Source organism: Amaranthus tricolor, chromosome 7 (assembly GCF_026212465.1).
Source record: "Amaranthus tricolor cultivar Red isolate AtriRed21 chromosome 7, ASM2621246v1, whole genome shotgun sequence".
NCBI classification, from domain to species: domain Eukaryota; kingdom Viridiplantae; phylum Streptophyta; class Magnoliopsida; order Caryophyllales; family Amaranthaceae; genus Amaranthus; species Amaranthus tricolor.
This window is the reverse complement of record NC_080053.1, coordinates 14,341,449-14,413,537: the sequence shown is the minus strand read 5'-3', so window position 1 is coordinate 14,413,537 and position 72,089 is coordinate 14,341,449. Positions and strand designations below refer to the sequence as shown.

At 33.7% G+C, this 72,089-nt stretch overlaps 2 protein-coding genes across 4 annotated transcripts; one reads left to right on the top strand and one right to left on the bottom strand.

The window, feature by feature from the left end:
* Positions 1-13,307: 13,307 nt before the first annotated feature.
* Positions 13,308-14,249, top strand: LOC130818408 (uncharacterized). Its single transcript, XM_057684577.1, has 4 exons — positions 13,308-13,425; positions 13,503-13,640; positions 13,737-13,928; positions 14,026-14,249. The coding sequence occupies exons 2-4, from the start codon at positions 13,554-13,556 to the stop codon at positions 14,185-14,187; spliced, it is 441 nt and encodes a 146-aa protein (XP_057540560.1). The 5' UTR covers positions 13,308-13,425; positions 13,503-13,553; the 3' UTR covers positions 14,188-14,249.
* An 11,133-nt stretch (positions 14,250-25,382) lies between these two features.
* LOC130817607 (diacylglycerol kinase 2-like) lies at positions 25,383-35,368 on the bottom strand. 3 transcript variants are annotated; one of them, XM_057683413.1, is made up of 9 exons: positions 35,246-35,368; positions 29,470-30,632; positions 28,523-28,889; positions 28,365-28,441; positions 27,841-27,960; positions 27,527-27,691; positions 26,758-26,895; positions 25,880-26,035; positions 25,383-25,731 (listed from the first exon to the last, which is right to left on the bottom strand). In XM_057683413.1, the coding sequence occupies exons 2-8, from the start codon at positions 30,580-30,582 to the stop codon at positions 25,886-25,888; spliced, it is 2,130 nt and encodes a 709-aa protein (XP_057539396.1). In that variant the 5' UTR covers positions 30,583-30,632; positions 35,246-35,368; the 3' UTR covers positions 25,383-25,731; positions 25,880-25,885. The 3 variants fall into 3 exon arrangements, with proteins under 3 accessions (XP_057539396.1, XP_057539397.1, XP_057539395.1); XM_057683414.1 differs by having other exon boundaries at positions 25,383-25,726; XM_057683412.1 differs by having other exon boundaries at positions 25,383-26,035.
* Positions 35,369-72,089: the final 36,721 nt, after the last annotated feature.

The following is a 72,089-nucleotide window of genomic DNA, read 5'->3' as shown; positions in this document are numbered from 1 at the left end:
ACCGCCACTCCCGTCGTGGTGGTCGGACCCACCGTAGCAGCCACCACGGCTCCGCCACTGTTTATGGTCCCTGGCTGCAGCAACAACACAGGCCCAATGCTTTTACTTCTTTTTGGCCCAACAGAAATCACTCAAGCCCACCCTCATTTCCCTCTTTTCCTTCTCCTAGTTGGCATAATTGGGCCGGTCAGAATTGGGCCCAGCCTGCTGCCCCCTTACACACTACATCTTGGGCTCCTCCTCATTCTTATAATAATGGGTATTCTGATGGTCTTCTTGGCCCTCGACCGGCGCAAAGTTATTACACCGGGAGTAATACTTCTATGAATTATATTTCTACGGACATTGATCATGCTATGAAAACTCTCTCTTTATCTACTCCGGATGAGCGATTTTATATGGATATCGGTGCCACATCTCACATGACTCGCTTTCAAGGTACTTTACTTCCTTATTTTCCTTTAAAGCATCAATTCAATAATGCTATTGTTGTTGGGAATGGTAATTTAATTCCAGTTCTTGGTCACGGGCATATTTCTTTTCCATCTTCCCAAAAATCCCTTACCCTCAAAAATGTCTTACATGCACCTAAACTTATTAAAAACCTTATTTTCGTTCATAAATTCACTCAGGATAACATGGTTTCTGTTGAATTTGATCCCTTTGGGTTTTCTGTAAAGGATTTGGCCACAGGGAACATCGTTTTGAGATCTAATAGCACGGGTGATCTTTATCCTTTTTCTTCTACACATGGAGCTTCTCCTTCATCTTCCACATCATCGGCCTTTTCCGCTATTTCTTCTAGTATTTGGCATTCCTATTTAGGACATCCGGGCAATGCGATTTTAAGTTCCGTGTATTCTTCCCGTTCAATTCAATGTAATAAAAATTCTCCTTTTGTTTGTCATTCTTGTCCTTTAGGGAAACACATCCAATTACCTTTTGTTAATTCTATGATTATGAGTTCTAAACCTTTTGATATTATTCATAGTGATTTGTGGACGTCTCCTATTTCTAGTCCATCGGGATATAAATATTATGTTCTTTTTCTTAATAATTATACTAATTTTTTGTGGACTTTTCCTTTATATCGCAAATCTCAAGTTTATGATGTGTTTGTGAATTTTCATACTTTTATTAACACCCAATTTGAGCTTAATATAAAATCTTTCCAATGCGATAACGGGGGTGAATTTGACAATAATATAATTCGTCAATTTTGTACTAGTCGAGGCATTTCACTTCGTTTTTCTTGTCCTTACACATCATCTCAAAATGGCAAATCCGAACGAAAAATTCGATCCATAAATAACATCATTCGCACTCGTTTGTGTCATGCCTCTCTTCCTCCGTCTTTTTGGCCTCACGCAAACTTCTTGGTAATCTCACTCCCACTCATGTTTTATACCGTAAGTCTCCTACATATACTCATCTACGGGTTTTTGGGTGTTTATGTTTTCCTCTTTTTCCCTCTACCACTATCCACAAGCTACAACCACGTTCCGCTCCATGTGTATTTTTAGGATATCCTTCTTCTCATAGGGGTTACAAGTGCTATGATCTCTCATCTCGTAAAATCATTATATCTCGACATGTTCTCTTTGATGAGGCCACCTTTCCTTTTGCTCAAACACCTTCCTCATCTTCTTCGAACTATCAATTTTTAGATGCTAATATTCCCCTTCATTTGCTCAAAACAGCCCATACTTCTTCTCTGAGCCCAACTCCTAATCCCCCCTCCCTTTGCCAACCTACTGCCACTAGGCCTCTTTTCATATCCAACCCAACTCATCTATCTCCCTCCCCTACTTCTCCCCCCTCTACTGGGCCTGCCTCACGCAGCCCAGTACCTCTCCAATCCCCTCTTCTCTCTTCCTCCCCTACTGGGCCTACTTCTATCCGTGCAGCCCAACAGCACCCAACCACCCACCAGCCCAGCCCCTGTCCCGTCTTCTCCCTCTTCCCCACCCTCAACTGGGCCTGCCTCACGCAGCCCAGTCCACACACCTCCTCCTTCCTCCCCCTTCCCTATTGGGCCTGCCTCATGCAGCCCAATCAACCCCCCTCCTCCTTCCTCACCAACCGGTATCACTACGTGGAGTAAACATGGTATTTTTAAACCCAATCCCAAATACTACTCTCAAGCTTTATCTGTTTCTTTTTCACCTTTACCTAAGTCTCCTCTTCATGCCCTTCGTGACCCAAACTGGAAGTTAGCCATGAAAGAAGAATTTGATGCCTTAATTGAAAATCATACTTGGGATTTGGTGCCGCGTCCTCCTAATGCTAATATCATTCGGTCTTTGTGGGTATTTCCTGTCAAGACCAAGTCCGATGGCTCTTTTGAGTGCTATAAAGCGCGTCTTGTGGGTGATGGTAAATCTCAAAGGGAAGGCATCGATTGTGATGAAACTTTTAGTCTAGTTGTGAAACCTGCTTCTATTCGCATTGTTTTAAGTATTGCTCTTTCCCGATCTTGGTCTATTCATCAGCTTGATGTTAAGAATGCTTTTTTACATGGTCATTTAACTGAGACTGTTTACATGCATCAGCCTATGGGTTTTCGTGATTCTACCCGTCCTGATCATGTTTGTCTTCTTCGTATGTCTCTTTATGGTCTCAAACAGGCTCCTCGTGCTTGGTATCACCGGTTTGCTACTTTTGCAACTACTATTGGCTTTTCTAACAACATTTCTGATAATTCCTTGTTTGTTTATTGTCATGGCTCTGATATTGCTTATCTGCTATTATATGTGGACGATATTATTCTCACAGCTTCCTCAAATTCTCTTCGTGAGTCCATTATGTCCAAACTTAGCTCTGAATTTGCCATGAAGGATTTGGGTCCTCTTAATTATTTCTTGTGTATTGCTGTTACTCGTACTTCTACAGCCCTCTTTCTCTCTCAACAAAGGTATGCCTCTGAAATTCTTGAAAAGGCTGGCATGTCTCAATGTAATCCTGTTACTACTCCTGTTGCTACCTCTGGCAAACTTTGCGCTAATGCTGGTTCTCCTTGTGAAGATCCTACCTTGTATCGTAGCCTAGCTGGTGCTTTACAGTATCTTACTTCCACTCGCCCAGATATTTCATATGCTGTACAGCAAGTTTGCCTCTATATGCATGATCCTCACATTGAACATATGGCTGCTATTCACCGCATTCTTCGCTATGTCAAGGTACTCTTCCCTATGGTCTGCAGTTACATCGTTCTAATATTTCAACTCTTTTGTCTTATACCGATGCTGATTAGGGTGGCTGTCCTAACACTCGCCGCTCAAGTTCTGGTTACCGTGTTATTCTAGGTGATAACGTAATTTCTTGGTCAGCTAAACGACAACCTACTGTTTCCAAATCCAGTGCTGAAGCTGAATATCGTGGTGTTGCTAATGTTGTTTCTGAAACTTGCTGGATTCGCATTTTACTTCTTGAGCTGCACTATCCTATTTCCACAGCTACCCTTGTCTATTGCGACAATATTAGTGCCGTTTATTTAGCTCGTAATCCGGTCCATCATCAGCGCACTAAGCATATTGAGATCGACATTCATTTTGTTCGAGAAAAAGTTAAACGTGGTGATATTCGGGTACTTCATGTTCCATCTCGTTATCAGCTTGCTGACATTTTCACCAAAGGCCTTCCTCAAGTATTATTTGATGATTTTCGTTCCAGTCTCAGCGTCTTCAAACCGCCCGATTCGACTACGGGGGTGTATTAGAATATTAGAATATCTTAGAATATCTTAGAATAATATCTCTTTGATTTCTTGCATTATTTTGTATAATCTTTGTGATTATGTAGAATATTAGGAAATATTTAATTTCCTAAAATATAGTGACAATCTTGTATATATTGACATTAACATTAATGAGAAAGGCAACCCGAGTCATTCTTATACTGAATGCCCATATGTTTGCTGTACAAAAAGTTTTTGGGAAGGGACCTGCAGAGAGAAAGACGGAGAAGGGCAAATTGTTTTTCTCTCATTGTAAGAACAACGGCCACAATGTCAATATTTACTTCAAGATACACGGTGTTCCTGATTGGTAGGTGGAAAATTTTGGACACTTTAAGGGAACCGTGAACAATTTTGGTGAAGAGGGAGCAGCAATTTCAAATAGTGGTGCTCTTAGAGGTAAAGTGATGCGTGATGATGCCTTGTTTGCAGCTAGTCATGAACAAGGTACTTTTACTACATTTAATTCGGTTGTTAAACAGCCTTACGCTTGCTCAAATGGAACGACTTCTCAAATTGTTAATGAGGAGCCTCATGATCGGATGATGGGTACATTTTCTTCCTCATAGATTTTTAACACCGGTGCTACCAATCACGTGACTGGTAAAGTTCATCTTTTACATGACATATGCGATGTTTTATGTCCTTTTATTCTTCTAGATGGAAAGCAAGTAATGGTTACTAAAAAAGGAAGAGTGCAATTGGATCATACATTTTTTATGAACAATGTCCATTTTGCTCCTAAATTGTATTATAATCATTAGTCAGTTTCTCAACTAACGATATGGGGTGTATGGTTTCCTTTACTAATGATGTTTGTGTTATACAGGACCAACATTCAGGGAATCTGATTGGAACCGGTGAACGGAGTGGTGGACTCTATTTCTACCGTCATTCTAGTCGAATCAATGCAACAATAAGTAGTGGTGAAGATGACTTTGGATTATGGCATCGATTTATGGGACATCTAGCGGACCGGATGATAAAATTTTTGTCTTCAATTAAAAATAGTACTTACGGTAAATATTTATATAAAGCTTGTCAAGTTTTCCCTCAAGCCAAACAATCTCGCTCTAGGTTTCCTGTTAGTAACAGCAGTCGAATTTATGAGTTGATTCATTGTGATTTGTGGTGGCCTTATATTATACCCTTTTCATGTAATGTGCACTATTTTTTTACTTTTGTGGATGATTTTCTCATGGTGTTTGGGTTTATTTGTTGAAATCCAGGTTTATGATGTCTTTTGCTCATTTCTTACTATGATCTCTTGTCAATTTGGAAGTTCAGTAAAAATTGTGCAGAGTGCTAATGGTACTGAATTTACATACATAAAGAAATATTTTTCGTCTCATGGGATGTAATTCCCAAAATCTTGTGTGGGTAATCCGCAATAAAATGGGAGGGTTGAAAGAAAACATCAAGGCATGAGCCTTGATGTTTCAAGGTGACTTACCTATCTCTTTTTCGGGGGATTATGTGCTAAGTGCGACATATTTGATCAATAGAACACCTTCTTGTTTACTACAGTACAAAAATCTTTTGAAATCATAATACCAGATTATAGTTCAATGAAAGTTTTTGGTTGTTCATGTTTTGCTTACAATCGAGATGCAACAAGGGACAAATTTTCCAAGCAAAGTCGAAGTTGTGTTTTTGTGGGCTATTATAGTACCACCAAAGAGTGGAAAATGTATGATATTGAGACAAAATAATTTTTTCTTTCCTGACTTCATTGAAAATGAGTTTCCTTTTTCCCCCCAACCTGACACTACATAGCTACACGCTAAGGGTCCGCAGGTGCCACATTTTGACTCCCTTGATAATCCTTTACTCCAATCCACGTGTCCACTCCCACAACTTTTAGAATTACATGTCCCCCTTGGACAAATGCATGTTTCTTCTTCATCAGATGACCCTATTGGGCCCTTACCTGATGATCCTTCGTCCTCTAATATTGGCCCATTTGATCCTTTGATTTCTTCCATGGATAATACAAATTCGGGTCGTGTTTGTCGTGTTAAGCTTCCTTCTATACGACATTATGACTATGTTGGTATGGTTCCTACTTTGAGTCCGCCTTTTGAATCCCATCCTACTACAGGCTCTCAAGGTACGGTCCATCCTTTAGAAAATTATATTAATTATGCTAAATTTTCTACTAGGCATCGCATATTTTTGGCTAATATTTCTATAGCTGTGGAACCTCGATCCTTTAAAGAGGCAAAGAAGAGTGATGGTTGGCGTATGGCCATGTCTAACGAGATTAAGGCTTTAGAAGATAATAATACATGGGAAATGACATCCCTTTCCCATGGAAAGAAAGCCTTTGGGTGTAAATGGGTTTATAAAGTTAAATTTCATGCTGATGAATCTATAAAACGTCTCAAAGCTCGTCTGGTTATTCTTGGCAATTATCAAGTTGAAGGGCTTGATTAGCAGGAAACTTTTGCTCTCGTGGCCAAAATGACTATGGTTCGCCTTCTTATGGCAGTGGCTGCTTCTAGAAATTATGTTCTTCATCAAATGAATGTACAAAATGCTTTCCTTAATGGGGATCTCGAGGAAAAATTTTACATGAAAGTTCCACCAGGTTTTTCTATCAGTCAACCTGGCTTAGTGTGTAAGTTACATAAGTCTCTCTATGGCTTACACAAAGCCCCTTGGTGTTGGTTTGCTAAAGTCATTTCTTCTTTATTTCATTATGGGTTCACTAAATCTCGCTCTGATTATTCTTTATTTACTCATAATGTTGGCTCAGACTTCTTGGCTGTGTTAGTCTATGTGGATGATCTAATTACTTGAGGTAATAACAGTTCTCTTATTGCCACATTCAAAACCTATCTTGGTAGTTGTTCCCACATGAAAGATTTAAGTGTTCTTAAATACTTACTTGGTGTTGAAGTTGCTCGTAGTCCCAAGAGCATGTTTTCGTGTCAACATAAATATACTCTTGACATTTTAAAGGAGATTGGATTACTTGGCTCTCATCCTGCTCCCACTCCCATTGAACAGAATCATGGCCTTTTTGCACAGAAAACGTTAATTTCGAAGCTTAAACCTTTTTTTTACGCCTATTTATGCCTTTCACCATATCAAATTGCATCAGTTTCACAAATTCCCCCAAAACATATACCCTAACTCTACCATATTTCATCGAAATCACACTTTTCCCCTAAATTCAAATCCTATTTTTTTTTCAATTCTTCATCTACTATCACTTAAATAAACTTCATAGAAAATCTGTTTGGCATTCGAATACAAAGAAGAAAATCGACATACAGATAAGGAATCACATTCATCAATTTATTGAAATTCGAATGTAAATGCAATGAATTCGAATGCAAAAATTCATCAGTTCATTAAAATTAAGAAGAAGTTACTAAACTTTATTGATCTAGAGCTTGATTTTGTGATCTTTGTAGATAGGTTTCATTGAATTGGAAATCAAATTTGGGGATTTAGGGTTAGGGCTTTAGGGAAATGGGAGAAATGTTTTGATGAGAGAGAGAAAGACAGAGAGAGAGAGAGAGAGTTCATTTGATGAAATAAAATTTCATTGATTTGAATTGCTATACTGGAACACTAGGCTTTATAATTAACGTTTGCTAACGTAATCTGTATGAAAAGGTCTCGGAGAAAGAATTTTGTAAACTACAAGATTACCGCATGGATTTTGAAAAGTTTTGGTTACCATATAGAAAACCCAATACCTCAAGTTACCACATGGAATTTTCCTATTTTAAAAAAATCAATTAGCTAAAACAATGTGTTGAATAGTTAGATTTGAATAGGGTAAATATATGAAAAGAATGAATTACGTTTACTATGATTAACCTAAAATAGAAATACATTGGTTTTTAATTTAAAATATAGGAAAAATTATTTCTAAAAGGCTAACCTATTACTAGTTTGCAGATAAAGGGCTAACCTTTAGTTTATTCTACAAAGGGCCAAACTTTACCTCCTATTTGTAGAGAAAGGGTTATTTTACTGGTAACTAGGAAGGTCTATAATGAAAGCTCCTACCTACCCAATACATTAGTCAATACTTTAAAACCAAATTCGAAATTTATCATTTTATTCTCTCACATGCAAAATACCTTCTTCAACCAAAAAAATTGTACAATATCTTCCTAAACCTTCTTCAATAGCGGATCATCATTTATAGGTTTAAATTTTGATTGAGATAAGTGATTTCGTGGTTTTGCATAGTAATTTTCGAGAACATCCTAACTATAGCTACAAGTAAGTATTCCTTTTTCATTGCTCAATTAAAGATGTTGAGTTAGAGGATGAGTTGGAATATACTGAACTAGATGATGAGTTGAGGAAGTTAATTTAGTTGATGAGTTAGATGATCTGGATCCAATTATCAAGAGTTTATAGTTGCAAGAGATAGGTTTAGAGGTATAATTTCTAAACTAGTAATTGATTCAATTAGAGTGCAAAAAGAGGCTGCTTTAGGTAGACATGGAAACGCAGAACAAGATCTGAAAATACAAGCATGTTTTCTCTAAGAGTACTACACTTAACCAAATCTAAAGCTGTTCAAATGAGACCCGACTCGAAAATCCGAACCGAAATGGAAAGTTAACCGACCCAAAAATATGTTTCTTTTTAAGGTTTATCAAACCGACATTATCCGAACCGAAGTTGCACCCAAACCGATTTTGCGATCGAAAATCGTAAAATCGAACCCAAACTGCGATCGATTTTTATAACCGATATATGTTGTTAACCGAGATTACCCAAACCTAATAGTGATCGACCCGAGTCATACCGGACCCGAATCATGCTCAAAATCGAACTTAATCCGGCTAAAGTCGACTTAACCCGAACGAATTTTTAATCGAAATGCTGTAAACCTGAACAAATTTTTAACATAGAGGTATGATCGACTCATATTCAATTATCTTATTAGTTAATCTAATAAAGTAATAGAAATTTTAATAAATTACATTTTATAGATACATGGTTTCATATATTTAGAGTTAATAATCAATGGTTAATGTTTATTTAACTATTTTTATCCAATTTAGATGAAAAATGATAAAACTTTAATTTAATTTACAGTCAAGTAAGTAAAAGTAACAAAGTAATAATCACTAACTAATTTACATTTTAACTATTTTGTCTTAACTAAGGTGAATCTTATCATCAATTAAAAAATGTCTAACAACTTAATCTGATATTGACTCGATCTATAGTAATTATTAATTCGTAGCCGATATCTACTGGAAAATAATACCCGAACCCGATCTACACCCGGTAAAACCGAACCAATTAATAACCGATGACAGTTCGAGACCAATTGACTACTCGACACGAACTTCGACCGACACCGAACCGATGCTAACCCGATAGCTCAAATAACTGATCTTCAACCGAACCATGACTAACCGACTTGACCCGAGTGTGACCCGTCGTAACACGCAACCGAAAAATTACCAATCCGAAATACAACTCAACCGAATGACACCCGTCCGAAACCAATCCGATCACCCGAATGAACACCTCTAATCAAATCCATCTTAAGGTCTTCATTTTCCTTCTTCAAAGCAGACATTATACTCATCATTTCATCTTCTATTGCATTGAATTTTGTCATTTTCTCAACCAACAAGATACATTGTGCATCTAGCTCCACTAATATATGCATCAAGTGCTTTGAACTATCAGGATATTTGTGTTCTTTTTGCCATTCAGAAAAACAACAGTCATCGTTCTACAAAGCAAACAAAAATCAAGATACTTTCTTTAAAAAATAAGTCCTACAACTAATAAAAGGAACTTACATGAAATTTCGGGCGAGAAAAAGACAGAGAGAGACTGAGAGAGAGAGGAAAAGAAAGTAAGAAAGACAAAGAGAAAACGAACAACTACAGAGGAATTAGGGCGTGAAATATATATATATATATATATATATATATATATATATATATATATATATATATATATATATATATATATATATATATATATATATATATATATATATATATATATATATATATATATATATATATATATATATATATATATATATATATATATAGATTTTGGATCAAATGAGAAGGGGTATGAAAATGAGAAGGGTGAGAAGTAATCTAAAGCATTCATTTTTTTGATCAACGGACAGATTTAATTAGCATTTTTTCATAGTTGCACGCGGTTCATTTTGGTTTTTTCATGTAATATGAACCGGTTTTTTATTGATTAACCGGTTCAATATATAAAGAATTTTTTTTTTCTCTCTCCTACTTTACCTTCTCGACATTTTCTTCGCGTTCCATCCTCAAGAATTTTCGTCTTCCTCCCGTTCTTCAACACTTAATCTGCTTTACTTTCGTTTGAATCTCGACATTTTCATTGTTCTTCAATCGTTCTTGGAATTTATTTCAGGTATTTCTTCAATAAAACTCAACAATGTAGACATTTTTGCTTGTTTTGTATTGTTGCTTCAGTTCTTGAATTAGTATATAAAAACTCAACCGTTCTTGATTTAAGGGTTTATTTCTTCGATTTTTGGTGTTTATTTGAATATTACTCTGGTATTTGATATTTAGGGTTAATTTCTGTTGATCTTCATTCTGCGATTTTCATCTTGTTCTGCGACTTTTCATTTTCATTCGATTTTTAGGGTTTTGATTTTTTTAGTGTCGACATTTTGATATTATTTTTGGTTTAATTCTGGTATTTTAAATCTTCGATTATCACTCTTTTTTTTAGTTGTCATGGCAAAAACAAGAGGTTCGTCAACTTCAAAGTCAGGTCATCAACGAGGTCGCAGTATTCCAGTTGATATTCCCTCCACTTCTAATTTACATTTGAATTCCAACACAAGAAAGAGAAGAGCTGAGGAAACTGACAATGTACAACAAAGGTCTGTAAGGTATGTTGAATTCCAAAATTGTAATTCCAACAAAGTATTCCAGGTCATCAACATTGTAATTATTCATAGTCATAGTATCCTTTATTGATAACATAGTATCTTTTTTTAAGAATATTGTATAATTTTTTTGTTGTTGCAGGTTGAGATCTACATTCCAGACAAAAAGTAGACCTTCTCAATTGATCAAATTGATGAAGGGATTCACTGAGAAACAAAAAATCTCAGTGAGAGAGATTGGTTTTGGTGGCCTTCTTAATTTAAAGTTATGTAGAAATCCATCTGCAATGCTTGGTTGGCTTGTAGATTGTTTTGATCCCGGTAGTTGTATGTTTTCAATAGACTCTTTCAAGTGCTTTCCCATTTCTGAACATGATGTATATGATGTTTTTTGTCTACCTCTGAACCCAAACAATGATGTAGAATTAGTTTCAAGGTGTGCGAACAAGTATAATCCTGATTTTCCCTTGAAACAAGAATTTAGATCCTTTTTTGGTTATGAAGATACAAATGCAGCAATTCCGTTAGAATTGCTTGAACGAATGATCCCTAGGATGATTGATGGTGGGGATGAGTTCAAGCAACTTTTTGTTTTACATGCTATTTCTTCTTTCTTAGCCCCAACCCAAAATAGAACAATAGACCTTAAGATTGTAAAGTCTATAGTAGATCCGAATAAGATTAGTTCTTTTAATTGGTGTAAGTATGTGCTTGATCAGTTTTGTGACTCTGTTGTTAGATATCGTAAAGGAAAGTTGCAATTTTTTTCTGGATGCATCGTTTTGTTGGAAATAATTTATTTTCATCGTTTGAAATTCAAGAATATCTCTTTGCCATCCTCTTTACCTCTTATCTCTCATTGGACTGATAAGGATGTGTCAAAAAGAATTAAGGAGGAAACATCTGCTAATCATTTTGGCAGTGGTTTAATTTTGAGTACATATCCCGTGAGTCAGACGATGGTTTTTGAGCATGGTCAAGCTGTTGGGTTAAAGGTGAACAACGTTGATATTGGACAACCAAGTGTAAATGCAGAACCCTTCAGAGATCAAACAGTGCAAGACGATGATAATAAAATTGAGTTTCACTTGCCGTTAAATGCAATGCGTAATTCTAATATACGCCAAGTAGCTGAGGATGTAAGTATGATCTTACTTATTTATCTATCTTCAAAACTGATAACGTTTTCGATTTAGTATCTTACTTATTTATGTATAACAAACATTTTAATGATAACACAGTAGCATTCTCCTGTATCTTTAAGTATGATCAAACACAGTAGCATTTTAATCACAAACATTTTAAGTATGATAACACAGTAGCATTCTCCTGTATCTTTAAGTATGATCAAACACAGTAGCATTTTAATGATAAAATTTTAATGATATACACAGTAGCAATTTAAGGATGTAAGTGTAAGTATGATCAAACAGTAGCATTCTCCTGTATAACAAACATTTTTCAAATTTTCAAAATAGAACACAGTAGCTATACATTGTCATAGTAACTTTTAATCACAACATAGTATCTTTTTCTAAGAACATAGTAGCATTCACCTTGGCAACAAATATTTTTCAAAATTTCAAAACAGAACACAGTAGCTATACACAGTCATAGTAACTTTTAATGATAACATAGTATCTTTTTCTAAGAACATAGTAGCATTCACTTTTGGAAAATAATCATAACATAGTATTTTTTTTATAATGTCATAGTTACTTTTAATTTGAACAACATTTAACTTTATCTTTACTTATTTTTGTAGGAAATATGTGAGTTGCTGATGCTCATGAGGAGAGACACTCAAGTTGTCTCTGAGTTTTACATGGAGAAAATTAAGTTGTTCTTAGAACAAAAACGTTCATTTTCTTCTCCTCCTGTCCCTTTTCCTGATGTTCCTTCTACCTCATCCACACCTTTTTCTGAAACCCAAAGTTTTTTCATGAATCCTACCGTGCTGAATACAATCGATGAGATAGTTGACACGGTTAAATGGGTTACCTCTATTCCCAGGATGGTGAATGAGGTTTTTGTTGCTGATGAGGGTGATGTAGATGTTTTGCATCAGGCATTTGAAGATGATGTAGTGGATGAGGTTGAATTGGATCAAGTTGTTGATGATGTGGCAAATAATGTCACTGTTTTTGAAAGCCATGGCCCATGGTTATGAGAATGTATTGATACATGGCAGGGCTAAGTGTTCCATTCCTTTCAGAGGTGTGAATGATAAATTTACGTATGTTTCACATCTGATGAAGTCAAACAAAAAATATATAAGAACACTTGGTTCGTTATTTCAAGAAACAATCGACTATTGTTTTGTTTTAGATAAATGTTTCGACAATAGGTGAGTCTTTTTTTTTGTTTTTCTTTTTTTGTGATTTTTGTTTTTTATTATACTTATTTTATTCCTTTTATTTGACAATGAATTGCTCGTGAATTATGAGGACAATTTGAGGATTCAAAGGGAAGAGTTTTATACTCTTGGGGATCCCTCAAAGTGTACTCATGTTTCTGTTGTGGATTGTTGGTGTTTATTGCTCAATGAAAATGAAAAGAACAAGCAATCTTCAAAAAAGTTCTTTTTTAGTGCTAGTTCTAGTGTACGTTTTTTGTCATTTTTATTCTAAATAACTTTTCTTTTGTTTTGAATTATTTTTAGTTATTTCATTGTTTATTTTTACAGCTTGCTTTGTTGGATTTTAATAATAATGGTGGTTCTCAACAAATTGATTTAATTTGTGATTCTTGGGTCAAATGGGTGGATTTCAACCAAGTTGATTTGTCTAAGTTTGATCTGGTAAGATTTTTTTTAATTATTTTTAGTCACTATTTTTTTTAGATATATTTATTGATTCTGTGATATATAATATACAGATTGTTGTTCCGATATTGAAAGGCAGTCAGTACTTCTTACTTCTTTTGAATATGAAGTTAAGAATGGTTCAATGGATAGACAATGTGAACCATACTGCTGTTTCAGAAGAAGAAATTAGAAAGCTCGGTGACACTATGGTATGTGTAGCATTTTATTATCCTGAAAAACCTTTTGCCTATGTTGCTAAGATTATGAAATATTTATTAATAAATATTTAAATGAAACTTTTGTAGAAAGATTTGTTGTCAACAATTTTTGATGATAAGATGCAAGCTACTGATGTTATTCCATTATGGAAAATGGAACGAGTTCCCACTGATTGGAAAATGACTGCTAGGACGAACATTGAAAGTGATGTATTTATGATGATGAGCATGCTGTTTTTCGAGGGAACAGTTGATTTCCAGTGTCCAATATTGAATGCAGTTACGATTTTTCTTCTTAATATTATCTTTAAATGTATTTTTTTGAATGACATTCTAATTAAAAGATTCAAACTAAATGTATTTTCTTTTTATGTAGGCTCCATTGAGACATGTTGCAAGAGTTAAGATTGCTGGATCTTTATTGTTATCTGATTTGAACAAACAAAGATCTACAGTTTTAGAAGAGGTGTCCAATTTTAAGGATAAAAGACGCTCCATTGCCAAACAAGTTTCTATCAGAAGATTAAAGATTCGTTAATGTGAAGTACAAGATGAAGTTGTGAATTTTTAAGTTGTACAAACATTTGATGGAACATAGTAGATAATCAGGCACTTAGGCTTAGGCTTTAGGTCCAAACTCCAAAGTGCTAATAGGACTTGAAACATTATGGTGATTGGACTTTGAAACATTAAGTATTAAACCTGCAAGAGCAAGGTTTACACAAGCATTGATTTTCTTTCTAATTATGTGTCATTAGGTTGGATGGGCCAAATGTAGTATAATTCTTCTATTTGTTTCTAACAATCTCTCGCATTTTTGTTTTGGTTCATGTAGGAATTATAGTTTTAGCATTATTTTTGTTGTTGCTTGAGTATCATATCAAGCACTTCATCCTGAAACTATTCCTAAGGTATGAAGTTCAATTTCAAACTCAAAGAACTACGATTTTGGTAACCATTCAAAGTACAATTACGTATAAACAAATTATAAACATTACAACTGATTTACCGACTGCTAGCTTGGGAAAAATAATCCACCCACAAAATTCAATGCATGCTCATCGTATAAAGCCAAAAGCAAGATTTTAGGCTCTAATTCCCTGATCACATACAATTATGCAAAGTCATTACAATTATTAGGGATAGAGATATAATGAGAAGAGAAGGGCAGTATGTTTTCCCTTCTTCAGATACAAGATGGAATCAAGAGAAACAAAAAAAGATGGGAGGGGGAATGGGGAGAAATTTGACTTATTTTATTCAAAAAAACATTTCTCAAAAATTGGGAAAAAAAAAAAATTAGGCTTAATGAACTTTTAATTTTTCCAAGATGAAGCTGATGGTAAGGCACAGCAGTAGTATGAGATGGAAGTAGCAGCAAAATAATATTAAAACTAGCATTCCATGACGATTAATCCCTCTATATTGTTCCCCTCCCCAACCTTTTCTTACTCCATCATTTGTTAAAAGCTATCCAAACAAGGTGTCAATGATCCCATGGAGTAGCAGCACAATCCATTTATGAGGCTGGAAGAGGTAAAGTGCACTAAACAACAAAGACTAAGAGATGTGGGCTAACAGGTGAACAAGTAAGTATGAGCTTGCTTCAACAAAGGAATAAATAATTACAAAGTATCTTTATTACAAAACAGAAGACAGTAGCTATACATTGTCATAGTAACTTTTAATCACAACATAGTATCTTTTCTTAAGAACATAGTATCATTCACTTTTGCAACAAAAGTTTTTTCAAAATTACAAAGGAGTTGTAATTACAAAGTGGTATGCTATGTTGTTGGTGCTAACCGCCCCCCTGTATGGTAAACAAAGGAATTATATATATGAGAACTCTTCATCTATCTGTTTTTTCAACATAGTATTTTTTGCCAAACAAAAAATATATGAGAACTCTTCATCTATCTGTTCTTCAACATCAATTTCCTGCATAACAAAAATTTTGCACTTTCATTTACATAATCAAACTATTAAATAAAGATACAATAAAATATAAGCAAATTATATATATTTTATACCTTAAGTGGGGTATCTTTTGTTGATGGGCAATTTCGACTATCATGATAATCAAATTTACCACAAGTTTTGCACTTTCTTTTGGGCTTCTTGCTTTGCTCAATAGTTTGTTCCTCTTCCCCAATTATTCTTTGCCTTTTTCCTTTGTTCTTTGATTGGATTGGGTTTTGTATTTCCATTGTCGAAGATGAACTTGTGCCTACTAACAACTCGATTTGTTGCTCTTTAGTAATGTCCACCCTCACATCATCACTTTCCTCCAATTTTCTACTAATATCTTTTAGGTTTTGTAAAAGTGATTGTAAATCACTCTCACTCCGTTGAGCTAAACCTACACAATTGAATATTTCACACCAAACTTCCCCCAACAACTTCCCCACGTTGTTACACTTTTTGCTCTCTTCAATCAGATTCCCATGCAAATCAAAAATAGGCTTCTTTAATGCTAGCTTCGTCCAACGATCTAAAACATATTGCTTTGGTATTTGTGTTATTTGTCTTGCACTCATAACACAAATCGCATGGGAACATAATATTCCTATCCGTTTAAATAACTTGCAATCACAATCTACCTTCAACTCGTCAATCGAACTTCCCAGTATAAATTTCACCTTGTACATCTTACTTACCGTTGAGTCCAAAATAGTTATACTTTCCACACTTTCATTCTTTTCAATACTTTGAATATAAGTTTTTAAACAAGACTTATAAACTTCATTTTGAAAAAGAAAAAAAATTTTTCTAGTATAGACTTCACCGGCATGTTTTTCAATCGGCAATGGTGTTTTATATTGTGGGTTTGTGTGAAGTGATTCAGCATTGAGCTTATCTTGTTTGTACCTCTGTGCATCCATTGCACTTTCATAACTCATATAAAATTCAACAAGTGTCATGTGAGGGTTTGAAAAATGGTTGAAGAAACTATTAACACTTTCCGATCGGGATGTAGTTCTCAAAATCCCCCCCAATGGGATATCCCTAAAATATGCGGGTATCCATTGATCTCGTATACTAAATATACTAGTAAACCATTTATCTGTTTGAAGATTGTATTTGGTCATAATTCCCTCCCATTTTTCCTCAAATTCATCTTCTTCTTGATCAATATTCCACACACACCCATTTAATTCTTTCAAAAAATCTTCATTTTTGTTCAATTCCGGTCCAACTTTATCAGTCACTTTACTCATGATGTGCCACATGCAAAGTTTGTGTATTGTGTGTGGAAATACATGTTTAATCGCAATTTTCATTGCAGGGTCTTGATCAGTTATCAAATATGTTGGCATACACTCCCCCATACAATGTAAAAAAGTTCTAAATAACCACTCAAAAGATTCACTATCTTCCTTAGCTAATAAACCTATACCAAATGTAATACAAGACTTATGATGATCTACACCAGTAAAAGGGGCTAAAACCATGCTATACTTATTGGTGTTATAAGTACAATCAAAAGTAACCATTTCTCCAAATAAACAATAATTCTTTCTACTTATCGCATCGGCCCAAAATAAACGTGATATGTGGTCCTCCTCATCTAAAGCATAATCAAAATAAAACCCCGTGTAAATATCTCTTTTTCTGATAAAATTCTCGATCAACATCTTCCCATCATCTCCTTTGATATATGCTTTCAAATCCCTATGGAAATTCTTAAAATCTTGCATTGTCACTCCCACATTCTCATAACCCCCGACATTTTCCTTAAACAATCTAAAGGATTTGACCGGTCCAATATTAACCCGTGCATTCTTAGATATGAAATTTTTGTGCAACAAAGTCATTTTCCTATTACCCAATAAAAATTGACGCGATGTAGGGCTAACTAGACAATGATTGTGCGCCTCTTCGAATTTTAAAACATGGTATGCTCTCTTCGCTATGTCATATTTCAAAATCAATCTAGCTTTACAACCAATTCTTTTGGTTGATCTCTTATAACGTGCAACAACATCTGCACTTTTCTTAGGGTTAGGTTTTATGATACCCTCCCTACTACAAACAAAATATTTTAAAAAAACAATACCCTTTTTTTTGTAGGTAGTAGATGAACGTATATCAAAACCGCAAATTTCAGCATATTTACCATAAAAATCTAAGGCTTTCTCTAAGTTTTCAAAAGCCATACCAACAAATGGCTTTTTATCAAACTCACAATGAGGAATCCACAAGGTTGAACCATTTGGGGTAACTTGTGTAATAGTTCTTGGAGTTTGAGTCCCTGTATAACAATCCAAAGTTTTTCCAAAATTAAAAAAAGAAGGCAGTAGCTATACATCGTCATAGTAACTTTTAATCACAACATAGTATCTTTTTTTAAGAACATAGTAGCATTCACCTTGGCAACAAAGATTTTCCAAACTTACAAAAGAGAAGACAGTAGCTATACATTGTCATAGTAACTTTTAATCACAACATAGTATCTTTTTCTAAAAACATAGTAGCATTTACTTTTTGAAACAAAGTTTTTGAAAAATTTAAAAAAGAAGGCAGTAGCTAAACATCGTCATAGTAACTTTTAATCACAACATAGTATCTTTTTTTAAGAACATAGTAGCATTCACCTTGGCAACAAAAGATTTTCTAAACTTACAAAAGAGAAGACAGTAGCTATACATTGTCATAGTAACTTTTAATCACAACATAGTATCTTTTTCTAAAAACATAGTAGCATTTACTTTTTGAAACAAAGTTTTTCCAAAATTTAAAAAAGAAGGCAGTAGCTATACACAGTCATAGTAACTTTTAATCACAACATAGTATCTTTTTCTAAGAACATAGTAGCATTCACCTTGGCAATAAAGATTTTCCAAATTACAAAAAAAAGACAGTAAATATGCACAATCATAACTTAGTATTTTTTTTTTGAAGAACATAATAACATTACCTTCTGACAATTCTTTTTCATTGTTGGAAGTTTTTGGTGAATCTTCCATATTAAGCACTTTTTGTAAATCTTCCATAGTATCTCAATCTGAGTCTGTTAATCAAAATCAACAAAGAAAACGAAAATGAAAATCTGACTCTGAGTTTTGAAGATACATAAATCTTAAAATGTAAATCTTCAATTAGCATACCTTAATTCAAGGGAACAAGAAGATTCAAATCAAGATCTGAGTCTGTAAATCAAAATCAACAAAGAAAAACGAAAATGAAAATCTGACTCTCAGTTTTGAAGATACTAAATCGAAAACGAAAATGAAAAACTAAGAAATCAATTAAAACAAATCTGAATTTGTAAAAGGTACACATAAGAAAACGAAAACAAGTGAAGATTTTTGGCAGATTAAGTAATCAAGAGAAGAGGAACATTTTCGCAGAAGAAAACGAAAACTAAGAAATGAATCAAAACAAATCGAAAAATAAAAACTATGAAATGGTAAATTTCTAATTTGCATACCTTAATTCAATAGAAGAGGAAGATTTCGCAGAAGAAATCGAAGGTTTTTCGAAGGTTTTGAAAGTTTTTCGAAGAGTATAGCTTGGAAGAGAAAGGCGCTTGTGTTCTTCAAAAAAACCGAATTAGCTTTTTTTTTTTGCCCTATTTTTTCCGGCTTGATATCCAGACCATTAGATCTTTGAGAAATCGACGGCTCAAAATCCTTCTCACTCTTCTCATTTTCATACCCCTTCTCATTGGATCCCTCCCCTATATATATATATATTTGTAGCAAACTAAACAATAGTTCATTTGTTTTTCTAATATTAGTAGTATGTTTTTGTTATTTATACTTGTATTAAATTTTTTATAATACTATATTTTTGAATATATATATTAAAAAAACTTCTTCAAAAAAATATCTCTAAATAATAAAAATAAAAACGGTAAAAAAGAAAACACTTCGTTGCCAAATTCGTCGCTAAAGCAATAATTCAATTGTCTTGTTAATTGGTACCATACGATTTTAGAGAAAGCAACTAAAAAAAGACTAAAAAAGGTATGGTTAGACTGAAATTGCAAAATTTGATCTGCAAAAGTTTATGAAAGAGACTTTGGAGACAAAGTTAGCGACAAAACTTTTGTGGCAAACTTGTTTTGTTCATATTTACTAAACGGTAGAATTTGAGAGAAATGGATGGAAAAAGGTGAAATTAAACGGTAAAAATATTTTAATGACTAAACTTTTGTCGCTAAAATAGTCTCTAAAGTACGTACCATTTTAAAAATTCAAACGGACATCTTTTAGCGACAAAATAGGCGAGAAAAGTTTTATATCGATCTGTTTTTTCGGATTTTAAATTCTTTACTTCATTCCCTTCCCATTTCATTCGTCAAACCTTTTACCTTCTTCTCAAACTTCTTTCTACTTATTAGAGGAGTTCATTCGGCTGATCGGGTCGGTTTCGGATGAATGTCATTCGATTCGATTGTATGTTTGATCGGTTATATTTCGGATGCGTGTTGTGACGAGTCACACTCGGGTCGGGTCGGGTCGGTTAGTCACGGTTCGGTTGAAGATTGGTTATTCGAGCTATCGGGTTAGCATCAGTTCGGTGTCGATTGAAATTCCTGTCGAGTTTCAATCGGTCTCGGGTTGTCATCTGTCAATAATTGGTTCGGTTTTACCGGGTACAGATCGGGTTTGGGTATTTTTCAAGTAGAATTCGGCTACGAATTGCGAATTACTAATTACTATTGATCGAGTCAGTATTAGATTAAGTTGTTAGTCATTTTTTAATTGATGATAAAGTTCCTTTACTTAAAACAAAATAGTGAAAATGCAAATTAATTAATGATCATTATTACATTGTTAGTTTTACTTGTTTGACCATAAATTAAAATTATAAAGTTTTATCAATTTTCATCTAATTCATCATTGACCATTGATTATTAACTCTAAATATATGAAACCATGTATTTATAAAATTTATTTTATTAAAATATTTATCACTTTATTAAAATAACTAATAAGATGATTGAATATGAATCGAGTTCGATCTCGAGCATGATTCGATCTAAACTTCGTTCGGGTTAAGTCGGTTTTAGCCGGATCGAGCATGATTCGGGTCAGTCATTATTAGGTTCGGGTAATCTCGGTTAACGATTGTGTGTCGGTTAGAAAAATCGGTTACAGCTCGGGTTCGGTTTTCCCATTTTCGGTTGTCAACCGGTTCGAGTATAGCTTCGGGTCGGATCATGTCTGTTCGATAAACCTAAAAAAGGAACACATTTTCGGCTCGGTTTACTTTCGATTTCGGATCGGATTTTTGGTTTAGGTCACTTTTTAACAGCTCTACTACTTACTAACTTATCTCCTCTATTTCTCACCATTCATTCTAGCGGCTTTCCCACTACTTTTCGGTGGTTTTCTCCTTCTCTTTTTTTAGGTAATCTAAATATTTAACTATTTTTTTTTTATTGTTGTTGAAGAATTTTGAGATGCATTGTTCATGTTGTAGAATTTTGACATACATTCTTAGTTTAAGTGTATTTATCATCATGCATGTCGATTTTTGTTCAATTTTGTTGTTGTATGTCGAATTTCAGTTTAATTTAAATGATTTTTCTGTTGCAGCATTATGAAATTTTTGTCCAATTAAGTTATGAAATTTTAGTCTAATTTTGTTATTTCATTAAATTTGAATTTTTTTCAATTTTGTGTCATGAAATTTGACATACATTATTAGATTTTTGTTGTGTTATAAATTTCAGTACAATTTTGACATGCATTATTTTTCTGTTTAATTTTCGGTTTTAATGGAGAGTTTGTTTTTTGAGTGCTGTTTTTTTATGTCATACTAGTTATTTTTGTTGCTATTTAGTTGTTTTGTTTGTAGAATATATTTTAGTGGCTATTTTGTTGCTTCATGTTAAATCAAGGCTCTTGCAAATTCATGGCTACTTTTTCTAATTTTAAACATACATTGTTGGTTTATGTCTATTTCATGGTGGATTTTGTCTTTTCTTTTTCGTATTTAATAGCTGTTTAGTTGCTGTTTTGGTAGCATGTCATAATTCTTTTTTGATTTACATTTTATTATTTTACTTAGTGTATTTATTTTGGAAATTAGAAAATTTTTTTAAAAATAAGTCCCTAATAGGAGATTCAAAATATTAAAAGAACATCCTTCGGCATGAAAAACCCCGTAGAGAAAAAGCCATTGAGAAAACAAAAGATAAAAGCCACCGTTTAAAGGAAAGTTGGCAAGCAACATAAGCCAAGACCATACTAGAAGGTATGGTACAAAACACCAAGACCATACCGAAAGGTATGGTACAAAATACCAAGACTAACGAGGTCATAAACCTAAAGGTAAGTCACAACCCGACTTTTACCTAAACATTAAAAGCACAAATACAAAAAGGTCATCAATAAAAACATCTAGACATAACCCTACGAAGCTCTAACTCTGTAATTAGTACATAATAAGGACGTTGCCCACCAGAAACCTCCGAAGATGTCCACTGTCATTGGATCACCAACCACCCTTGCCAATCATCCACCATGAGGAGACAAAAACCCATCCACCACCCAAACTATGACAACATTCAAAAGACGAGACGGCCAACGCGGTCAGGCCCCCAACACATGGTTGTGGCCAATACCATCGGACATAATGCCACCACCCAACACCCACCTCTATACGAACAAAACCTTTGAGTTCCAACACCCCAAAACACAAAAACAAAAGGACCTGTCCACCCGTAGCTCATCTAAATAGACCAAAACAATCAGGCCAACACCACTAAGCCTCAAAACAAAGCACTTAAGACATCAGGAGCCCAAGCTCTACCAAATTAGAAGATCAAGAAAACCCAGAAACCAACTGTTCAAAAACAAAACAGCAAACACTCAAGATCTGAAAATCAGGACACCAAAAACCAACCATTCTAACAGCTTCGATAAACCCAAAAAAAACCTATAGCAACCTACCTCGGGCAAAGCCTGTATAAACCACAATACCTCAGAACACCCAACACCGGCAACAAATACCCGCCTGCAAACCTCATAACAGAAGGAAGAAACCAAAGCAACAACCAAACTAGAACTGTGTTGTGAGTGGGCTATGATATTTGGTGAAGAACAAACAATAAAATGCACAAAGAAACTAACCAAAACAGAGCAAGAACAACAATGGACAAACACACAAGAATTATGAGGTATGTAAGGATACCTCCCCCTCAAAACAAGTTTCTTATCATTAATATATCAACATACATCAATGACTCAACTCACACAAGCCTTGAGAACACTCTCTTAAGGTAAAGATTGAACCTTTAATGCCAATCTCACATAAACATGCAAATACAAGATGAAGAACTCTTATGGTTGAAACCCTAGTTGCCTCACTTGTGTTTGCCTCTCTCAATACCCTAATGATGCTTTAAGACCCTCTTTTATAGTCCCATAACATATTAGGAAGCCTTAGGACAAAACCCCAGAAGCCCACTACAAACCGAGAACAAAACAGAAACTTGCGTTTTTGCGATGTTGTGGTCCGCTCGACCTAGTCGAGCAGAGTTCCAGAAGCTACTGGATTGTATATGTTGCTTTGCTCAACCGAGACATTGAGCTCGACCATTCGAGCAACCTTTTCTTTGGCATTCCCTTGCTATTACCAAAGCATACCATGTCATCCTCAATGATCACTTCATCAAGTGATCCAAACTTCAATCCTCCATAACTCATAACACTCACATCTTCACTCTCAAGAGTGCAAGATAGTGTATGAGTTATGAAGTGATCAAGCTCTTCACCAACGGCTTGAGATTTGGGACTTGGCACAACAAACTAAAACCAGAAACACCAATGAACCAGCCAAACCATCCCAACAACCCGAAATAACCCACGAAAAACCTGTAGCTAACCACCTCTGGTAGAAAATGAGCCCCTAAAAACAACCCAGAGAAGACCTAATACCAAATCACGTATAAACCGTACCACTCTCAAACCTACACACATTCTCACATCATGAAGAAACCTACGTTAGATCTGAAGAAAAGGGACGAAAACCAAAGCAAAATCCAGCCACAAAATGCAGCCACAAACAAAAGATAGAAGGAGACTAGAATGATAGACGAAGGAGGGAAAGAGGGCGCCCCCACCTAGAGGCTAGGGACAGTCATGGGTCCAGGACCCTGTTGGACCCGCCCCGGACCCGCCCCTTTTTTAAGGGTCTGGCTCTTAAATTTTTTAGACCTATCGGATCTGGGTCCGGGTCTGGATCCAAAAAAAATTTGACGGGTCCGAGTCCGGGTCTTAAGGTGAAGACCCGGACCCGGACCCGGACCCTAAACTTTTAAATTTTATTTTATTTATTTATTTTTTTTTTTGTTAAAATTTTGATGATATTTGCACATTTGTTGTACATGTATAATACTTTGATTGCTCGCCGAGATTAAAGTTTAATTACAGTGTTTAATGTTTAATTCTAATGGTTTTGGAAATTATGGAGGCGGCGATATTCTAATTTTGGTTTGTTTTTAGGTACTGAAATAATTTGATTGTGTATTGAGTTAAAGTTTCAATTATGATGTTTATTGTTTAATTCTAGTGGTTTTGGAAGTTTACGGAGTGTGATACTAATTATGGACTTGTTTCTGGGTACTGAAATGAATTGTTAAATTGGTGTATCGATTGATAACTTTCTGTGACAAGTGTTTGTAATACGATAATAAGTTGCTTACAAAAATATAAAAAGACTCGAAAAAGGTTCAATTTTAACAAATCAAAGAGGCTTTATATAAGACCCATTAAGGACCCTAGACCCTGTCAGATCCGTAGGGTCCGGGTCTGGGTCTGAAAATTTTGGACCCTTAGGGTCCGAACCGGATTTGAATCCAAAAAAAATAAAAGGGTCCGGGTCCGGGTCTGGCCAGACCCGCCCCATGACCAAAGTAGGCCATCCACGGGTGAGAAAAACCTAACCCTAGGAGAGCCTTTCTCTCTTTAGAAACCACTCACTACATTTTCCTAGTTGTTACACTTTTTCTTTTTTTAGTTTTTTTATTTTTTAACATACACTTAAATCATAACCAAGAAAGTTAAATAAATATATTTTAATCGCTATTTTGTTGCTTCTAGTTAATATTTTGTAAAGAGGCTGAAGATGATAGGGCGATGCCAATGAAGAAGAAGGGATTATCAATGAGGAGGAGACTGAAGTTATGCAAGCAGAACCTCAAGTGCAATCTTCGAATCCCCAACATGCTTCTTAGGATATTCCTGTGGACAGTGAACCATTGCAACCATGGCTTTTAATAAAAAAACAATAATTTAGTTAAAAAAAATTTGAAATTTAATATGTTTAATCATCTATACTAATTTGTTGTATTTTCCAAGGTTTGATGATACGCAAGAGCCAAATCCAAAAAGAGGAGTCTCATTCGAAATTGAAAAGACATTCAAGTTGTCTTTGGACCCTAAAGGCACTTCTTGAAAAAAGGTGTCAGAGTCCGTTAAATAAATTTATTGGGGTGATTTAAGCTATATCAATTATAAATTTTTTTTATTTAAGAGACAACAGACAATATGTTTTACCGTATAGATAGATTAAATATTAATAACAAAACTAAGGATAATAAATAAATAATGTAATATTTCAAATGTTGTAATTAAATTAAAACAAAAAAGTATTTTTCTTGAACTTAAAAGTTTGACTATAAGACTTTTAAGAATAAATCCTAGAGTCTCGGTGATTTCTAAAACAAAAAGTCAATCTTGCAAAATAAGAGTTGGTATTTGGAGTACTCTATTGTTGGCAACCAACAAAATACACATAAAAAATCATCATTTAATTCCATATTTTTAATTTTTTAATACACTATATAAGCCGTTCTATACTCTATAGATCATATGCTTTACAGATTACACAATAGTATCTATACTTATTTTCAACCTAAAAGTCACATCTTCATACTCAAAACATATCAAAATCTCTACTAGACTACTATATCCATTTGGGGAAAAAATGTACCTCCGTATATCTTTGTATATACTTGCTATGGACACGAGAAGTTCCTTCAAGTAGCCAAAGTCACCATGCACCAACGCCAAGTAGAAGGGTGTGAAGAGGGAAAAAGAAAAGACTACGCTTTTTTTCTTTTCTTTCGCCAAAAGAACGAAAAAGAATGGAAAGAACAATGAACTTCAGTTTCATTCTACCTTAGTAACGCTCGTTAGCACTAAGCAGGAAAAATAGTGCTAGTGGAAAACGAAATACGAAGAGCCAAAAAAAAAAAAAGAAAAACTAACTTCGAACTATGAAAGACGAAGAGCTATCTGTTCAATTAGCACTCTCTTCTGACTGGAGTCGATGATGCCTTTACACTCTGCATCGAACAAGATTTCTGACATCACTGCAGTCGCATGGGCTCTTGGTTCTTCAGATGATTTCCTCAACATAAACACCTACAAATGCAAATGACCAAAGTGTGAACAGAAATTCTCAAATTTCTATCCTTAGCCCTTTTTACTACTTCCACCCATAAATCGTTTACCCGGTTTCCTTTTCATCCATCCTCTCATGAGTCACGTCAATGTGTGCGACTATTAAGGAATGATGAGTAAGGTGGATACTGAAGGTATCATAATAATAAATCCCAAATGACATAAGTAACCAAATATTTGTCATTCATTACCAGCAAAAGGTGTATGGTATTATATGCACTAGCTCATATACCCAATGAAGCAATGAAGAAAAGGATTCCAGTCGAATCCTCAAAATTGCTTAAATTAAATCATCTTCGGGTACAAAGCCAAACACAAAATCAGACACGAATATATCATGTGATTTAATGTGAGTCCCGGTATACCATGGCAAAGTATTATCAAATATTCAGGAGAACAGGAACAAAAAGCAGAGAAGGTAGTGTGAAGAGGTAATCGCGTCGGAAAATAAGCCAGTCAAGTATACAATGCACAATGCAAAGAATTGTAACGAGAATGGAAAAGAATGTCAGGGATTAGAGTTAAAGGCTATAAGAAATGAATAAAAGGGAGGAAAAAAATTGAGTAATCAATGAAAAAAAGGAGAGAAGGCAAAAGCCTAATATAGTTGAAAGATATCAACCTTGAGAGTAGTTCAGCCCTCCCTGAGCCCAAGGTAAATAACAGTCATGAAATTAAAATACCTGGTTAAGGTGCGTTATTTCTAGACAACCAGGCTGTAAAATAAATGGTTCCCCATCTATTTGAACTGGGAAAGCACTGGAAATATGAATTTTTATGACACTCCCTTGAGCCACTCTCCTGGCTTGAGAAAGACCAACCTGTAAAGCAGGAAAAGGAAAGTATTAATACACGACACTTTTTCAAATCACATGGGTCAACAGCGTTAGAGTGAACCGGAAAGTCATCTAGTAAAAATAGACTGCTTATACGATACAAAATCAACACCTCCTCATCTTCACTTCAGCCAACGTACATGTACTCTACTACAATCACAGTAAATTTCTAAACTATTTGAAAACAATTGGTTTTAATCAGTTTCATGACATCTTAGACAAAATTCTGAAATAAATAGCTTGGCATTTCAAACCATTTATGCTTTGGCATTGTTATTGTTGGCCTCAAAGGGAGCATTTACCACAATTTGAATAGACCACAGCCTAAAGCCGTAGTAATATTGAATATTGGCATAGAAAAATTAATCTCTATTATCAAAAATTATTTGGTTGACAAGAAATTCTATTTGGTTCATCAAAATAAATCTCAAAATTCCAAGATATCAGTTTTCAGTTCTACAAAACAAACACAACCTCAACTATCAATGACCCTCTGGGAGGAGGGTGATCAAGATTAACACTCGGCTTGCAAACTTGGATTCATTCAGGAACATTCTATCTTTTTTACGCATTTCAGTGATCGGAATCCATACATAAACACAAAGTAAAGCCAAACCTGCAGCTTCCCAAGGTGCCAGGCCCCAGAAACACAAACAACCTCAAGCATCTTATCATGCACAGATTGACGAGTAAAATCGTCATCATGCTCACAATCATTTTGCCAAAGATCTACACCACCCATGTAGCTACCAATATTGAGTAGAATCAGACCTTCAGCATCCTGAAAAGATAAAGTGATTGCATTACAATTTATGATTCACACAACCAAAAGTTTTATCAGAACAGAAGAAAATTAAAACACACACAAAAATGTTTCACAGTGTAGTTTTAGCATGATTTATTCCATACAAATAACAAATTACCACATACGTTAGGAATCGGGATGTCTTTTCCATCAACTTCAAGCCAAACTTGCCACGGCAAATCTGCACAAGCCCTGTCCATCATATCCCTGGCACCTTCTCTGGCATATCGCAACTTGTTCACAAACTGCACGAAGTTTTGGTCAGTAGACACAATAGACATGGGCAAGAAAAGGATTTAGATGTATAGTAGAGCATGACTCTTAAAATATTGACCTCTCCTAAAGTATTAGTCAGCATTCTAACAATACTCCTAGAGGCACTCTAGCCTCTGGGGGGTTCAAATTCAGTTAGGTGGCAAGCAATGAAAAGGTATGAAACGGAGGATTTTATTTTTGATTAAATAAATTTTCTAGTTTTTCAAAAACAAGAAAATTATTAAATTTGAAAGAAAAGGATATCCAGTATTTACAGGTGACACCCAGTAGAAAGGAGCACCAAATACACATCTTTTACAGTTATTAACAAAGACAGTGCTTAAACAATAGTCCCAAAATCAAAATTTTCCAATGAAAAGAAGAAATTTGCTACCGGACTATAGTATTTCCCAGGATTCTCCTCTCGATTCACATGAAATTCGTATGCAACCTTTGCATCACATCCAATACCTGTGAAGTTACAAAAAATATATTACAGTTGAGAAAAACAGATTAGACAAAACCACAGAAAGCAATGCCCTCTTCATATACCAAGATAATTCATCATAAACTTTGAACGCGTCCTTTCTGATTCCCCAATTGAGTCTTCTTTAATATCAACTTTCCAGCGATCCAACATTGTAACAGCTGCATGATTAACTTCATGTAAAATATTGCTCAACCAAGAGCCCTCAATTCTTGAGAATCCCCCTCCCCATTGTAAAACCCTTGAGAGATCATTTCCTGTGCCCAGTGGTAGAATTGAAACAGGTGGGGGAGACTCAAAATTAAACTTTTCAATCGCATCAAGAACCCACGCGACAGTACCATCACCACCACATACTAATACTCTAAAGTTTGGAACATTGCAAAACAACTTCAAACTAGCTTCAGGACCTTGGGATGTCAATTCAAACACCTGCCACAAAAAAATATATCAGTTGAAGTCAATATCAAACCAATCAAGAGTGGTCTATGTGTTACAATAAAGGATCATAGAACCAGCACAGATGACATAGCATCCTCAAAGATGAAAGACACCTCTTCTTCTAAATGTCAGTCAATTTGACAATGCAATACCGACAGTGAAATTATATGTAATCACTGAAGAACTTTACCATGACAATGCACCTGAAAATCTGATTGCATTTCAATCAAAATTATGGACGAGAACTAGTTGATAACTGAGCCATAAACCAATGAAGCACATCCACAATTTACAAAAATACCTAAATAAAGTGGATAATTCAACTGTTCGAGATAAAATTAAAGAAATTAATACGAATTTGAAACCATATAAAAGAGACTAGCATCATAACGCTGTACAAGACGTTTGCTAATATAGCTTGCTGTTACATCCATTTGACCATTTTATTTCTAGATGGTCAAATCAAAGTTACAATAATACAATAACTAACAATAGTTTTGGAAACATCTGTTCCGATACAAGTGACAAAAACACCAGATATAGCACTACTAAATTGACCTGCCAAAATTACCTGAGCAGGATTTAACAGCATGTTCAGTCTCCTCCTGAGAGATAGCCCATTCTGTGCCCCACTTCTAGCATTGATAAAAACTAGTATAGGCCTAGCATCTTTTGGCAAGTCCATTAACTTGTACTTCTTGGTTTGGCCATAAGTTACAGTCCCACCCTTCTTCTTAATCAATCCAACATTGGTTACTTTTGAATCATTAAATTTGCCATTTCTTGACAAGTTCAGGTTTTTCTCACTGTAGCATTTCTTTAAAGAAGTTATACCATTAAGCACAAAACCAAGTGCAGAATCAGAAGTAGGCACATCCTCAATCTCTCCACCAACAGAACGGCTTGGCCCATTCTTGTTCCTATGACGCCTTTGGTGTATTTCTCCACGAGATGCTATGAATTCTTCTTTAATTGAACTTAAACTTCTCAAAGATTTTACATCGAATTCTTTCACGCACAGTGGAGAAAGTATAATGTCGCGGTGGGGACCCAAATCACATATATCACCAGATTCTTTGGACATTTTGGCATGACAACTTACATGTATGAGACGCTGGCACCACATGCAGTACCATGTAGGAGAATCATCAAGTAAAGGAACACCACATGGCTCGTCACAGTAAAAACAAAACACGGAAGTGTCAGGATTATCATCCATTTTGAACCATCTTTCTGACCAATGGTGTTGCACATGGCTAAGACCAGCTTGTGCAAAACACTTACAATCCTTTGTTGCGTATTGAGAGCAATAAAAATGAGCTGCTACACCACATACAGCACAGCGATGAGCAGGGGTATGGAACACAGTCTTTGTTCCCAAATTTTGAGAGAATACTAGAGAAGTCAAGCAAACACAACATGTTGATGGCTGTTCACTGCAACCATAATCTTCGACCCAATTATGAAGTGATAATGGAAAATTTAGCTTTTTCCACGCTTTTTTCTTTGCTCTGGCAGAAGGTTTAACCCAATTTAAAGATGTTTTCTTCTGCCATTTAAGGAACGCAAATATAATAGCTAATAGTACAAATGATCCAGTAACCAGCCATCCGAACACAACAAGATCAAGAGCATCTAGAGCAGCCAATAATCTTGAGATGGAAGATTGGACGTCAAACATCATGTACCAAACTTAACCCATCAGCCTTGCCATGAAAAGGTGTATCAACCGACCTGAAAGAAAAAATAAGATACAATAAGAAACAAATGCTAAAAAACTAAAAAAAACAGGAATTTAAGAGGAAGATTAATTGGTCAATTACAACTTTAAAGATTAGTTTATTTGATTTTTTACAGCAGCAAACTTTTATTATTGTAAATTATTTCCTTATAAAGTTTTAAAGCCACATCGTTGCCACCACATCATAGGCTTAAGACAGTAATCCTAATTTGTCCTATGCTGATCCTAATTAACATAACATTCAAAATAAAAAAAAAAATATCTGAACCCATTTAAAATCCAGAAGAAAAAGAAAACCAAAAATAAAAGTGATCATCATCATCAAGCCTCCCCAACCTTCTCTTCCCATTGATAGTGCTTTCTGTGACATTCTGTCAATCCATATCATCCTCCAACTTAAGTTAGTTTTAGTAACTAATTGTGTTCATATAGGTTGTTATTCAGTTAGTGTCAGTTAGTTATTGTAACTTCCTTAATTCTCGACCTAAATAACCTTTATCCATATATAATCTAGGTTCATCTGCTCCTATATAAGAGACAAATATGCAAACCAATGGATTTTAATAGTGTTATTATAAGTTCAATAATATCTTTGTTGTTTCTGTATTTCTTTCTTTGGCATAACATAATAATAAAGCATTTCATATATGTTATTAGAGCGGGAGCAACCACTAATTTCTTTCTGTTTATTTCATTCTTGTTTCTTTCATATTATCGTATTATGTCAAGCATTACAACTGATCCAGATTACGCGCAAAACCCTGCATCTGTGTACTACCTTCATTCAACAAATCTTGCTAATGCTAAACTGGTTTTTATTCTCTTTAATGGTACTAGGTTTTGTGACTGGAAACACTCAATGATGATCTCCTTGTCAGCCAAGAATAAAGTGGCCTTTGTAGATGGATTTCTTTTAACACCCACATCAGTTGAAGATGAACAGAAAGCGTGGGACAGATACAATAACATGGTTATTGGATGGACAATTGCATCATTGGAAAGAATGACTGCCAAGAGTATCATGTGTTACAGAAATAATTCAGAGATTTGGTGCAATCTTGAAGAAAGGTTTGGTAAAACCAATTCAACTCAGTTATACTTTATCAAAGAACTGTTCAATGCTACCTTAGGATCAGGTATGAATATTGCTCAATTCTATAGCAAAATGAATGCCTTATGGGATGAAATTTATAATGTCAGCCCTCCTCAGGCCTACATTTGTGAGAAATGAACTTGTGACTTAACTAGAAGAGTTAACAAAGAAAAGCAAGTTTTTTTGTTATTGCATATTTTGATGAAAGTAAATGAGCAGTATGCTCAAGTACGATCAAGCATTTTGATGATGCCAAAATTTGCCTAATTCTAACTTGGCATATGGAATGCTCCTTCAAGAACAAACACATAAAGAACTCCGCAAGAATAATATGGTTCCAACAAACTCTCTTGCCTTCTTATCAGATAGAAGGAGATCTTATGATATGTACTCCAAGAATGATTCTAGTAATGACCCTCAAAGGAATTTAGCTAATAGACAAATCAGTAATGATAAATATAATCGACTTTTCTGTGACTATTCCAAGTACAATGGACATACTACGGATAAGTGTTATAAGTTGCACGGATACCCATAGCCCATAAGGTCATAAGTATTATCAACGCAAAAGGAGAGAAAGAAGAGCAGCCTGCATACAAAACAAAGATCCAACGGACAAAACAGTGCAAGTGGATCTAGACTGCACAAAGATGTCAATAAAGCAATTTCAAAATACTTTTGGCTTTTTTTGTGAAATAATTGAACACTACAACAGAACAACATTCCATAGACCCTACAATACATGCTAGTGCATCTAATCTAGCAGATAAATTTTGTTTTTATCTAAAATTACTTCATTTGGTTGGATTTTTGATAGTGGGGCTATTGACCACATGTGTAATAGACCCAATTTTTTTACTAATCACTAATCAGAGAAAGTTGAAAGTAAATAATCACAAACATAACTATATCAGATGGACAAAAGGTCAGAGTCACTAGCAAAGGGGACATAATATTAATTGAAGATATTATGTTGTATAATGTTCTATATGTTCCAGATTTTCAGTTTAGTCCAATATCTATTCCTAAGCTTTGTTTTGATTTAAATGTATCTATAACCATCTCTGCTAATGACTGTCTTGTTCAAGGCCATACAAACAAAGAAACTGTAATTCTTGGTAGGTTAACTCATGGCCTATACTATGTTGACACTTTCGATCATAAAGCTCTGGACAATCTTGATGATTCTTGTATGACAGCCACTGATTCTACCAACAAGCCAAACTCCTTCATCTTAGGCTAGGACATTTATCTTCACAACAATTAAAAGTCTTCTAACATAATATTGATGTCAGTAATTACAAGAATTCCTTAATATGTAATATATGCCCAGCAGCAAAACAAACTAGAAAATCTTTTTCTTCTAGTAAAACAAAGACTAATAAACCTTTTCAAATGTTGCATTCGGATGTTCTGGTACCTATTCTAAGGCTACCTATAATGGTTGTACCTTCTTTCTTACTATAGTTAATGACTACACTAGAGCTACTTATTCACCTGATTAGAAGAAAAGTTCAATGTCTCCTTGTCTTACAACAGTTTCTCAACTGTGTTAAAAATCAGTTTGATCCACATTTTCAAGTCATTTTAATAATCCAACTTTTGTATAGTTTTTACTAATACCCCTTGCTACCTTTTAACCGACTACTGTAGGTACTTACCAAAGAAGAGTAGGAGTAGACCAATGAAGAAGCAATAGGAAGAATAAGAAGTGAGTGTGACGGCTAGAAAGTACCTACAGTAGTCGGTTAAAATGTGGTAAGGGGTGCTAACAGCAAAAAGTATACAACGGTTGGTATATTTAGAAATAATTAATAGTAGGGATTATTCACAGTAGATGGGTAATAGGTGGGATTATACGGGACAATTTCTCCAAAAGAAAAATCTCCCAAAAAAGAATTCTTCACTAACAGTAACAAAATAATCAAGGGTCTGAAAAAATCTATTTAAAGACACGAAATTTCATCTAATCTATAGTCAATCACAAAATAACAATACTCATCAAACAATTATACAATTCGATCAATTCCTCAAAACCCTTAATTACAATCATTGACTTGCAATCAAGTTTCTTCTATTGCTTACGAATTAACATTCACTTCTAAATGTGTCTTCATATCCCTAATTCCAATACAAAATTCCACAAATCTTAAAATGTTGTCATATTTCCTAAACTTCCAAACTGATGAAATAAAACATGTTACTTGTTAACCTAATCTAACAATTTTGTAAGTTAATAACCATCAAAGCTCAAACCATAATCATCAATAAACACATCTTCCACAAGATAATTGTCAATTCTTAGCATTTCCAAAAATTACTAACAAATGAATCTCAACAACTTCCATACTTTAACTAATTACAAACTAACAAAAGTCTAGATAACCGATAAGCAACTTCACCCATCATTGCAATACCTCGATCATCTTTGACAATTAGCATGACCTAGCAAAGCAAATTCTAAATGAAATATGAGCCACTAGTGGTATAATCTCCCACTCCAAATCTCCAATGCATAAGTAGTAAGTCATTTGTAATTGAAAAATACAAGTTCAACATATAGAATTCAAAACTTGAACATTCTGTTGCAAACTACCCATATATGTTAAAACTTGTAAGAGAAAAATACCAACAGCAAATGATGCATGTCGGAATGTTGACTTGCACCTATTTACGCCAAACACTTAGACATGGTATTTTATGTTATTCAGTATGCCCTTATAATTGATCCCAAAAAACACATCCAATAAAAAACAAAGCCAGAACATGTTATTCAAACATCCCCCACCCCTTTTTCATTTGCACAATGTCAACACGAGCATCATTTTTATCCTATAAATCATAATTTTTTCAATTTACGATCGGAAACAACTTAAAGAGCGTATGATTGCGTACATCCAACCACTCAAACCCGCCTAAGAGAGAGCCAGTTGGCGTTAGAATAATGACATGTTATTGTGTTGTTCTAAACATCCAAATCCATCACCAAAAAGCGACCTAAGAACCTAAATGGGTAATGTAACAGGTAACCACCATCAAAACTCAAAATCATCAATCCAAATGACACTTCTTCCACCAAAAAGCAACCAATTCCTCACATTCTAATACCACCATTCGACAATCTCAGGAACTTCCTTCCTTGATCATACACTAAGAGTCAAAATCGTGTTAAAGCTATGAAGCAAATCCTTCAATTCTTGCAGCAAGCACAATTATGTACCATTTCTGCTCTTGATCATCTACGTAGTAAAACAACCTAATTTACTAGAACAAATACAAAACGAACACTTTTTCATATTCAGGACAATACTAGTCACATCAATAAAGTAAAACCATTTTTCAACAATCACAGAAAACAACCACAAAAATAAAAATGAAAAAAAAAAAAAAAAAAATAATGCCAAATTCTTAATCACAACAGACCAAACCTAACAAAAACACAATCAAATTCAAAGCAAAAACACAAAAATAGTGAACAATTAAAAAAATAAAATAAATCACAAGAAGACGAACCTTGAAAAGGGTAGCGTGAGAGGAGAGAAAAATGGAGAATCTAGAAAGAAGAAAAGTGAATTGTAATATGAAGAATATCGCGAATATATTTCTGATATTCAATTAGAATTTTGTGAAACGAAAATGAAAACGTTTGATTTGAATAATACTTAGAGCTGTTATTAACAAACCCGACCCGAAAACCCAATCCGGAATCGAAAATTATCCGACCCAAAAAAATATAAGTTTTTTAGGTTTACCGTACCGCATTTACCCGAACCAAAACTTCACTCGAACCGTTTGATAACAAAAAAGGGCAAAATCGAACTCGAACTGCAACCTAATTTTATAACCGACATATAAACCTTAACCGATGTTACCCGAACTGAACAGTTATCGACCCGAGTCAAATCCGACCCGAATTATGCACGTAACCGAATGCAACCTGACTAAAACCGATTAAGATCGAACTGTTTTTAACCCGAACTGATACAAACGCGAATCGATTATTAATCGAACTGTTTTTAACCCGAACTGATACCAACCCGAACCGATTGTTAATCGAACTGTTGCAAATCCGAATCAATTTTTCACCTAATTTTAGCAAATTAGGTCCAATTTCAGTTTTCTAATTATGATTTTTTGAATATTTGAAAACTAATTTCTAATATTGAAAGATTGTAAACAAGATTATATATAAATATTTTAGCAAATCAATTATAAACCAATAAGATTCCACCAATTCTTCAAGCTTTAAGCCCCAAAAATTTACATTCATCACTTATACATCCACCAAATATAAATATACAAATATTAAGTTTTTAACCTCAAAAATTTACATCCATCACTTATACATCCACCAAATTAACATATACAAATATCAAGTTTTTTGCCCCAAAAATTTACATCCATCACTTATACATCCACCTAATGTACATATACAAATATCAAGTTTTTAACCCCAAAAATTAGCATTCAATCAGCAACTATATATAGTTATATATCCACCATAAAATCTCTCACGTACTGCTACTTTGCTTGTGGTACCATATTTCAATCTTGAACAAAAACAAACAAAAAAAGTATTAAAAGAAAGTAATTCATTCTTATAAGAAAGATACAAAAAAGAAACGCCTAAAATTTTGCTACCAGAATATGTATCACATGTCGGGTGAGATCATTGTAATGCCTCTCAAGGTCAACAAACACCGCATGTTCAGCAAGTTACCAACATGAATCATAGCTAAGGAAACATTTCTAATTGCCTAATCTCAAGTAAACAAGGCTATTAGAAAGTTGCCTATAAGACTAAGACTCATGGATAACATTCACCCAACCCAACGATTATCAAGTTTCCATGTGACTTGTAAGGTTAAATTACTTGTGTCCAGATTCCGTGTTTCAATTTGAGCCACAATCAAATCCATAAGAACCAACATCTTTTGCATGGCAACAATCAAGTGAATAAACCATAACTGAGTATATAAAGTACACGAAACACGAGTTATAAAAGAATGATAATTAACTAACATTTATTTAAAATGTAAAATACGTACCAGATTCTGAAGACGAGGATCCACTTGGACCCTGATCTCCCTTAGCATGCGATTCTGCATCGGGGACTAAGTCACTGCCAACAACTAATCCTACTTCATCAGATTCTTCTTCATATCCAAACAACCAATTACGAGTTAAAATCAAGGCTTCAACATGTCTTGATAAAAGGGATGCTCTCCATCTATTCAAAATTCTTCCTCCCATAGAAAAAGTTGATTCGGATGCAACTGTGGTTATTGGAATAGCCAATATGTCTTTAGCTATTTTAGACATAATTGGGTATGTAGTTTGTTGGTCTTTCCAATACAACAAAATATCAAATTTCTAATCACCATGCATGTGTAAAGGTGATTCAAGGTATTTTTCCACTTCCGAAAAATATTTGAAAAAAAAAGTAGTTCTTGAGAACTTTCAAAACTCTGTAAACAAACAATAAAACATATGAAACTTATTAATAGTAATAATAATAAATATATTGTTAAAAGGAGTTTAAAATTAAATAATACATACCTCATAGCCATCAGAATCACAAGAGCATGAACCAACTGATGCGACATTTTCAAAAGTAAAAGCTTGATGAGTTTTAGTCGATAAAGTAATTGTAGACTTGTAATCATTGAAAAGATTGACAAGTCCAGAGCGAACCCTCACAATTTGTTGATAAACCTCATTCTCAGATTGATAAACCTTTCTAAAATGATGTTTTAGAAATGGAATCTTATGCCTAGGGTCAAACACCGCAGCAATAGACAAAATTAAAGAGGACTCGCCCCAATATTTCTCTAACTTCTCAAACATCTCATTTCCCATCTCTCTAATGCAGGTATCCTCACTTTCACAAGCACGTCGTAGGTGGTATTTTTCCTTACAAACTTGTTCAAAATACAGATTTGCAGTGGGATAATCTGACCCAGAAAAAAGATTGGTCATTTCATAGAAAGGTTGAAGAATAGAAGCCATGTTTTCAACAGATTCCCACTCACGATCAGTGAGCTTTAAGGTGTAGTCAGGCTTAGTACTACCAAAGCGATTCACCGCAACTCTATAGTCAAGAGCTCGCTTCAACATTAAGTATGTAGAGTTCCATCTCGTTACAACATCCAACCACAATTTCAACGAAGAAGGTTTTTCCAACTGAGATACAAAATCTCTAAACCTAATCATCCTTGCCTCGGATGAATCAATGTACTTGACATTATCACGCACAAGTATGACAGCAGGATCAATTGCTTTTAATCCATCTTTAACAATCAAATTTAAAATGTGTGCCGCACAACGAATATGAAAATGTGCACCATCACATGGAAAAGACGAATGGCCATTTAAACATTCTTATAACAAGGGGATCATGGAATCATTATTGGTTGCGTTGTCAACAGTCATGCACATAAACTTTGATTCAAGACCCCAATCCTTGATCATTGCATAAACAAGCTCAAAAATCGCATGACCAGTGTGTGGGGGAGGGAAATGACGAAAATTAAGAACTTTCGACTTCAAACACCAATCCTTGTCAATATAATGAGCCGTTAAAGTCAAGTATCCACGAGATGTGCAAGCTGTCCAAATGTCACATGTCAAAGACACCTTGCTATCTAAATCCTTCAAAGTTTCAAATAACATTTTCCTTAACTTAGAGTTTTTCCTCATGCACCATCGAGTGATTGTGGATCTAGATATATTCTTCACCTTTGGATTCAAGTAACGATGCAATTTCCTTGTGAATTTGTGCTCAACCATACTTAAGGGGTATCCATGGTACATAATGGACTCGGCAAAAAGAGAACAATATTTTCTCTGACTAAAATCACCAATGAGATAACCATTTTTAGCAAGCCATTCTTGGTAAGGTTCACAAGTCTTGAGGTGATTTCTACAATTAGAGGTTCCATAGTGACCTTCGGCTCTATAATCAGTATTCTTACAATGGCGACAAACAGCATGTAATGAAATAACAACATTGTTATCATCCTTCTCGGCCACTATGGTAAAATGATCCCAAACTGGTGAGGTACGCTTTCCAAGTCCTTTAATATCCTCCTGAAACTTAGTTCTAGTTCGCCTTCGACCTCCAGCTAAAGAAATTCCACCTCTTCCTCTACTAGTTTTTGCACGCTTTGGTGGACGAATAGGACGTTGGACAACTTGTCTAGGGTTCGGGTTCACATTCCTTGGAGTGGATACACTAGTTTGTAACTCTTCAAACGTTGTTAATTTCAACAAAAATAATACACATGCTAGTAATTTATCTCAATATTGAACACAATGCAAAAGAATGATAAAGTACACAAAACATATAAGGTACTTGAACCATTAGATTAACAAATTACCCGTGTTCGAAATATTGTCAAATTGAAAACCATTAGCTTCATTTGCCTCATTAAAATTCATCTTCCTACAATTAAGAATTAGAGATTGAACAAATTTAATCCCATCTTCTAATTTCAAAAGAAGTATTGAACATTGTTTGAACAAAATTATACATTAATATATATTCAAGATTACTAATACAATTACAAACTATCTTATACTTCTCCGAATAATAAGCTATTAAAAATGAGTGACAAAGAAAAACTGCTTGGAGGACCTATAGCGGGTATTCTGAGACTACTTCAACTCAGACTACACCAACTAAGAGTGCAAGTAAGCCTCCGAATCTTGGGTATGGTCCGATGAGTTTACGCATAGTTCCCATAGAGGAATGACACCAACAATATTTGAATATTTTTTCAGTACAATGAGCAGATCATAGCTCTCCTTGATCCATCATCAACAAATTTGTTTCTTCGTGATACTGTGAAAATTGTGTCCGATAGAAGCAAAAACATTTACATTAGAATATTCAGATCCAATATATGATTGTGAATTGTGAAGCAAAAACCATAGTGGTATGACCAATAACAAAGAAAATGATGCTAATTTTGGTCTATTTGATAAAGCTAACTAAAAACACCAAACACAAGGGTTCAACAGATGAACAACTTACAAAAACTTGACAGTTGCAACCATTTCAACATAGGAACAACATATGAACAACTTACAAGGGGCCATTTGATAAAGCTAACCATGAATATCAGTCTTTTTCTATACAAAAACTTACAATTTCAACCCAAACAAGAAAACAGATGCAAAAGTACAGCGACATTTGGAGATTTATAGTTGAATAGTTGCTGAAGAATCGAATTGACAGTTGAACAGTTCAACCCAAACTTACAATTTCATGTAATCTATGATAAACACTGATGATAAAATTGAAGTTATGAACAATGAGAACCATGAAGACAAACTATATTAAAGATTACTAATACAATGAAAAAATTTAGTCAAAAATATTCAAAATCAATTTACACAAAGAACGAAAAAAAAATTCCATGACAAAATTACATGAACAAAAATTACAAAAAATCAATATCCAACATGACCAAATATGCTTAGTTCAGATTTGAATGAATATGCTTGAGATCAATCCTGTGTTGAGCAACCAAATATGATCACAATCTGTGCATTGGTGCATTCTGAAGTCAAACAGCATGTAATCCACATTAGTTATTCAGTTTAATTGTTCAATTCATCTCAAATTATAAGTTGCAGCCATTAACTAGTATCAGTACATACAGATTATAAGAGCAAGAGTCAGCAGCAGCTCAGCAGGTCTGTGCAGCAACAACAATGTTTGTTCATTACAGTTCATACAGAAATTGAACTAAACCTTCATACAGAAGAGCATTGAACTAGCAACACAATGAATATAACTAGCAACACAATGAATATAACTAGCAACATTTTGATCTCAGGTACTTTTTTCAATTTTTCTGTTTTCACAATTTTTCATTTTTCATTAGGATTCTGCAAATCTATACTTCAATTTTGATATCCAAAGAATAAAATATGAATTCTAATTATGGTAAATCTGGTAAATCTTGGAATAACTTTGATTTCGATTTAGGGATTGGATCCAATCGTTCTAAATCTCTAAATGATCAGAAAAACAATTCCAGTTCATATTCTTATGTATCATCTCAATCAAAACCTGCCACAACTTGGCAGCCTAGAAAACCCTCGTGGACTCATCATTCCTCTCAATCACATCCCTAAAAAATCTATGATAAAATAAAATTCAGCCCACTACAAAATTAGAACTCAAACGCAAATCAAAGTTAGATCAAAAGGAAGAAGGAGTTTTACAGTAGAACTTGGTGCCTAATTCCAATTACCAGCTCATTTTGAAAGATAAAGAATGCCAAATTGCTACTAACAGATACAATTGCTACGGTACAGAGAAAAAGAAAAAAAACAAGAGCTTCATACCTACGGTACTACAGGCTGCCGGAGATGAACGTGTTCTACCGGCCAGATTGGAGGAGAACAGATGGTATTGTAAGAGGGCCGCCGGTTTCAGTGAGAGGATGAAGAAGAGAGAGTTGAGTTAGGGTTTATTTGGGCGGGATTTGGGAATGTCGCTGACTCGCTGGAGGAAAGGATGAAGAAAGGAACTTTAAGCCATGTTTTATCAAATGACGATGACGTGGCACGTTCTTGACCGCTGATCTGATATTAACATTATAGTCCAACGGCTAAAACACCTTATCCGTGTGCTATCCAAATAACCAATAACATTTTGTGCAAGTAATGTATCAATTGAGTAATATATTCATCAAATTGGACAATTAGTTATCTTAATCTAAAATAATTTATTTGAGTAATATAAATATTTTATATCAAATATTAAATATTTTTATTATTGAATTTGGTAAAATTGCATAATATAGGCTATTTAATTCAAAGTAACAAAAAAGGTGGAGTACTAGTTTCATTTACTATAAGTCTTTTAATAGATCGAATTATGATAAGTGAATTACGATGATTATTAATAGGCTAATAGCCTATAAATTACTTTAGAGTATTAAATATCAGTATTCAATAAAACTAATAACTAATAAGTAATAGCATTGAGTTAACTGTAAATGATAATCTGTAACTGTAACTATAACTCTATAAGATAGTTTGTATTAGTTTCATTCACTCCAATAGATCTAGTTCCGAACATTATTAAGTTTTAAATTAAATACGAAGAATTATTAGCGTAATAGATTTATTATTTTAAAGTATTCAAGGTCACTAATAAGTATAAATACATAATATCATATAAAATGGTTATGATGAATTGATTAATCTAATTCACTTTATTATATATAATAAGTTTCAATTATCAAACTTAGAAATACAATCGATTATTAGTGTAATAGAGTAATGTATATTCTAATAGCCTATGAGATAGTTTAGATTATTCTTATTATTCATTCAAACAAATCGAGTTTCGATTATCGAGTTTTAATATTTAATCAATTATCAAAAGTAGCAACATGATGCATTATTAAATAATAGTCATATATATATATATATATATATATATATATATATATATATATATATATATATGTATATATATATATATATATATATATATATATATATATATATATATATATATATATATATATATATATATATGTATATATATATATATATATATATGTATATATATATATATATATATATATATATATATATATATATATATATATATATAATATATATATATATATATATATATATATATATATAAATAAATAAATAAATAAATAAATAAATATATATATATATATATATATATTATAAACTAATTGAAATAAATTGATCTGCCATAAAATGAGCATACATAAATTAAAAACCCGACTATTAACTTATTTCGATATTGACCCTATCGATAGTTGTTCCTAACCGATAACTACTCGAAAAATAAAGCTCGAACCCGATTTGTGCCCGAAAAAACCGAACTAATGTAAGACCGATGACAACCCGAGCTCGATTGACACGCGACTCGAATTTCAACCGATAACAAACCGGTTTGAACCCGATAATGCGAACAAGCGTTGTTAAACCGACCCGTAACCAACCGATCTGACCCGTGTATGACCCGTTGTTGTATACAACCGAAAATTTACTGATTCGAAAACCAACCGAGCCGAATTACACCCGTCCGAAACCGACCCGATGACCCAAATGAACACCTCTAATAATACTACATATCGTACAATATACTTTTATTAAATTTTTTGATATATTTGTATAAATTAAGAAATTAAAATCTTAAAAAACTAATTTTACATTAAAGTTATATTTTATTTTACTCTGTATACACTAATTGTGAAATTCTATCTAATTGTTATTAGTAAGTTCGACTAATTTAATTAACTGCAATTAAATTCAAGTTGTTTATAATTGATTGATGTTTCATTTTGTGGGTACTGCAAACTCATTCGTGAAATCTCTAGTTTGTATGCAAAATATGTAAATTAACCGAAATGATACACTTGTTTATTCGTTCAAATGGACAGAAGTACGTTTGTTGTTCATTGAAATTCGTGTTTTGGGCTTCAAATTTCTCCAATTCTAACTCTAATAATTAACCAACAGCTTCATGAAGAGGAATTTGTGTCATATGTACTTGTAAAGGCAGCAAGTCGATAAGTAAATACTCCCTCCGTCCCTTTGAATTTGAAGCTTTTTTCATTTTAATCCGTTTCACTGGATTGCAATCAACAAAATTCGAAAAATTGGAAGAATTATATTATGCACATGCAAGGGCCAATGGTTTCGGTGTCAGGATATCAACACAGAGAAAAAAATGGTATAGTCACAAAGAAATATTTGGTATGTTCTTGCGAGGGAAACACTAAACAAAAAAAGAAAGGAACCGAGATTATATTAAATTCTCCAAGCAAGGATGATTTGATTAGGAAAATGAAGACAAAATTTGTTCCTATTACTAGATGTGATTGCAAAGCAAGAATCAGAATAAAAACTAAATTTTGACAATATCAAATATTTTGTGAACAATCATGTTTTTCTCTATAATCATGTTTTTCTCCACACCCATGAACTGACAAGGATAGCATGACAACACTTCATTAAGAATCATATATATAGGTGTTCCCCAACACTCAGTTTGTGGCATTTGATTAAGAATCCAGTATCTCTTTTAAAGGTTGTTTGTGATGACCTTAACGTGATTACTTGTAGCATTAACGTAATGACTTATAGTGTAAAAGCGGCGACTTACATAGTTAAAGTGAATACCTACTGCTTCTAATTACTCATATAAGGGAGTGTGATGATGTCAGATAATTAAATTATTTTTAACACTTTATATATATAGGTGTTCCCCAACACTCGCCATAGACTATGTCTGTGGCATTTGATTAAGAATGTGGTATCTCTTTTAAAGGTTGTATCTGACGACCTTAACGTGATTACTTGGAGCATTAAAGTAATGACATATAGTGTAAAAGCGGCGACTAACATAGTTAAAGTGAATACCTACTTCTTCTAACTACTCATTTAAGGGAGCGTGATGACGTTAGATATTTAAATTATTTTTAACACTTTATATATATATATAGGTGCTCCCAACACTCACCACAGACTGTGTCTGTGGTATTTATTTAAGAATGCAATATCTCTTTTTAATGTTGTATGTGATGAACTTAACGAGATTACTTGTAGCATTAAAGTAATGACTTATAGTGTTAAAGCAACAACTAACATAGTTAAAGTGAATTGGAGTTTCATTGCTCGAGGACCAAACCAAAGTCAGATCTAAGAATAATTGGTTTGTTGAAGCATGCTTCAAAAATATACACTACCACTCTTTTTAGAGATTTTGAGTTTGAACTCAAAGTTGTCGTAGCTACATTGATTACAAACTAGTTTCAAGGACAATTTTAACATTGTATGTGATAACCTTAAAGTGATCATTTAATGTCTTAAAGTGATGACTTATAACCTTAAAGTGATTACTACCCTCTATAAAATGATTTCCTAACGCCTATAAATATTCATTTTAAGGTAGTATTATAACCTTTAAGGATATACTTATAGCCTTGAAATGATGACATTCAAACTTAAGGTTGTATACAATGACTTTAAAGTGGTTACTTATAGCTTTAAAATGATAACCTAAAAATGTAAAGTGATGACTTACAAAGTTAAATTGATTACTTGTAACTTATAAGTGTTCATTTTAAGGTTGTATGCAATGACCTCTTGTTACGTGTAGCCAAGATTGTTAGGATCGAGATTCTATGTAGGATCTTAAATTAGTAGTTTGAACGATCCTACCAACGATCCTGGCCGATCCTAACCGATCCTACCAACGATCCCACTTGATTCCTATTCCACTAATGATTCTAGTCGTTGAGTCCGATCTGGTCATAGAATTGTACGATTCTACGATCCAGATCGCGATTTTAACAACAATGCTTGTAGCATTAAAGTGAGGACTTAGATATCTATAGTGTTAACTTATATCTTTAAATTGATAACCTTTTCTAATAAGTATTCATTTTAAGGTTATATGTGATTACTTTAAAATTATCACTTAAACCCTTAGATTGACGAGTTACATTATTAATGTGATTAATTATTGTTTAAAATAGTTTTTTGTATCGTTTGTTTCAAACAAGCGATACAAAAAAATGGGTTATTTGTACCGTTTATTTCAAAAAAATGATACAAATAATTTTTTTTTCCATAATAGTAATTATACAAATAATATAGTTCTATTTGTTATTAGTATTTTTTATGATATGGATTAAATAAAAATAATAATTGAAAGAACTAATTAGAATAAACAAGAATTTATATTTTTATTAAATATAGTATATTAACAAAAGTTATCTCTTATAATGCTATACAATAATACAACTCTTAGCAAAGGATAACATGAAAAATTGCATCAACCATCACAAACACTAACACTACACCGCAACTAAGACCAGCCGAAACCAACAGGAGCACAAAATAACTGCACCGCCAGCTAAATAAAGACCAATGGCCACTAAGATCTTCAGTATTGATCAATTACCCTAGATAGGTTGAACATTTACAGGCTCAACTTCCATAACTGGAACAATTTTCTTTTGTACTGCTTCCTCAATTATAATGTTTTTCCAAGTTTCAATCAAATTAGCAGCAACAAAACCCTGAATTTTTCTTCTACGATGTTTTCCAAGATGTTGTATGTGCCTTCCAACCAGAAATTATACTTGACTACATAAGTTCATGTAGAATACTCTAGAAGAAAGATATAATATTGCATAAAAGCTTACGTTAGCTTAAAATAAACACATGATACAATGAAAGTGGTATCCATAACCACCTTCGTTCTCTCCCATAGTTCACCAAATTAATAAATCCCATACACAAATCATCATGCGATAAATATTCTAACAGAATAATCATTAAAATGAAAGCCTCAAAGAGGTTCAACAATGAAAAACAAATGAAAAATATAAGCAAAAGATGAACACAAGTGTATATGAGGTATCTTGGATACCTCCCCCTCAAATGTGGTTTTATTAGATTGAAATTCAACAATTACAATGTAAAAACCTCCCCTTATCTTGAGAACAATCTCTCAAGATCACAAAATACAAGAGCAAAGTAAAAACACTCTCAAGTTTCTAACAATGCACTAGACTACTCTCAATGTGTATTTTTGGTGGTCTTTGTTCTATGAATGGTACTCCCTTTTGACACCTCCATGTGTCTCAATTTGAACCTCCCCAATACCTTCTACTTTTACCTTTTCATCATTTGGTAAAGTAACAAGATCATTATCACCAAAACTAAGCTTAGTAAATTTTTCTTTCTCACAACAAATGTGGAATACAAATGTGGAATGAGCAACCGGAGTCTATTACCCATCCCGTACTATGAACCACTCTCCCATCGACTAATAGAGCCCCACCATAGTCATCATCACCAACAAAGCCTAGTGCGGCACTCCCGCTACTCTCACCCTCATTTCTCCCACTATCCCTTAAGCTTTTCAATCTCTTAAGGTCCTCTTTAAATTCCTTGCACATTATTTGTATGTGCCCCTTTTTCTTACAATAGTAATATTCTTTGTTACTAAGATCACCCCTCCTATGAGACTTTTCCCTTCCTTGATATCCCTTATCCTTGGTTCTCCCTCTATTAGAACCCTGACTAAACAAGTCATCCCCTACACTCTTGTTTTCATCCCCCTCTCTTCTCACCATGAACCTATCATTCTCTCTCAACGCCACCAATGTCACCAATGCTTGATCAAGAGTAATAGTCTCTACCTATGAGCAATATTTGGACTATGTTTCTATAGTCCTTGGGAATTGAAGCCAAAAGTAGTAAAGCTTGCTCTTCATCCGTTAGCTTTCATCTGCATTCAACAATTGGAACACCAAGTTGTTAAATGTGTTAATGTGGTCTTGCATTGTTGTATCCTTATCCTTCATGAGTTGATACAACTCCCACCTCAAGCAAAATTTATTGGTTAGGGATTTGGAAGCGTACACCATTTGTAATTTTTCCAACAACTCACCAGGATCGATCTCTTTCAAGTAGTGATACTTGATTTCGGATGCAATGGCAAGCCGGATTGTGCTTACCGCCTTCTTCCGCATTTGTGTCCATTTCGCCTCCTTTAATAATATTTGGTCTCTCTTTTAATAGTGCATCATCGATGCCTTGTTGCATCAAATAATCTTCCACGGAGCTTTTCCATATTGCAAAATTCATTTTCCCATCAAGCAATTGAATATAGAACTTTCCCCCTTCACTCATTGTGTTTTTCTTGTTCTTTTAACCTTGCTTTCTCACACCAATTGGCCCAAAACAATTTGCCTACTCTAATACCGATTGAAATGAAAGCCTCAAAGAGGTTCAACAATGAAACAAATGAAAAATACAAGCAAAAGATGAACACAAGTGTATATGAGGTATCTTGGATACCTCCCCCTCAAATGTTGGTTTTACGCCCTTTTGTAGGGTAGCATTTTTGTTGCTCGGTTTTGCAAAATGATCACCTATTTTTAAGGAAGAAATGAGGCCAAGAGGTCGAGAAAAGTCTAACCGAGCAAAGCAAGAAGCATTATTCATGAAAAGTCAACTTAAGTGCCGATGAAGGTCAACGCACTCGAATTTTGGTGGATATCTTGATGGAAGGCAAATGTTGGGTTCTTTAGCTTTGAATCGACTGGTCACACATTGATTTTGGAGTTATAACGATGGAAATAGAGCATTTCTAAAATGGCAGGCCAAAAAAAGAAGGAGATTGACCGATCGATTTATTTGGATGGATCAATTGATCTTATAATTAAAAGTTCCAGAACGTTGCTGAGAAAGTTAAGGGAGATCGACCAATCGATATACATAGATTGATCGATCGATCTTATTTTGGGAGATGTTTCAGAATGTGCAAAAAATTTATAAAGTTGATCGATCGATCTTATTTTGGGAGATGTTTCAGAATGTGCAAAAATATTACAAAGTTGATCGATCGATTGATCACAACAGATCGATCGGAAATCGCATCCCCATCTCCACTCCACGCATGCAACAGCATATACCAAGGCACAGCTAAAAAGGAAGCCAAGGAGGTACGATCCTGTGACCCTGAACACAAGTGTAGAAGCTCTTAACAACTGAGACATCTTCTTCGTCATGCTCTACTTTACCGCCAATCAAATATAACATGTACTCCACAGCCCCAATTTCAGCGAGTTAAAAGTTACTCCCTGCGTTCCCTATTGAAGTTTCCATAAGGAATGTTCACGGGAATTAAGAAAAAATAGAATATTTTAGATAGTGGATATATCATTTAATTGAATAATAAATTTAATTGGAGAAAAGTAGGTACCATAAGCATTAAAAAATATATTAAAAGAAAGTTAGTGGAAAAAATATGGGGACCACAACTAATAAAAAATAGTTTTATAAAATTTAGTGGGAAACATGTGGAAACCATAAGGAATATTAAAATGTTAAATTGGAGTTAGTAAAGGATATGTGGGGTCCATAAGTATTATAAAAATATTAAACTGAGTAAGAATAAGGTTACTTTTGTCCAAAATTTGTGACATAAATGGAAAGATTCTTAATGAGAATAACAAATAAAACACCAAAAAATAACAAATAGGAACTTTTTTAAGAAACGGAGGGAGTACAAAGCACACAGCTTTTACAAGATTTGTATTAGATTTTGCTCCCCAAATATTTTGAGGAGTATTTTCTTATTATTATTAGGGATTAAATATTTTAATTTGTAAGGGGTATAAACAGGGGTAATTGAAAGAGTTTAGGAGAGAACCTTAGTTTTTCAATTTTCATGTTTTATTCTTCTCCATTAACCCTAGGTTTTAGTCTATTTATTTTCTCTTATTCTAGCTTAATTTCTAGTAATTAATTCTTCAAATTTATTATTCTACTAAGTTTATTTTTGACATTATTAGTATTATTTGAAGCTTCAAGCTACTTCCATGGAGTTCCAAGTTTGAGTTTTTATGGGTTTTTTTTTATTGTTCATGAATCTCTCTTTTATTTTTAGGTAACTTTTAATCTTATTTATTCTTAGTATTTCATTATTATATATTTCTTCATTTTAGTTATCTCATGATATTGCTTTATTGTTGCTTATTATTTTACTCTTGTCATATTTTGTCATTGGTGTTTGATTGAGATTTTAGTTTATTTGTTATTAATGATTTTGACGTTGATGATGATTATTAATAATATGATTATGATTATAAGTAGTAAGTAGTTAGTTGAGGATGGGGTTAGCTTAATCCTTGTTGATGGCTTGATAATGGTGAATATTGTTAGATATTGATTTGAATGGAAACTTAGAAGAAGGGTTGCTCCATCCATTGCTAGAGGGTTTCCATGGTTGCTTTTGGGAGGCCAATAAGGATTGGATCCCGAAGTAACCTAAACCCTTGCTCAATGAATGGAGTCGGGTGCAAAGGATCGACGAGAGTCGAACCTTGCAATCGCCCCTTCAACTAAGAGTTTTCCCCTTCAACGAGAGTAAGGGAGGATTGACGGATAGTGGACTTTTGTTGCCCGATTTTCTTGTCTTTACTCATGAGAGTGAGGAGGATGAAATTTTCGGAGGTGATCCCAAGCCTGATCTAGGAACGAATCACTCTTTGTATTGTGTTCCACTTCTCTCTAATCAAACTAAAGAAAATCAAAACCTCTACCATTAGGATAGCCGTCACAAATGAGTTAACCACATCCCGATTCTTTTTTGTTTGTTATTTTCGTAGTTATAGTTGTAGACTAACCCGTATCCGATCTTCCAATACATGATCTCTCAACACCTTAAGAAGCCCTAAGTCTCGCAACTCATCTCCCTGTGGATTGACCCCCTACTTACCACTACACTTGTGTAGTATTAATTAAGGGTATTAATAAATTTTGTTTGGTTAGAGACTTTAGCGACAACACTAATAAAGTCCTTTGTCATATATCCGTGTTCTCTTGTCCGGACTATCATTTATGTAGTATATATTGCTGCCATTTTGTAACATCACAGCAATTTAGTCTATTAAAAATTTAATGCTGTCCTTCAAATACTCCTAACAGTAAGCTAAAATCATGAAAGATGCAATCACCTAGCACAAGCAATGAGCTGAATAACAGATCCAAAATCAGTAATGTCCAACATTAAGTCTAAACTAAGTAATTTCCAACATTTCTAAAATCGGTATCACTAATTCTCAAAAATTAAGTCTAATATCAGTATCACACAGTCACAGTAATTTCCAACGTTTATTTATAGTGGTTAAGACCTCAATCTGCTAAAGAAATTTGCACAAACACCCAACACACTCATCAACAAGGAACTACATGAATTTATAAGAAAAATAGTTAGAATTTTATGAAATGGAGTTTCTCTATGGCATTTAATTGAACACGTTATAGGCATACTGTTCAAAATGTTTTTACACAGGATGATAAATTACTCCAGCTTTTCCAGACATTAGAAAAAAAAAAGATGCAGTCTAATAATTAGAATTATTTGTATCATTTGTTTTACAAACGATACAAATATAAATAAGATTTATTTGTATTTTTTGTTAAAATAAAAAAAATACAAATAGTATAATTTGTATCTTTTATTTCAATAGATACGATTAAGGAGTTGCCAACAAGACTTTTATTACTAGTGATTAATGCTATTGATTACATCAACATCATCGGGAGGAGAAACAGTGGGGATATCGTACTGACATGAAGATGATAACGAAGATGATGAGTAGGATTAAAGACTATTGGACAATCAACAAAATGCAATTAAAATGTATAGAAAGAACTATCTAGGCTTTGATTTTTTTGGGTTACGTAAACAACTTAGCATTATACTAGGTTTTAGTCTTCTTTTTCCCTTTTGTTTTGGTTGCTTTAATGCCCTTTATTAATTTTTTATTTAATTAGCAATTATAATTATTTAATTTTAAATGGTAATTCTTAATCTCATCAAGTTTAAACTATTCCTATCATATCTTAACAATTTTTGTCCTATGAGGTCCTTTTCAATCCCACGTTTCCGGCTTGTAAGCATTTTGATAGTCGTCAACAAGATAACATCAATGCATGTATAAGCAACAAAGTAATGTGAGAGTCAGGAGTATTAAATAAAATTCAATTACTTTTTCAATAGTCTAAGCGTGTAAGTATCGTATAAGCAAAAAACAACTCAATAAAGTACAACCTTCTTTAATATCCTCTTAAAAAATAGTGTCCTAACACAAATTACATCCAAAACCACAGATAATAACGTTCAAGAAAAACACACCTTTATTTACTTCGCAAAAGCAAGCATCCTTATTATAACTTTGTAACATCAAAATTGATATGAAATAAGTAAAGGAATTCAATTCACTTAATTCAAAGAAAACGTAAAGACACAACGGTCGAATAAGAACAAATAGCCGAGTCAACTTTTGTCCCACCCACAGGAAAGCCGACTCGGCTTTTCCTGCGGCACAAAAATTGTTTCCAATACCTAACACTACTACAAAAAAGGGAAAAGGGAACATGCATAAAGAGAACCCCTAAATAGAAAAGAGATCTCTTAGACCAAAGAAAACAATGTTTTAACATAGCAGTTCTCTTTGTTAAAAGGGAACATGCATAAAGAGAACTCCTAAATAGAAAAGAGATCTCTTAGACCAAAGAAAACAATGTTTTAACATAGCAGTTCTCTTTGTTAATCTCTTTGACCCACAACTTGACCAAAGAGAACTCCTTAATTTCCTAGTAGTAAGTTCTCTTAATTTTTCTTAAAAATTTCACACCAAAAAACCGCCAAATTGCAAATAATATGAAAATTTATTTTGTCCCAAAGAGTATGCAATTGAACCACCATTCATACCACTGTCCCTAGCTCTCTTCGACAACCTTTTTTCCCCCAAAATTAATCTTCAAAAATTCCTCAAATTATCAATAATCGCTACTGTCATCAACAATTGTCAGTAGTTCGACGCGATTATACTCACCAACGCCATTGACTTCTCGATCTAGGGTTTGTTGTAAGCACTATAATCATTCTCAAATCAGCGATCACTACAAGAAAAATCATTTTTAGCAATAAGTTTTAGTAACGACTATATTTTTTTCGTTGCGAAAAATACAAGTTGTTGCGAAATTTGTTGTTATTGCAAATAATCGTTGCAATAAGAAAAAAATTAACTTCCCCACCACTTAAAATAATTTTTCGATATAACCTTATTTTTTGCAACGAAAAATTTAATTGTTAAAATTAAATAAATAATTCGTAACTATATATATCATTGCAAAAAATATTTAATATACAGATATAACAAAGTCGTTGCAAATCTTTTACTAATAATTTTGGGCAACGACTCCGATCCCTTTGTCTCAAAACGCGCATTTTTGTAAAACCGATTAATTAAGTGAAAATCCCCTTCCCTCTCAAATCAGCCCAAAATCCCATTCCCTCTCAAATCAGCCCAAAATCCATTCCCTCTCAAACAAACTGAAAATCTATTTCCCTCACAAACCCACGCACGGTTGGTAAAACTGCATTCCTTCTGCACACCGGAGCTTCTGCCACCTTCTACACACCAGAGCTTCTGCCGCCTTCTGCACACCGGAACTCTTGCCGCCACGCCGTAGCGATCAAACCCACGGCTGGTAAGTTTTTTTTTTTTTTACTTTTTTTTCTCTTTGTATTTCTGGGTTCACGATTGTAGAGCAATAGTTTTTCAATTTATGGGTTGTTCTTGTTCTTGTTCTTGTTCTTGTTTCTTGTTCTTTGAATTTCTAGGTTGTTTTTATCCTTTCAATTTTTGGTTTATAGATTAAACCCACAACTGGTAATCTTTGTGAAATTTATGTGATTGATTTTGTGAAATTTATGCGATTTAGAGCATTTTGAGAGTAATTTGATTGGAAAAACTGTTAGGGTTTATGTTTAGGGTCTGTGTTTAACTCAAATGAGATTTTATTTGTTTAGGGCCTTTAATGGTCTTGTGTTTGTGATGGAATCATTCTTATTGTTCTGCAGTATGGTTTAATGATAACTTCATTGCTTGCTCCATTTTTATTGCTTTCTGTTTGCTGAACATTTCAGTCTCTGATGTCCTAATTGAATTGTGCTACCTTAATTTCATATCATATTAATTAGGATTTGGATTGTTGAATGGCAGTGGAACAGAATACAGTTTTCAATTAGGTTTTTCCTCTGGTATTGTACTTATGTCTAGAACACACTCCTTCTATTTTGAATGAAAAACAGAAGGTTGGCTAGAACAACTCTAAGGGATGGTCTTATGCCCTGGATAGAGGCCAATCAATATGATCCAATTATGAACAGTTCACAACACAAGAAAAACCATGAAGAACATAATTGGATCAACACACTTGCTGAACCTACTGACCTTGCTGAACTTACTGACCTTCACATGAAAAATAAGGGAGACTATCTCCAATCTTGAACAAGCATGAGTATAGACGCATGGAAAGATCAAGGAAGATCAATTGAAAGCTTCCCAACATCAGCCAAGACAGAACAACAACTACAGAACAAAAACTAAGCAAACAGACAACCCTTGAAAACCTTCGACCAGGTGACCTTGCAAGGACTGTCCAGAGCTAACCCTTGGCTCTTGAAGGACATGGAAGATAGAAATGGAATCTCACTACATGGACCTTTCTATCAAGACCTTAAACTCCTCCTAACAATCACAGGAAGACACCAACCAAAGAGGTGGAAGGTCACACAGTTGTCCGATGAAACTGTCAGAATTCTGCACCTGAACGTTGCTAACCCGCCCTCCTTTCATGAGTTGTCCAGAGCTGATACTCGTATCCTAGGAATAATAAAGGCTAGAAATGGAATATTCATACTAGGATCTTTCCATCAAGACCTTAAGTGCCTTTTGCAAATCACAGAAAAATACCCAAGAAATGATGCTGAAGGTCGGGTGTTCAGAGGATAGTACAACAAGATGAATTAAGCATTTTGTTTTCTGATTTTTGTTTTTAAAACGTGCACATGATAGCCACATGATACCCATTCTCGCATCATGTTGATTCTGAAATCACATGTTAATTGTTTTCTACTTTTAAATTTACAGTGATGCTTATGGGAACTTTGGTATATGGCATCAGATACTCATTCTCAAAATATTTGTGCACACTTCTTGTTGCTGGATGTGTGTCGATTTTTGCACTCTCTAAGGTGAGAATTACACCAAACTTCTAATTTTTCAATATCATATCTCTCTCTCTCTCTATTGAATTTGGTATTCTTGGTGGGTTTGTGCAAGTATTGTTAATTTTTATGATACACTTTTTAAATTTGATAAATTCTAACCTGGAATTTTGCTCAATAGACGAGTGCAAAGACCATTAATAAGATAATTGTATAATTGAATTCTAGTCTAATTATATGATGAAATAGTTTATAATTTTTGCTGTTGGTATAGCATGTATGAACGCGTATATTTAATGGTATATATGAATTAGTACAAATTATATCGTATTGGTATTTTTATTTATTAATATAGGTATTTGGTTATATAAATGGTGGTTTAAAAATAAAAGGAAATTGCAATTGTACGGCTTTTTTATTATTAGTTATTGGTAGGGGCAAAGAGAACACCTACAGTAATTGTTAGTTTTCTTTGGTAAGGGAAAAGAGAATACCTCCCTAAAGCAGGTGTTCTCTTTGGTGGGGTGGTAGATTTTTTTACAAGTAGCAAAGAGAACACCTCCATAAGGGGCAAGTTTTCTTTAATATAAAGAAAAGAGAACGCCTATTTGTTCCACATGTTCTCTTTTATTTTACTTAAGAAAACACTAAAAAAGGGGCATTCTCTTAGCCTAAGAGAACTGTGACATGTAGAACGCTCCTGAGGAGTTCTCTTAGGCATATTTGAGGCGTTCTCTTTTCCCTTTTTTATAGTAGTGTAAATCCGAGTCGGCTTTAGGCCAAATATCAAGAAAGTTGAGTCGACTTTTCTTGCTGAGTAAGTATTCTAATTTTTTCTTTGTCCTATCCTTTGAACCCCTTTTGAAACTTGTATTTTCAATACATTTTGTCCCACTACTATTTGTAGTACTTGTGATAATTTTTACGATTTAATATACACTAAATGTTCAACATATATATATATATATATATATATATATATATATATATATATATATATATATATATATATATATATATATATATATATATATATATATATATATATATATATATATATATATATATATATATATATATATATATATATATATATATATATATATATATATATATATATATATTGTAAACTCAATTAGGAACGGGAACAGCAACAAGAGGGGGGGTGAATTGTTGTTGTTACTAGTTTAAGCGTTTTTGCCCTGTTTTTGCGGAATTGAATAAAATAAATAAAGCTTAAACTTAGAGCGAAATAATTAAAAGAGACAAATGATTTTTACGTGGAAACCTTCTAGGCCTAAATAGAAGGAAAAACCACGACCCCTCGGGATTTCTAAATTCTCCACTATGTTTAAGGCAACTCGTTACAATTACATTAAACATCTTACTTCACTCGAAGCGCATCAACTAGGCCAACTCTTCTCTCTTAAATTGCTTCACTCAAAGCAACAAACTTAGCTTCACTAAAAGCTAATTCTCACCACTAGCTTCACTAGAAGCTTTCTCCTTAGCTTTACTCAAAGCTAATCTCTTCTCTAGCTTCATTAAAAGCTATCTAATTTCCCCCTTAGACTCACCCGAGTCTAATTACAAATTCTCTCAAAAACCCTTACAAAGGATAAAAATTCTCTAAAAATAAAATCAATGAGTTGCACAAGAAAATATTATAAATTAATTGGCATTTTAAAAACAAAATTTTCTTGTAAAAATTATCCCAAAATTACGTATGATTTAATGGCTCATACTAAGGCAAGTTTTTATGAATAACCGAGTCTCTTATTTATAGAGCTAAAATCCCTAAGAATAAGGAATATTCCAATCCATTATTCCATTATCAAAAGATCATGGGAGTAATGTGGATAATGCAGCCATACGGTTATTTGACTAAGTCAAACCAGACAAAAATAACCGCTGTCTTCTGTTCCCTTCAAGCAGCAGTTTCTTCAATAGCTGTTCCTGTTCCAGTACTAATTGCTAGAACGTGTTTGCTATAAATAGAAACGGTTATGCTTATTACGAATGGTTACTTGCTAACTTGTAGGTATAAGGACGGTCAAGAATGATAGCTAAGACCCATTCAACAACCACTAATTCTATTTTTAGTAAATCCAATATTTACTAAAAATAGATCCTAAAATAAAGGATCTTAGAGAATAAGGACGTTAATTCATTTTATTTAAGAAAAACGATTTGCCAATTAATTTAATAAATTATTACTGCAACAAATTAATTTTATTAAATACATTAACTAAAAATACTAATTAAAATATAATAACCAGAATTTTCAGTCAACGTAGTCAACCTTCAGCTTAGGAACAGTGCGCTGTCTCCAGACTTCAGTTTAGCTAGAACATCCAACTTAGGAACAGTAGATCTGCTGTCTCCATTTTACATCCCAAGCGATATACTTCTCCTAACATCAATTGAAACATTTTGACATGTACGTTTCCATAAGCTAAGGCATAGGTACTATCAACGATCATAATCATAATCGGATATCGACCTGCACAATCTCTAAAAACATGTTCGCTTAAATAAAGTGTAGTCATCATCAAAACTCAAGAGGTCCAACAAATTCCCCCTTTTTGATGATGACAAACTTTTTAAACAAACTTAAACAAAATAGAGTAAAACCAATATTGAAGAGCATGTTCGAGATTAAAACAACTCTACATTACTTAGTAAATTAACTCGTTACAATATAATTTACCAAGCATACATTAAAAACAAATTACTCTATTAATTAGAATTATTTAAAATAACTTAAGCATAATCAAAACATCGAAAGTAGTTTATAACTTAAGATTTCAAATAGAACTAAAACAAAACAAAACTTACCAAAATTCTAAGCATTGTAAGAACTTTTATCATAGCATTCAAGTAATCATCAGAGCATATAAATCATAACAATATTCAAGTAATCATCAGAGCATATAAATCATAACAATCAAAGTATGTATCTCAATATGTATATCAGAGCTATACTTATTAATCATCAGAGCATAGCCATCAGAGCATAACTACCAGAGCATAGCCACAGTCCTAATGTTCAACAGAATAAATGTATATCAGACTAAGCATACTCAAGCATTATTTAAGTTTGTGCTAAATATTCCCCCTTTTGACATCATTCAAAAAGAAATGGAGCAATCAAGCCACAGCACTAAACATATAGTTATAGTCAAAGAGAGAATTATGATGCACAAATTAAAAGAGCATAAGCAATGAATGCAAACATGATCAACAATGATTAAAATGACAAAAGTTAGTAGCATAAAAGGAAAATATGATCGAGAGTATTAAGCAGTACCCCAGCTGGTACAAATTGAAAAACATAAAAAGATTGTTTAATGAGAGTGATAGTTGCAACAAATAAGAAGGAATGAAAAAGGAGAAATTAAGTTACAGGAGCTTCATCATCAACATATTCTGTCTCCACCTCTACTGTGTCCAGTTTGGCCCCTAAACGTGCTTCCATTTGGTCCATTTGAGCAGATAGTGAGGCTATAGAGACACGAATTTCATCTTTAAACACAAGGAAGCTTGACTGCAAATCATTGAGTTTCAGGAGAATGGAGGTTAGAGGGTCAGTGGGAACTGTAGTGTCACCTAAACCTTGATGTGGTGAAGGGGGTACAGGTGATGGTGATGGTATAGGTGACTTAGGTGGTGAAGATGGTCGTATTGGTGATTGTGGTGGTGATGGTTTATGGTATGACGGTGTGGCAGGTCTAGGTGAGGAAGGTTGGCTTGGTTGTGCTGTTGTGTATGAGGTAGAGTCATCATCAATAACAACAACAGGTTTCTTTCCTTTAGAAGCTAGCCTTCTACTCTTCCTAGGGGTCAAACCAGGTGAAGAACCCTTCTCATTTTTCTTTTCTTCTTCCTCCACAGCAACCTTCACCAGTTCCTTCTCTACTTCCCCCTTACAAGAGTTTCCCTCCTGTTCTTCCTCCTCAGAATGCCCTTCTGCCTTCTCAGTGGCAGAGGGAACAGGCTCATCCTGTTCCTCCTTGTTTACTTCCTCCTCCTCAACATTTTCTTCAACTTCTTCTTCTTCATTGGTGTCCTCTGATTGTTCAAAAATGTTCTCAAGGGTCCCATTTTCAGTTAATCTTAGGCGTAAATTTTTCAAACATTTTACACCCACTTTGTTGTTTGGACCCATGGGATAGTTTAGACCATCAAGAGGTTCACCCAATTTCTTAAATATCCAGGTCAACAGTCCACCATATCCTAACACATTACCCTTAAAAATACAATCATTTAAATGACAAATCATTAAAGAAGGAAAATTAATCTTGATGTGGTTCGCCAGACAGTAGATCAACGTAGCATCCCTCAAACTAACCTCACTTCTTTTGGATGTGCGAGGCAAAATAAATCTTCTTGCTATGTTGTACAACAGTTTGTGCATTGGTGATAGCACATTATGACTAACTTTTCCTCTTTTTTCATTCAACCCTAAAAACTTCCAAACTGACTTCTCATTTATACCAGAAAAATTAATTTTTGACCCAACAACATATCTATCAAAACCAGTCGAGGGAACACCCAACCATCCTCCTAAAATCAGGTTATTAAATTCAATTTTGATCCCCTTTACTTCACTAGTATAGACTCCATGGTCAAAAGAAAAATTTAAAGCAAACTCACGCATTAAGTTGGGATACATTGGGTTACAGCAATAGTTTCCCATTAAAGAATCCCAAGCTTGATTTTGCAAGATGGCGTGAAATTGAGGAAAAAAGTTTGATTCATACCATTGTTTATCCAATCCGAAGCCAACAATCATTTCTTTTGATATCTCTTCAACAGATACCTGAACATTAACCTTTGCCCTCTTTGAGGATGATTTCCTCACTGTAGCATCTCCTTTTCGCTTCGAACTTTCATGCACTTCAGAAGGATTAGGGGTTTCCTGTTGCTTTCTTGATGAAGACTCAGTTTTGGGAGTGAGTAGTGTTGGATAGATGACTTGAAGAGGTTTCGCTTGTTTCATTTTTGGGGTTTGATTCTTTTTGGTGCTTCATTGTTCTTGTTTAGGTATATGGACACATAAAGTGAAATGGAAACAGACTAGTTTAGTGAAGAACTATGATGATTTAACTCCCGCTATTTTAATGGAAATTGCTGGGTAAATATATGTATTAAATATTATGAAATTTTTATGAAAATGAAAAATAAATGGAAATTTTATGCTACTATAATCTGATCAAATCAAATAAGTAATCATATGAGCATTCACAGTATATACTTTTAAATGGTGCGTACCTGATCCTTTCGATAATCGATTTTTCAATCAAGATTTTGTGGTTGATCGACCTTTTCAATTTTCATTCTGACTTTAAGGATCACATATGTCACCCACTTCAATGCAGCTTGATCATGCCAAGTTCCAATCTCATTTTCTCATGTTGTTCCCTTGGAAGTAGTTTAGTCATGATATCTGCTATTTGCTCGTTGGAGTTTACATGCTTGACAATAATATTTTTATTTTCAACATTATCCTTAAGAAAATGATGCCTAATGTGGATGTGTTTTACTCGTGAATGATGCACTGGATCTTTAGATATGAATATGGCACTGGTATTATCACAATAAATGGGAACACATTCAAACTTAATACCAAAATCTCTTAGCTGCTGTTTTATCCAAAGCATTTGGGAACAGCAAGCTGCTGCTGCTACGTATTCAGCTTCGGCTGTGGATAATGCAACAGTGTTTTGTTTCTTGAATTCCATGAAACTAAACATGAGTCAAGAAATTGTACCATACCTGATGTACTTTTTCTATTTACAAGATCACCTGCATAATCTGCATCACTAAAACCTTTCAAATCATAAACATCACTTTTAGGGTAAAATAAGGACAAGTCGTCTGTTCCCTTCAAGTATCTCAAAATCCGTTTTACTGCTGTGAGATGTGATTCTTTGGGGTTGGACTGAAATCTAGCACATAAACCAACACTAAAAGAAATATCGGGTCTACTAGCAGTTAGATATAACAAAGAACCTATCATGCCTCTATACACAGTTTGATCTACGTTAGTCCCATTTAGGTCTTCATCTAGTCTAACATTGGTAGCCATAGGTGTAAGGTTGGTTTTAGCACTGTTTAGTCCATATTTCTTAAGAAGCTCTTTGATGTATTTTTGTTGATGAATAAAAATACCATTTTCAGTTTGTTTAATTTGCAAACCAAGAAAGAAATTTAGTTCTCCCAACATGCTCATTTCAAATTCTGTACTCATAAGGTTAGCAAATTCTTTACACAATAAATCATTAGTAGCTCCAAAAATAATATCATCAACATAAATTTGAACAACCAAAATATTAGAACCTTTATTCTTAAAGAACAAGGTTTTGTCGATTTTTCCTCTTATAAAGTTATTTTGGATCAAAAACTTTGATAGTCTTTCATACCATTGCCTTGGAGCTTGTTTCAACCCATAAAGAGCTTTATCAAGCTTATAGACATGATCAAGACACGAGGTATTCTCAAAGCCAGGCGGTTGTTCAACAAAAACTTCTTCATCAAGAAAACCATTCAAGAAAGCACATTTCACATCCATTTGATATAATTTAAAGTTCATAAATGCAGCAAAAGAAATTAAAATTCTAATAGCTTCTAACCTTGCTACTGGAGCAAATGTCTCAGTATAATCAATGCCTTCTTGTTGATTGTACCCTTTGACCACTAGCCTTGCTTTGTTTCTTACAATTATTCCATGCTCATCTAATTTGTTCCGAAATACCCATTTCAAACCAATTACCTTCTTGTGTTTTGGTTTGGGTTCTAAATGCCATACTTTGTTCCTTTCAAATTCGTTCAATTCATCTTGCATGGCTATGACCCATTCCGAATCCTTTAGAGCTTCTTCGTGATTTTTGGGTTCAAGTGATGATAGGAACGCAAAATGTGCACAAAAATTTCTCATTTGAGATCGAGTTTGTGTTCCTTTATTCAAATCACTTATAATCAAATCAAGAGGATGGTATTTTTGATATCTCCAAGGTTTTGGCACAAAATCTCTTGTGGGAACAGTAGCATGTTCTGGTTCATCAACTTGATTAACATTCTGTTCAGCTACTGGATTGTTCTGCTCATCTGTGGGAACAGCTGGATTGGGAACAGTCTGCTGTTCCTGATGTTCTGGCAGTTCCTGAACTTGATCAGTACTTTCTGCTTCTGCTGGAACCGGCTGTTCACCAGCTGTTCCTTGATCTTGCACTTTCAATTCTTCATCATCGTCCTCTAGATTTGCAAGACCTATCTTAAAATTATTTGTATCCTGTTCACTTGACAAAAAGTTAGATTCATCGAAAATTATATGAACGGATTCTTCCACACTCATTGTTCTTTTGTTATAAACTCTGTATGCCTTACTATGTGATGAGTAGCCAAGAAATACTGCTTCATCACTCCTTTCATCAAACTTCCCTATATTTCGTTTTCCATTCACATGAATAAAACATTTACATCCAAACACACGAAAATAGGAAATATTTGGTTTAACACCTTTAAGCAATTCATAAGGTGTCTTAGAAGTGATTGGTCTTATTAACACTCGATTCAAAATGTAACATGCAGTATTAACAGCCTCGGCCCCAAAAATTTCTAGGTAAACCACTAGCAATTAACATAGTTCTAGCCATTTCCTCTAAAGTTCTATTTTTCCTTTCTACTACACCATTTTGTTGTGGTGTTCGTGGTGCCGAAAAATTATGACTTAATCCATGCTCATTGCAATAATTCATGAAACTTGAATTTTCGAATTCTCTTCCATGATCTGACCTTATGTGAATAATTTGATTATTGGTAGATTTTTGTATATTTTTTTTTTTTAGCGAAAGAAACAAACTCATTAAAGGCTTCATCTTTACTAACTAAAAATAAAATCCAAGTAAATCTACTATAATTATCAACAATAACAAACACATATCTTTTGCCACTACGGCTTTGTATTCTCATAGGTCCACATAGATCCATATGTAATAATTCAAGTGATTTAGTGGTGGTCACAACATTCTTTGATTTAAAAGATGATCTCACTTGTTTTCCTTTGGCACAAGGATCACAAATTTCCTCCTTAAGGATTTTTTATAGTTGGTAGTCCTCTAACTAGGTCTTTTGATCTTAATGTATTAATCAATGAATAACTAGCATGACCTAGACGCTTATGCCAAAGAAGTGAGTCGTCTTCTATAACACTTAGACACGTTAGACTGTTTCTGGGAACAGTGTCCAGGTCCACCACATAGGTGTTCCATTTTCTGATTCCCTCAAGAACGGTGTCTCCTGTGTCATTCCTAGAAATAATGCACCCTTTTTGAAGTAAAGTTCATAGAGTTACCTTTAACGCAAAATTGAGAAATGCTTAGTAAGTTATGTTTCAAATCCTCGACTAAAAATACATTATCGATAGCATGGGAACATGACCTTCCAACTTTTCCTTTGGCTATTATCTCACCCTTCATATTGTCACCGAAGGTTACTGTTCCCCCATCATAGGCTTCAAGTGAGAGAAACTTAGATTTGTCACCCGTCATGTGCTTGGAACACCCACTGTCGAGATACCATGAGCTGTTCCCCCTCACTTGGACCTGAAAAAAATAATTGTTAGTTACAGGAACCCAGACTTTCTTGGGTTCCTTGTCGATTTTGCATGAATCATTTTTCTTAATCTGAATGTTATCGACATAGTTTCTGTTGGAGACAGTGTACTGTTCCCTTTTGGTGCACTGGTCCTTCAGATGACCAGTTCCTCCACAGAAGGAACAGAACCTGTCGCTAGGGAGATCAACGTAAGCCTTTTTCTTCTTGTTATTCTTAAAATATTTTAGGCCTTTTGAATTTTTACTTTTAGCATCTTGAATCCATTTGGGAGTAATTTTGATTTTCCCTTTTTCTCTTGAACTTAATTCAAGCTTGTCATCATTGTTACGGTCGGATTCCTGATTTAATTTTAAATTTTGAAAATCATAGCATAAATCTTTAATAGATGCATCATTCAATTCTTCATTTAAGCCTAATAATTTGTATTGTGATAACTCAATATTAAGAATAACATTTTCCTTTTTAATTCTCTCCATACTTTCCTTTAGGATTATGTTTAGGTCCAACAAACCGAAAAATCTGTTTTGAACATCATATCTAAAGGTGTTTATATAGGAGACATGGTCTTTGCTTACCTTGAGTTCCTTTTCTAATTGGAGACACTTAACATTACAATTTTCAAGTTTAGCTTGTGTCTCCTTTAGCAACTCTATTAATTTATTTTTACTAAATTTGGATGGATGAAAATAAAATGAGTTAGAAATATGTACCTGTTGCGGGTTTGAGAACAATTTCATTGTTGGAGTTAGTAGTGGTTACCTCAAAATCTCCAATTTCGATTACTCTCCAAACTTGATAATTTTCCGCTTTGATAAAGATATCCATCCTATTTTTCCATTATTTATAGAATTTTCAATCGAACATGGTTGGTCTTTGAGTAGAATACCCTTCTTCCATTCGCTCGTTCATAATTGACATTTTCGGGAACACCAGGATTCTGCCCTCAGGGTTTCCTGATCTACTGGGAACAGGGCTCTGATACCAATTGTAAACTCAATTAGGAACGGGAACAGCAACAAGAGGGGGGCTGAATTGTTGTTGTTACTAGTTTAAGCGTTTTTGCCCTGTTTTTGCGGAATTGAATAAAATAAATAAAGCTTAAACTTAGAGCGAAATAATTAAAAGAGACAAACGATTTTACGTGGAAACCTTCTAGGCCTAAATAGAAGGAAAAACCACGACCCCTCGGGATTTCTAAATTCTCCACTATGTTTAAGGCAACTCGTTACAATTACATTAAACATCTTACTTCACTCGAAGCGCATCAACTAGGCCAACTCTTCTCTCTTAAATTGCTTCACTCAAAGCAACAAACTTAGCTTCACTAAAAGCTAATTCTCACCACTAGCTTCACTAGAAGCTTTCTCCTTAGCTTTACTCAAAGCTAATCTCTTCTCTAGCTTCATTAAAAGCTATCTAATTTCCCCCTTAGACTCACCCGAGTCTAATTACAAATTCTCTCAAAAACCCTTACAAAGGATAAAAATTCTCTAAAAATAAAATCAATGAGTTGCACAAGAAAATATTATAAATTAATTGGCATTTTAAAAACAAAATTTTCTTGTAAAAATTATCCCAAAATTACGTATGATTTAATGGCTCATACTAAGGCAAGTTTTTATGAATAACCGAGTCTCTTATTTATAGAGCTAAAATCCCTAAGAATAAGGAATATTCCAATCCATTATTCCATTATCAAAAGATCATGGGAGTAATGTGGATAATGCAGCCATACGGTTATTTGACTAAGTCAAACCAGACAGAAATAACCGCTGTCTTCTGTTCCCTTCAAGCAGCAGTTTCTTCAATAGCTGTTCCTGTTCCAGTACTACTTGCTAGAACGTGTTTGCTATAAATAGAAACGGTTATGCTTATTACGAATGGTTACTTGCTAACTTGTAGGTATAAGGACGGTCAAGAATGATAGCTAAGACCCATTCAACAACCACTAATTCTATTTTTAGTAAATCCAATATTTACTAAAAATAGATCCTAAAATAAAGGATCTTAGAGAATAAGGACGTTAATTCATTTTATTTAAGAAAAACGATTTGCCAATTAATTTAATAAATTATTACTGCAACAAATTAATTTTATTAAATACATTAACTAAAAATACTAATTAAAATATAATAACCAGAATTTTCAGTCAACGTAGTCAACCTTCAGCTTAGGAACAGTGCGCTGTCTCCAGACTTCAGTTTAGCTAGAACATCCAACTTAGGAACAGTAGATCTGCTGTCTCCATTTTACATCCCAAGCGATATACTTCTCCTAACATCAATTGAAACATTTTGACATGTACGTTTCCATAAGCTAAGGCATAGGTACTATCAACGATCATAATCATAATCGGATATCGACCTGCACAATCTCTAAAAACATGTTCGCTTAAATAAAGTGTAGTCATCATCAAAACTCAAGAGGTCCAACATATATATATACATATATATATATATATATACATATATATATATATATATATATATATATATATATATATATATATATATATATATATATATATATATATATATATATATATATATATATATATATATATATATAGAGAGAGAGAGAGAGAGAGAGAGAGAGAGAGAGAGAGAGAGAGAGAGAGAGAGAGAGAGAGAGAGAGAGAGAGAGAGAGAGAGAGAGAGAGAGAGAAAGAGAGAGAGAGAGAGAGAGAGAGATTTAACCGTAATTAATCAATGCAAAAAAGTAATAATCATTCATTTAACCCTAATAATATTAATATGTATATTCTAATAACAACATTCATAACAACCCTAGTTACATGCAACCCGCTAATTAACCCTGAATAACAAACTAATAATAAAACAACTATATTCATTAATAAAATCACATTCATAAAAAAAATCACATTAGTAGTTACAAACACATAAAATATCAAAATCAAAACTTGATACATCATATTATTTAACCCTAATTAACCCTATTTAACCTAATTAATCTTCATATTATTTGAATTATTCAAAATATGTATATTCTAATCACAAAATATATATAAACAAAAAAAATCAATTTTTTTAACAAAATACAAATAGATCAAAATAACTAACAAACTAATATTGATATAAACTTGAAAATTGTAAAACATAAAAACAACTACATACATAAGTAAATTCACATTCAAATATACATTATAACAACTTTTAATCTATCTTAAAAATCTAATTTATCAAAATTAGTAATTATAAACACATAAAAAATATAAAAATTTAGAAAATTTGATATGTGAATAGAAATTACTTACTATTTAGATGATAATTGTGCACTCTAAATAGAGTTATCTAACCTACAATGGAAAGATAAAAACAAATTTAGTAAACAATCATTCAAAAAGAAACCAAACCCTAAAACATCATGAAGATTGAATCTAGGTTGACGAAATTAAAATGAGAAATTACCTAGAAGATGAATTTGAAGAACAAATTTCATGGGTTCTTAGATGAAACTTGAAGAAAATGTCATTGGTCGTGGGTTTGAAGACACTAGCAAGAAAAAGAAGAAATTTGAAGATGAACTTGAAGATGAAGATGAAATTGAAGGAGGAAGAAGCAAGAAGATGAAACAATATATGTATATGCGGGTTTTTTGAAGAAGTTTGAAGGAGTAGTATATACTATTTATGTGTATTAGGCGCGTTTTTTGCAAAAACATAAAAAGAAATTGGTATATGCTGTGAGTCTGAAAAACCGCTTCATATAATGTGCTATATATTGCGGTTTTTTTAGAACTGCAGCACATACCATTCTTTTTTTTTATTTTGCCTTGCTTTTTTAATATATTATGCTGCGTCTTCTAAAAAGCGCAGCATATGTTGCGCAGCATATAAGATTTTTTCCACTAGTATTTAAAACCTACCAATAACAAACATTTCCACCAATTTTTTATTCTCTATAAACTTCATACTAGTCATCAAGATTCAATATACTACAAGAATCATCATTCATCATTAATGATCATATCCCTCAATTAAATTCATTACCTCTTTATCCACCAATTTAATATTAAACATCAAAAGTTCCATTTACTCTAATTACCACAAGTATATATATAATAAATCAAGAATCCGTTTATTAATTTTATGCTAGTAATGATTGGCAAAAAAATACTAATGTAGTACAAAAGAAAGAGATTTAAGATAAGATAATGTCATATAAAAGAAAAAAATTAAAAGGAGTACAATAATAAAATCATTGTACCCCTAAAGTGCGGTATTGGAGACCGAAAAAATTGTTGTCGTTTGCTTGACTAATCAGTCAGCGTAAAAGAAGACTTAGTATATTGTTGTTTCTCGAAAATCAGACCAATTGGTGGCTACGGCTAGGTTCTTAATTTGAAAAAATCCATCGGGAAGGAGAAGGGAATGATTGATTAGTCAATTGAAAATCATAAGAATAGAGGAGAAGGCTGATATTCGTTTCTATCAATTCCATGACAACAAAAATAAAGAATATTTCCCTTCTTTTTTGAAGATTCTAGGCGTTTAAAATAATATATGAAATGTTGCGGATTGTTGCGATTCAACATACATTGTTTTATGTCGAAAATCATCTATCGAATGGTTGTTTGTGTTGTCAATTAAAACGAAATGGAAGAGACTTTCTGATTTTGTTGATTTTGACTCTCTTGAAGGTAGAATGTTGTTTGTTGTTGTTGTCCTTACAACGAACGAATGAGGGCGAAAGGAATTTTTCAACTCAAATTCAAGGATAATCGACACTGCTCATGTTCTTATGAAACAGACGGAGAAGGATGAGGCGTGAAGTCAGAGGAAGAAGGGAAATTGTTGTGTGGTTTTGGTAAGGGGTGAATTAGGGTTTGGGAAAAGGGTTTTGGGTAATAAAGAAGATGATGAATAGTACTAGAAATGCAACGTTCTGATTGTCTTAGAAAAAGAATAGAAAAAGAAAACTAATGACAAAAAAATAACAAGGAAATCAACCATAACAGAAAAAATAAAAGGCTAATCCAAGAAATTATTATTTTAATTGTTAGATCAAAAATAGATTTTCCAATTCCATCTAGATATGACCCAAAGTCTATTTAGGAAACCAATTTATATTACTTTGCCCCAAAATTGTATATATTTGTTTGACTACCATTTTACTTCCAATTCCAAAATTAATTATCCGTCAAATGTTACAAAAATAACTCTTTAGTTATTATCTCTCCCATGCCTCTAACTTTCAACTTTGTCTTGACTAACTTAGTTTAGTTAAACCCCTTTTCACCAACTTCTTATCTTACGATAATTTATAGGCACCTCACTTTAACCTAGCTAATTAAAGATCTAAAGTTTCATAGTTTTACTAAATTGACTAGCATTACAATATAATATTATTAGGAACTATGGATGTTTTTCTATTAACCCAAATAAAAGTAAACTCTAACTGTTAGAATTAAAAAAACTAAATAACCTTTGCATGGATCATAAAGCAATATGAAAAACGACACAAAGAAATTAAAAATGCATAAAGAAAGTTCCCAGTAAGACCTCAAAACACTTGAAATCTAATCTTCAAGATCCATCCTTTTGAAAACCACTTGAATCTCTATTCTTCTTGGTCATCAATTTCATATATATATATATATATATATATATATATATATATATATATATATATATATATATATATATATATATGTATATATATATATATATATATATGTATATATATATATATATATATATATGTATATATATATATATATATATATATATATATATATATATATATATGTATATATATATATATATATATGTATATATATATATATATGTATATATATATATATATATGTATATATATATATATATATGTATATATATATATATATATATATATATATATATATATATATATATATATATATATATATATATATATATATATATATATATATATATCATCATCTTACCCAGTATATCCCGCTCATAGAAAACTAAGGCCAGGGTCTGGGAAGGGAAACACTGCGGCAACTCATACCCATAAAGGAGAGAGTGACCAAAGGAGTCCCCTGGCTCGAGGAAAATAAAGAGACGTAATTACACGTAAAAGATAACTTAATGGCCTATAAAAATAAAAGTAGAACCACTACAAAAAGAAAACAAAGAACTAATAGAAAGGAAACGATAAAAGCAAGAGGTTAAGGACACTAAAAAGTAAACTAAGAGGACATCAGTAATCTAAGACATGGATATTGCGTCTCCAACTGCTCCTATCCCTAGTCAGGTCCGCAAAGAGGTTTAACTCATGCAAGCCAACTCTTATTTGCTCATCCCAAGTTCTCTTGGGTCTTCCTCGACTCCTCTTACCCTCTACTATAATGCTTTCTACCCTCCTCACAGGGGCGTCAAAAGTCTTTCTCTGCACATGACCAAACCACCTCAATCTATTTTCGCGCATTTTTCCAGATATAGGGGTTACTCCTAGTTTGTCCCTAAACTCTTGGTTCTTAATTTGATCCATCAATGTGTGCCTACACATCTATCTCAACATACGCATTTCTATAACTTCCATCTTATGTTCAAAAATTTTCTTTACAGGCCAACATTTGGTCCCATATAGTAGCAGGTCTGATTGTCGCCCGGTAGAATTTTCCTTTTAACTTGCTTGGGAATTTCCTATCATATAGCACTGCAGTGGCTGCTCGCCACTTGAGCCAACCTGCATGTGTACGATGATTTACATCTCCGTCAATCTCCCCATCCCTTTGAACGATCGATCCCAAATACTTGTACTTGGTTGTACTCTTAACAACTGTTTCATCTATGGACACCTCTAGTTCATCTACCGGTGATGTCCCACTAAGGTCACAGCGCAAATACTCGATCTTCGTACAGCTAATGCGCAATCCTTTACCTTCTAAAGCTTTCCTCCACTCATCCAATTTGTTACTAACCTCCTCTCTAGTTTCTGCTACCAGCAATATGTCGTCCGCGAATATCATGCACCACGGTACCGTCTCCCAAATAGATTTAGAAACCTCATCCATTATGACAGTAAAAATGAAAGGGCTTAGAGCCGATCCCTAATGTAGTCCCACTTTAACAAGAAAAGGCTTTGTTATCCCCACCAGTGTTTGAATGCTAGTCGAAACTCTGTCATACATATTCCGTATGGACTTAATGTACACTGAAGAAATACCTCTAGCCTTGAGGCTATCCCAGATGACACGTCGTGGTATGCTATCATATGCTTTTTCCAAGTCGATAAACACCATATGCAGATCTTTCTTTCACTCCCTATATTTCTCCATCAGTCTCCTCAAAAAATGAATTGCCTCAATAGTTAAACTTCCTGGCATAAAATCGAATTAGTTCTTTCTAATCACCGTTTCTTGTCTAATTCTCCCCTCTATCACTCTTTCCCACAATTTTCATTGTGTGACTTAGAATTTTGATACCTCTATAGTTGCCGCATAGCGCATCGCCTTTATTCTTAAACAGAGGTACTAGTGTGCTATTCCTCTATTCTTCTGGCATCTTATGTGTTGTCAAAATAATATTAAAGAGGTTAGCCAACGAATGCCCTCTTCTCCTAAATCCCTCCACACCTCAATCGGGATGTTATTTGGCCCGTCTGTCTTTGTTCTCCCCATCTTTTAAAGAGCTTCTCCTACTTGTCCTGTGGTAATATCACTTGTTGACCCATATTCCAGTGGTCTTTGGACGTCACAAATTTAATTATCCTTCTCTTTTGGCCCCCTAGACTCATTGAGCAGCTGGGAGAAGTACTGGAGTCATCTGGTTTTGATCTCCTCTTGTCTCAGGAGAACTTGTCCCCCCTCATCCTTGATGTATTTTCACTGCCTCTAATTCTTGCCGTTGTTTGGCCCTAGTCCTTGCCAACTTAAAAATCTGCTTCTCCCCCTCTTTGGTATCAAGCTTCCGATATAAGTCCTCATAACCACGGTTTTTTGCCTCCGTTACCGCTTTCTTTGCCGCTCGTTTTGCTTCTTTATAGTTTACTCTCTTTTCAATCCTATCCTCCTCTTCCATGCATACCATAAGTTCCTTAAATCTCTTGTTTTTATCTTTTATCTTCTTTTCCATCTCATCATTCCACCACCATGATTCTTTGAACACTTTTGGTTTACCCGACGACACCCCCAAGGTCTCTTTTGCCACTTTTCTAATGGTTTTTGCCTTGTTCACCCACATTTCAACCGCATCCTCTGACTGACTTGGTGAGCCCAATAAACTTATCTTGCTTGACAGGGTTATGACCATATCCCCTTTGAGTCTCCCCCACATGATCTTTCCCTTGGACTTGACCTTCTTTTCTGCGATTTTCTTCCTCATCCTGAAAACCTGTACTAAAAGCCTGTGTGGGTGGGCATCTCTGTACCCAACACCACCTTACAATCCTGTCCTCATAGATATATACATAATAGTAAATTAAACTTCAAAATTTTAAATTTAAATTATTTAACTAGTACACTAAAAAATAACTAAGAAAGATCGTATTTGATTACAATAAAAATAATAGCGTGCAAATCGTATTTTCTATCGTAATTGGGCCATAATAGTCACCTTGACCTATATAATAATTATCATTCACCCACTTATTAAATGACCCATACAAAATAAGATTTAAACAAATTTAAAGAAATATGCATGACGTACATAAATAATTATATAATCTTATTATTCAATATAAATAATAATATAATCTCATCATTCAATTCTTATTTGCACGAATTTTTGATGCATAATCAATAAAGTAAAATATATATGCTTCTTTATTCAAAATATATGTCCTACTTAGATAATAATCACCATTAAAATTAAGTGAGCTTATCATTATATTGCCTCCGTTCTTTTTTGTTCTTTACGTTAATTTTTGCACATTTTTCAAATCAAATTTTAAATCTTAATATCTATAAAAAAACTTAATAAAAAATTTTAAAAAATACATAATAAAAAAAAATATATTAAGCCGAATCTAATTGAATCTCCAGAATAGATATATTTAATCTTCTAAATATGTCTTAAAAAACCTTAATCAAATTTCTCTCTCTTTAAAGTGAAATATTCCAAACGGAAAGAACATTATAGAACGAAGGGAGTAACATATAATAATATTACTATTCTCT

What these genes read in the sequence shown, in the direction of transcription:
- LOC130818408 (XM_057684577.1), top strand. Translation starts at nt 13,554, where the DNA reads ATGAAGTTAAGAATGGTTCAATGGATAGACAATGTGAACCATACTGCT. An exon ending in GAAAGCTCGGTGACACTATG is followed by an intron (nt 13,641 to 13,736) that starts GTATGTGTAGCA and finishes AAACTTTTGTAG; the next exon opens with AAAGATTTGTTGTCAACAAT. An exon ending in AGTGTCCAATATTGAATGCA is followed by an intron (nt 13,929 to 14,025) that starts GTTACGATTTTT and finishes CTTTTTATGTAG; the next exon opens with GCTCCATTGAGACATGTTGC.
- LOC130817607 (XM_057683412.1), bottom strand. Translation starts at nt 30,582, where the DNA reads ATGATGTTTGACGTCCAATCTTCCATCTCAAGATTATTGGCTGCTCTA. An exon ending in AAGACATCCCGATTCCTAAC is followed by an intron (nt 27,692 to 27,840) that starts GTATGTGGTAAT and finishes TTATCTTTTCAG; the next exon opens with GATGCTGAAGGTCTGATTCT. An exon ending in AAATAACGCACCTTAACCAG is followed by an intron (nt 26,036 to 26,757) that starts GTATTTTAATTT and finishes TTGCATTTGTAG; the next exon opens with GTGTTTATGTTGAGGAAATC.